We start from the raw sequence: 72,089 nt of genomic DNA, 5'->3' as shown, positions 1-72,089 counted from the left end.
ACAAGGTGTGTAAACTGAGGTTTGAGGAAACTGTATTAAAGACAGATTAGAAATACTGAGTGAAGCAGACATTAGGAAAGCCCACAAATGAAAAATCCTGAAGCCTCTGGGTAAGAAAAATGGGAGAAAGCGGCTGCCTTGATTACTTGACAGCTGTCTGATTCTAATCCATGTGTATATCGTTAAAATAAAGCACGTTTCCTCTGAGTTAATTTTGTCTAAAATAAGAGTCTCCTAAGCATCACCACTATTTTCTTTACTGAATGAGACCTAAATTAGACCACCTTTTCCTTCTCATCAAGCAAACTGGTTTCCAGAGGGGAAATGGTACCCACTTACTAACAAAGAATTGCTTACCAGTGGGGCAGATCTCCAGGGTAGTTGTGGGCCTAGAGATATCCAATCTGACTTAGTGCTTGAGTTATTGTTGGAACCACTTCTTTGCTACAGCCAAAAAATACTGGAATTTTTCTCACTTAAGCATCCTATCTTTGAATTTTACCAGTTCAAAGAATAAGAATATACATTTCAATAACTATCTTTCATCCTTAAATGGAAGATTCAAATATATGACAACTTGAAAGCTAACAGTAATAAGCCCAAGAATTCTTTGCAAAACCAGAGTCAGAATATACACAGCCTTTATGGAGTTAAAAGACGAAAGCTTAAAAAGGTGTTAATTCCAAAAAGAATATGTTTGTCGCAGCCAAGCGTTGTCTTTGGAGCTCAGGAAGTCTGTTATTGCATTTACTGCACTAAGTTCTCTAACAGATACCTTCCCCCCTCTTTTTAAGGGTTATTTTTTGAAGGGCTAACATCATCAAAAAAAATTAATTCCCTCTGAAAACTGGTGAACTTCAGTTGCAAAAATTTGTTTTTTAATTTTTAAATTTTATTTTATTTTTGGCTGCACTGGGTCTTTGTTGCTATGTGTGGGTTTTCTCTAGCTGCGGCGAGCAAGGGCTACCCTTCGTTGTAGTGCGCGGGTCTCCCATTGTGGTGGCTTCTCTTGTTGTGGAGCATGGGCTCTAGGCGCACAGGCTTCAGTCGTTGTGGCTCGGGAGCTCTAGAGCGCAGGCTCAGTAGTTGTGGCGCACTGGCTTAGTTGCTCTGCAGCATGTGGGAACCTTCTGGCCCAGGGCTCGAACCTGTGTCCCCTGCATCGGCAGGCGGACTCTCAAACCACTGCGCCACCAGGGAAGCCCTGTTACTCCTTTTTAAAACTGGGATTTTTATCTTCACTGAGTTGTAAAGAGTTCTGTATATATCCTGAACATAAGTCCTTATCAGATAGATGATTTGCAAAAAATACTTTCTTGCATTCTATGCATTGTCTTTTCACTTTGCTGGTGTCCTTTGAAGCACAAGTGTTTAATTTCATGATATCCACCAAATTTATTTTTTGGTCAGCTGTGCTTTTTGTATCATATCTAAGAAGGCTTTACCTAATCCAAGGTCAAGAAGACATCTATATTTAAGAGTTTCATAGTTTTAGCTCTTACTAAAACTATAGTATAGGTAATATGAACCATTGAGTTTATTTTTGTATATGGTGAGAGGAAGGGGTCCAACCTCATTCTTTGTGAGTATGCAGGTGTCCCAGCACCAACTGCTGAAAATTGTTTTGAAAAGGCCTATATTTTAATGTGAGTTTTCCCAGAAGCCTAGTGAAATATTTCAGGGAGGAGGTTAAAGGAGTAAGGATTTTATAAGACTGCTTATTTTAAGCAAACGTGGTCCCTTCAGGAGGCATAAAAAAAAAATTACTCTGACCAAGTATGTTTTCTATGTCCTCTAGTCAAATCAGCTGCTGAAGCTTCTACATAGCTGGTTCTTATTTTCTAATGGACTATGCATTCAATACCGTATCCCTGGGACTTCCCTGGTGGTCCAGTGGGTAAGACTCCATGCTCCCAGTGCAGAGGACCTGGGTTCGATCCCTGGTCAGGGAACTAGATCCTGCATGCATGCCACAACTAAGAGTCCACATGCCACAACTAAAGATCCTGCATGCCACAACTAAGACCTTGCACAGACTAAATAAGTAAGTAAATAAATAAATAAATAAAATTTTAAAAAAGCATGATCCATAAAAAAATACTGCTCAACCAGTCTTAATGAAAATGAAAATTTAAGAAAAATACCATATCCTTAATACTTGCCTTCTAATTGTTCATGATGTTTCATGTAACATACCCTAACATAGAAAACGAAGAAAAATTATAATTGTCTTTACAGTGATCCTCTTTAAGACACAGACACCTCGGATCTCAACTTTGAGACTGTATTAAATAAATACTGAGATGCTGATACTTGTCCACTAGACTGCTCAGATTATGCTGAGTATCAGCACCTACAAGTCTTAAACTAGAAAATCAGGTTTAGTCTTTAGATTCTCCCTCAAGCTCAATTCCAGGGGTCAGGTCATCAGGAAATCTCTAACTAGTAAGCAGAATATGGAATACAGAGTGCTTAAGTCCTTTTGCTAATGAACCTCAAAAAAAAAAAAAAAAAGGCTTCCTAATACAAATGTAAGTAAAACGAAAGTTAAGATTACTAGAGAGATACTAATGTTCCCAAATGTAAAGTTGCCCTAAGCAAGGCTATCTACCCATCAGCCAGCTATTTACAACTTATTTTCAAACTGAAACTGTCAACACACTACTTTTTCATAAAAGCTCCCCTTGTACAATTTCTAGATGAGAAACACATCTCAACATCTCCTCTACCCCTACTACCATCAAGAATCAAGAAACTTATCCTGGAATATCAAGAAATAACCTGAATGTATAGAAGAGTAATATGGACTTAATAGATTTATAGATTTAATGGTTTTTTTAAAATTGGAGCTTTCAAAACTACAGTAACATGAGAAAATGCTTGTAAAATGACAGAGTAAAAACTAAAAGTATGCAAAAAATATTAGAGAGTAATATTATACATATTTTAAAATATTTGCATTTGGGATAAAAGTATAAAACTCAGTACCCTTTAGGTAGTTACCACCCATTCCTCCTTTTCCCCAGCCTGTTTCTATGGACTTACCTATTCTAGATATTTCATATAAATGGAATCACAGACTACATACATGACTTTTTTTTGGGTGTCTAGCTTCTTTCACTGAGCATTATATATCTGAGCTTCGTCCATGCTGTAGTATGTATTAAGTCCAATTTTAAGATACAGTGAACCAGTCATACATAATTCTTTTGAGTTTCTTGCATGTAGGGTACTATTAGCTAAACAATATTTGGTTTCAACAATGCAACTTGGAGTGCAAAGGTATACAAATCAGTGGAAATTAACTTTGTTTTTTATACTTAAAATTGTAAAACTACAAAGAAAAAGGATTGTTAAATTGCACAATATCTTTTTAAAGTATACAAACCACTTCTAGTTTAGAATTATGTAATGAAATCCAATGATACACACTGTGTACCATAAGTCAGGAAAACATGGCTCACTGTGGTGTTACAAAATAGCTGTGTGACCCTGTCACACCCATTCAGTCAAATATCCAAGAGTACAGGACATCAAATGTTCTTAAATTTTTGTTCTTTATATTAAATAGCTGGCACTGAGGGATCACTGTTTAATAGGAGACCTGGCAGCAGTAGACAAGATATAATGAAGAAGGCAATGAAAGAAAGTAAGAACAGAAGTTTGAGATGATAGACGAGAGGTTGTTAATTGAGATCTGGGCTTAAGGGGGGTACATAAACCCCTTGAAATTGCATGCAAAATTCTGTGCATCTTCCCAGGAAGAGGACTTATGGTTTTCAGCTTCCCAAAAATTAATAAATAATGAAAGGGTTAAGAGACACTTCTGTGAACTTGGATGGCTGCCACAGAACAGAAAAACCAGTTGAAGGAATATAAGGAAACATTTCAAACAAAGAGATAAAAGAAATCTTGGTTTTTGACACCTGAACACCCAGTCCTTCAAGAAGCCATCTCACAAAACTGTAACCAAAAGTTAGCTGTCTCACCTCAAGCCTCCTCTAGCACCTGTCACCCGTATGACTTTGTACTGTTTCATATTTGATCTTATACTTGGCCCATGGTACCTAACAGTGAGAGTGACCTCCCAGATCCACGAAAGTTAACTGAAAAAATTATAACCACTTTCAGGTGCCTTAAGTCAGTGCAAACAAATTTATAATTTAGACTTAATGCATTTTTCTATTTTACGTTAAAATTACACATTCTGTAACTAAAAAACAACAGTAGAAAACTGAAATTCTTTGGAAATTAGGCAGTAATGCCTTCTCATAGAGCTTCTGAACTCAAAACACAGTCTTTGTCCTAAAAAGGACTCCTTGCCCTTCACTTCAGATGGGCTAGATCTATCTAACCTTGAATGGAGGGTCCTAATTTGAGGCTACAAAAAAAGAGTCTTAATTCTTCACTATCAAAAGGTGACTTCTGAAAGTGACTTTTGACTGACAAACATGTAGTTTAAGGAGTTTTCCTGGTTAAAGTCTCCAACTTTGGTCTAGTGACTGACTCCCTTACCTCCATCTAGTTTATTGACCTGGCCAGATTTCCCTAGATGTGGTATTTTAATTCCTGCTTATTTGAGCAAGTGAGTCTCCACATATCAGCTCTTTAACCTGAATATTAAAGTTCAGTCTGCTGGCCCAAAAATGGACCACCTACCTCTCTGTATCCAGATCATTTGGACCACTTAACTTTTAGAGTCAAACATACAGTCCTGCTCACATGTGCACCTATCTCCAGTTAGTCTTTTCATCTTGTTAAAATAGAGGCACTAACAAAAGAATGGTAATGACCTAAATGTCCATCAAATAGGGAACTGATTAAATAAATAACAGTACACACAATGAATACTATGCAGCCCTAGAGAAGAATGAAGCTTTTTATGTACTGATAGGAAAACAGCTTCAAGGTACAGTGTGGGAAAAAAAGCAACATGCAGAATTGTTTTGTACTGCGGGCTACTTTTTGTTTAAAGGGGTCAAGGAGGACTACTTGTATTTGTTTGCACGTGTATAAAATCTCTTGAAGGATATACAAAAAACATTAACTTTAGTTGCCTATTGGATGTGGAACTGAGTGGCTACAGAACAAATAAGATGTCTCATCCATACTTTTCTAGAATTTAACCACATGAATATATTATTTAAAATCATTAAAAAATAAATTTAAAGATTGTTTTCTTTTGTGTAGGCCTCTGTTTGGATTCCATGTGCTTCCACCTTCTCAGAAACCTTATACTACAGATTTTTGCTGCTCTCCATATTCAACTTCTTTTCACTGCATCCTTCCCATCGGCTTATAAACATGTCTTTCTCATTAAAACAAACTAATCCACCGTCGATTCCACATCTAATTATTGCCCTATTCCTATACCCCTCCCCTGCTTCACAGCCGATCTTCTCCCAAAATAATCTGTTCTTGATGTTTCTATATCTTAATCTCCTGGAAAAATTTTTACCATACAATCCATTACTAAGTTCTGCTGTTTTTGTCTCTCAAATATCAATAGAATTCATCTATAACTCTTCATCTCTATTGCCAACACCCTAGCTAACAATATCTGCTAATGCAGTGGCTTCCTAAATAGTATACATACTCTTTGTTCTCAGAGACCTTCTTTAAAAATACAAATCTAATTTAATTTACATAATACCCCCCTCCCAACCCCACCTAAAATCCTTCACTGGCTAGCTTTCCTCTGTTCTAGGATAAAGTCCAAAATCCTTAATAAAGATAAGAAATGTAAAGAACCTGGCACAAGCATCTTAATGACTATTCCCAGGGTACAAACATGTACCCACTTCTCTAAAATGCTCTTTTTAGAGAGGCAAGTTTGAATTCCTAAGGGATTTTGTTTGAAATGCCAGACATAAAAAATATTTTAAATGTATTTCATAATCTTATCCTTTTGGTACAATATCTTGGAGTCTTTCTCTGGACTGCAGGTCATGACCATTGTGGACTGTAAAATAAGTTTTAGAGGGTCAAAGCTAGGACTTTTCAGAAAATGAAATAGAATATACAGAATATATAATAGTAAGGGTCAATACTGTTTTATGAAACTTGTTTCCGTTTTTACAAACTGAAACATGGTATAAAATGTATTTTTTCTATTTTGAGTTGCCAAAAAAATATCTGAACCCATGGTCTAAGCAATTTGAGATTATGATACTACTGTTTTCCTACGATACAATGTTTTTCATCTATGACTAAGAAATTATACTTCAAGTTAACTTTCAATAGGTTTCAGAATTTCAGCCATTTTAAAATGGCTCTATTTCACACTATCTAATCTTAAATAAGGTCTGATAATTTACCTAACAGTGTTGCAACAGCAAAATTTAACTGAATACCTATACCACACACCTATCAGAACTCTGTGGTTCAAACCCCAAAGGCTTTGCGGTTTCTGGCAGCAGAGATATGAGCTCATTACCTGCAACTCAGAGACTGACTCTCAGGGATTCTTAACCTTCTTTGTGGCATGGAAACCTTTACCAATCCGATGAAAAGTCATAGATCCCTTCTCAGACAGTGCTTTTGAATGGATACATAAGATTACCAAGGAAATTAGTTACACTGAAATATAGTTCTATTCTTGACCCTATAAGGATCTGTGGACCTAAGGGTAAGTATTCATCAATCTAAAGATTACACTGAGTTTAAAATTTATATGTAAGAAGTCCTAGGTAACTAAAGCACATTTTAAGAAATACAAAGCATTTTTAGAAAAAATATCTAGGAACAAGAGAAAATTCTAGATAATGAAACACAGTGGGGGATGGGAGCTGTATGTGAAAAATGAAATACTGATAAGCTTACCCCAATATTAAGGAAGGTTTCTTCCCTTTCTCTATTTCTCTACTCTCATGTATATATGGACTTCCTGCTAAAATCAACTTTATTTACTTAAGCAAATTTCTGCAATGGAAACTCTTAAAAATAATTTTTTGAACCTTAAAAAAAAGTACAAGGTGCCCATATTTCCAAATCCCCAAACAGTTTATTCACAAATAAAAATGCTGCTCTACTCATAGGTACTACCTGGGCTCTCTTCTACTGGCAGCTGCTAGAAAATATTATGACAAGCCTAATTATCTGATTTTCCAATAGGCAGAATATTAGAAGAGTTACTATAAGGGGAGCTGCATGAACAGCAGATGAAGAACCATCAGACAGTGGGAAGACAATGAGAAAAAAAAAATTATAAAATGCTGGTACAAGAATTAAAAGCAGAAGGACTTCCCTGGTGGTGCAGTGGATAAGACTCCACGCTCCCAATGCAGGGGCCCCGGGTTTGATCCCTGGGCAGGGAACTAGATCCTACATGCATGCCTCAACTAAGAGTTCACATGACACAACTAAGGAGCTTGAGTGCCGCATCTAAGGAGCTGCTGAGCCACAACTAAGGAACCTGAGAGCCAAAACTAAGGATCCGGCAAGCCACAACTAAGACCTGGTGCAACCAATTAAAAAAAAAAAAAGAAGAAAAGAATTAAAAGCAGAATAGATTTCATTCAGTAACACAAATATTCCTACATAATAAGACTCTGGGGCACCATTCTATCACCTACAGAGAATAATAAACTAATCCTTCTAATGTGTTTTGAATCAGTAAAATGAGATGAAAATCTGCTCATAAGTCAGAATTTCAGTGATTTATGGGGGAAGGAGTGAGAATGAAAAGGGAGCATTGTGAAGTTTGAAAAGACCCAGCTGCGAATCAGTCTTAGAAAGACACTGTTACCAAAGACAGTGTTCTGGAATTAAAAAAAAGTTAAAAATGTAAAACATATTTTAGAAGGTTTCTATCCAAAACTTATCTATCCAAAATAAATTGTTTGAATTGGAAAATTTCACTTAAATCTAATTGCAGTTGTACTTTCTACAACTGGATCCACTCAGTTCTCCTGTGTGATTTCAATACCCCATCTTTTTAAGTCTTGTTTTTTAAGTCACCTTGCTCCTTCATTACCCTGAACAGAATACTTATCAGTACCTATGGCTTCAGGGCCCTCTTAAGCTTCAAATCTACTTCTATTACTTCTACGTTTAAAAAAACATCACAGGGTTTCCCTGGTGGCACAGTGAAGAATCCACCTGCCAATGCAGGGGACACAGGTTCAAGCCCTGGTCTGGGAAGATCCCACATGCTGCGGAGCAACTAAGCCCCGTGCGCCACAACTACAGAACCTGTGCTCTAGGGCTCGCGAGCCTCAACTACTGAGCCTGCATGCCACAACTACTGAAGCCTTGTGCCTAGAGCCCATGCTCTGCAACAAGAGAAGCCACTGCAAGAAGCCAGCACACCGCAACGAAGAGTAGCCCCTGCTCGACACAACTAAAGAAAGCCTGCGTGCAGCAATGAAGACCCAATGCAGCCAAAAAAAATTTTTTTTTAAATCACAGTAAAAGGCAAGAAACTAGGATACAAATGACTAGTGGAGATAATGCTAAATAAAACACATTCACACTATACTATAAATTAGCCTCAATCAGGAATTGGCGCCTTAATATCAATTAATGGCAAATGTACAATGTTTGATTTGAGAGAGAAAGGTTAGACAGGGAGCCCTGATCACCTAAGGGAGAAAAGAAAGGTGAAAGGGGAATCACCAATTGAGGATAGAAAGAGGACATTGGAACACCAAAAACACTTTGTTAACTTTAGCATTTTACTGAGTGACAGTGGTGTGTATTTTCAAATAACAAAATAGATGTTACGCACAGGGATGTTTCTGTCAATTTAGCAGAACACTGCTGTGCTATATGAAACTTACCTTTATATGATTTAAGAGATCTTTTTAGAAGACCCACTTTATTATAAAAGGAGTCTCATTACCTCAATTATCACGTATAAACCACTTCATTCCAATATTCCATTCTTCTGACAGATTCACTTTACTGGAAAAGGACTCCCAGGTCCCCATGACTGCCTTTGAGTCAAATCCAGTGTTACCATATCTATTTTTTTTTTTTTTTTTTGTGGTAAGCGGGCCTCTCACTGTTGTGGCCTATCCCGTTGCGGAGCACAGGCTCTGGACGCGCAGGCTCAGCGGCCATGGCTCACGGGCCCAGCTACTCCACAGCATGTGGGATCCTCCCAGACCGGGGCACGAACCCATGTCCCCTGCATTGGCAGGCGGACTCTCAACCACTGCGCCACCAGGGAAGCCCCACCATATCTATTTTGATTCTTCTACTATTCCTCTGCCACACTGTGCAATTACCTCTACCATCTAAAACTCAATTCTCATAGCTGACTAGCTCTACTGCTAAAACCTATTTCTTCATCTATAAGATGGGAATAACATTCACTTTCATATAATTATTATGAAAATTAAGAACTCCCAGTTTCTGATCTAGCATGTAAGCTTAGAAGTCACCACACCACCCTAACAAAAAAATCAACAACTCTTCTTAGATTGGTCAGAGATGTGGGGTCACAGAGCAAACTGCTGACCCCAAAACTTAAGAGATAGACAGATGGATACAGAAAATCACAACTTACCAGAGCAGAAACCTGTCAGCAGAACCAGTGCTGGGATAGGAACACCTGAACTGTAATTCTGCTGGGGACTGTATGATTACTAGGGGTTCAGTGTGAACAAGTCTGAGTTAAAAACTCCAGGGGGACCCCACAGTCAATTTGTAAGTTTTATTTCATGAGCTTTACCAGGTGTTCCCAGCGAGTATCAGAGAAAAATTCCCCTCATGCTCCCAAGAGGAGTGGGAAAGGAACCATTTTGATATATGCCAGAGCATTCTATTCTTCTTCACCTAAGGGGGTAGAGGCGGACACTGAGAAGCAATGGGAATTGCAAATTAAAACAAGCAAACAAAAACACCACTTACACCTATTAGAATGGTGAAAATTCAAAACACTTGACAGTATCAAATGCTGGCGAGGATGTGGATGGAGCAACAGGAGCTCTCCCTTACTGCTGGTGGGAATGCAAATGGCACAGCCACTTTGAAAGACAGTTTGGCGGTTTCTTACAAAACCAAACATACTCTTACCATATACAATCCAGCAATTATGCTCCTTGGTATTTACCTAAAGGAGTTGAAAACTTATATCCACCCAAAAACCTGCACATGGATGTTAATAGCAGCTTCAATCATAATTCCCAAAACTTGGAAGCAACCAAGATATGCTTTAGTAGGTAAATGGATAAACTTGTGGTGCATCAAGACAATGGAATACTATTCAGTGCTAAAAAGAAATGAGCTATTAAGCCATGGATAAACGTGGAATAAACTTCATTGCATGTTACTAAGTGAAAGAAGCCAATGTGAAAAGGCTACATGCTGTTTGATTCTAAATATATGACATTCTGGAAAAGAAAAACTATGGAGACAGTAAAAGATCAGTGGTTGCCAGGGGTTAGGAGGAAGGGATGAACATGTGGAGCACAGAGGATTTTTTAGGCAGGCAAAATATTCTGTATGATACTATACATAACGGAGAATCCATGTCATTGTACATTTGTCCAAACTCATAGAGTATACAACATCAAGAGTGAACCTTAATATAAACTATGGATTTTGGATAATAATGATATTTTAGTGTAGATTCATTTAAAAAAAATCAAATGTGGCCCTATCAAAATCCCAGCTGATTTATTTTCAGAAATTGACAATTGATCCTAAAATTCATATGGAATTATAAGGGACTAAGAATAGCCAAAATAATGTTGAATAATAAGAACAAAGTCTGAAGACTCACACCTCATGACTTCAAAACTTACTGCAAAACTAGTGTAGGACTAGCATTAAGAATAGACATGTAGGGCTTCCATGGTGGTACAGTGGTTGAGAGTCTGCCTGCTGATGCAGGGGACACGGGTTCCTGCCCCGGTCCAGGAAGATCCCACATGCCGCGGAGCGGCTGGGCCCGTGAGCCATGGCCACTGAGCCTGCGCATCTGGAGCCCGTGCTCCACAACGGGAGAGGCCACAACAGTGAGAGGCCCGCGTACTGCAAAAAAAAAAAAAAAGAATAGACATGTAGGGACTTCCCTGCTGCTGCAATGGTTTAAGAATTCACCTGCCAATGCAAGGGACACGGGTTCGATCCCTGCTCCGGGAAGATCCCACATGCAGCAGGGAAACTAAGCCCGTGTGCCACAGCTACTGAGCCTGTGCTCTAGAGCCCGTGAGTCACAGCTACTGAGCCTGTGTGCCACAACTACTGAAGCCCAGGTGCCTAGAGCCCGTGCTCCACAACAAGAGAAGCCACTGCAATGAGAAGCCCGTGCACTGCAACAAAGAGTAGCCCCCACTCACCGCAAATAGAGAAAGCCCGCACACAGCAACGAAGACCCAACGCAGACAAAAATAAACAAATAAAATTTAAATTAAAAAAAAAAAGAATAGGCATGTAGGGACTTCCCTGGTGGCGTGGTGGTTAGGAATCCGCCTGCCAATGCAGGGGACACGGGTTTGATCCCTGGTCCGGGAAGATCCCACGTGCCGCAAAGCAACTAAGCCCGTGTGCCACAACTACTGAGCCTGCACTCTATAGCCCGCACACCACAACTACTGAAGTCCACATGCCTATAGCCAGTGCTCCACAACAAGAAAAGCCAAGCGTAGACATGTAGATCAATGGAACATAACTGAAGAGTCCAGAAATAACCCCTTAACACTTAACGGACAATTAATGTGGGGCACAACAATGGGGAAATATTGAACAAATGGTGCTCTGACAGGATAGTCACATTCAAAATAATAAATTTGGGCCTTCCTTACACTACACACAAAAATTAACTCTTAAAAGAAAACACAGGAGTAAATCTTTGTGAATGTGGATTAGGCAAAATTTTCTTAGACACAACACCAAAAGCTCAAGTGACAAAAGAAAAAATAAATTGGATCCACCAGAATTAGCAATTTTTGTGCTCAAGTAACACCATCAAGAAAGTGAAAAGAGGGCTTCTCTGGTGGCCCAGTGGTTGAGAGTCCGCCTGCCAATGCAGGGGACACGGGTTTGAGCCCTGGTCCGGGGGGATCCCACATGCCGCGGAGCAACTAAGCCCGTGAGCCACAACTACTGAGCCCACGTGCCTAGAAGCCGTGCTAGGGAGAAGCCACTGCAATAAGAGGCCTGCGCATCGCAATGAAGAGCGGTCTCAGCTCGCGGTAACTAGAGAAAGCCCACGCACAGCAATGAAGACCCAACGCAGCCAAAAATAAATAAATAAATTAAAAAAAAAAAAGAAAGTGAAAAGACCATAGCAAAGGAAACCATAAACAAAACAAAAAGACAACCCACATAATGGAAGAAAATATTTGCAAAGAAAGTGACCAACAGGGATTAATCTCCAAAATATACGAACAGCTCATGCAGCTCAATATCAAAAAAAAAAGCAACCCAATCGAAAAATGGTTGGAATATCTAAATAGACATTTCTCCGAAGAAGATATACAGATGGCCAAAAAGCACATGAAAAGATGCTCAACAGGGCTTCCTTGGTGGCACAGTGGTTAAGAATCCGCCTGCCAATGCCAGGGACACAGGTTTGGGCCCTGGTCCAGGAAGATCCCACATGCCACAGAGCAACTAAGCCTGTGCACCACAACTACTGAGCCTGCGCTCTAGAGCCTGCAAGCCACAACTACTGAAGCCAGCACACGTAGAGGCCGTGTTCCGAAACAAGAGAAGCCACCGCAATGAGAAGCCCACACACCGCAATGAACACCGCGACTAGAGAAAGCCCACACACAACAAAGACCCAATGCAGCCAAAAATTAATTAATTTTAAAAAAAGATGCTCAACATCACTAATTATTAGAGAGATGAAAATCAAAACTACAATGAGGTATCACCTCACACCGGTCAGAATGGCCACCACCAAAAAATCTACAAACAATAAATGCTGGAGAGGGTGTGGAGAAAAGGGAATCCTCCTACACTGTTGGTGGGAATGTAAATTGGTATAGCCACTATGGAGAACAGTATGGTGGTTCCTTTTTTTTTTTTTTTTAACATCTTTATTGGAATATAATGGCTTTACAATGTTGTGTTAGTTTCTGCTGCATAACAAAGTGAATCAGCTATATGTATACATGTATCCCCATATGCCCTCCCTCTTGCATCTCCCTCCCACCCTCCCCATCAGACTCCTCTACCGAGCTGATCTCCCTGTGCAATGCAGCTGCTTCCCACTAGCTATCTATTTTACATCTGTTAGTGTATATATGTCAATGCTACTCTCTCACTTTGTCCCAGCTTACCCCTCCCCCTCCCCATGTCCTCAAGTCCATTCTCTACATCTGCGTCTTTATTCCTGTACTGCCCCTAGGTTTGTCAGAGCCAATTTTTTTTCTTTTAGATTCATTATGGCGGTTCCTTAAAAAACTAAAAATAGAGCTACCATAGGATAAGCAACCCCACTCCTGGGCATATATCCGGAGAAAACCATAACTGGAAAAGATACATGCACCTCCATGTTCACTGCAGCACTATATACAACTGCCAAGACATGGAAGCAACCTAGATGTCCATGAACAGAAGAATGGATAAAGAAAATGTAGTACATATATACAATGGAATATTACTCAGGCATAAAAAAGAATGAAATAATGCCATTTGCAACATGGATGGACCTAGAGATTGTCACACTGAGTGATGTAGGTCAGACAGAGAAAGACAAATATCATATGATAGCGTTTACACGTGGAAGCTAAAAAAATGTTACAAATGAACTTATTTACAAACAGAAATAGAGTCACAGATGTAAAAAACAAACTTATGGTTACCAGGGGGGAAAAGGGGGGAGGGATAAATTGGGCAACAGGGATTGACATATATACACTACTATATATAAAATAGATAACTAATAGGGACCTACTGTATAGCAAATGGAACTCTACTCAATACTCTGTAATGACCTATATGGAAAAAGAATTTTAAAAAGAGTGGATATATGTATATGTATAACTGATACACTTTGCTCTACAGCAGAAACTAACACAACATTGTAAATCAACTATACTCCCATAAAAATTAAACCACCACCCCCAAACTAGTCTATCTGTAGGAACAAGCAGGAGCAATCACTCACAAAGATCTAATAATGATATTTGAAGGGGTTTCTTTTGCAGAAATGATGGAAAAGTACAAATAAAACATGAAATTGAACAGGGTATGCTTGTTAGGGTCTCTAGAAGCAGAAAACAGCTTTATAGGGTATAATTACAAAATCTACTGGCTTTTTGTTTGCATTCACTTCCAAAGATTCTGACAACAGTCTTAAAACAGTCTCAGAGTAGATGACTATCGCTGTCTTTATTTGTCCAAAATTCTGAAATTCTCATCACCAAAACAGCTGTTAGTCTGCTCCCAGTAACATTATGTTCTTCTGAAAAATACCACTTCATACCCTTTCTCTGAGCGCTTTCAATGGAAGGATTATTCATGTCACATATGTTCTCTGTCTGTAATTAACTAAGAGGAAGGGACATAAAGATTTAAAGGAAGGTAAACTCATGGTTACCAAGGAGGAAGGGGGGAGGGGATAAATTAGGAGATTGGGATTGACAATAGATAACTAATAAGGACCTACTGTATAACACAGGGAACTCTACTCAACACTCTGTAATGACCTATATGGGAAAAGAATTTTAAGAAGAGTGGATATATGTATAACTGATTCACTTTGCTGTACAGCAGGAACTAACACAACATTGTTAATCAACTATACTCCAATAAAAATTAATTTTTAAAAAGTGAAAAGACAGTCCACAAAACAGGAGAAAACCTGCAAATCTCATATCTGACAAGGGATCAGAATATATAAAGAACTCTTACAACTCAATAAGGATCTGAATAGACATTTCTCCAAAGATGTACAAATGGCCAAGAAGCACGTGAAAAGATGCTCAACGTGAGCCTTTACGGAAATGCAATCAAAACCACAATGAGGACTTCCCTGGTGGCGCAGTGTTAAGAATCTGCCTGCCAATGCAGGGGATTCGAGCCCTGGTCTGGGAAGATCCCACATGCCACGGAGCAACTAAAGCCTGTGTGCCACAACTACTGAGCCCGTGCTCTAGAGCCTGCGAGCCACAACTACTGAAGCCCGCGTGCCTAGAGGCTGTGTTCTGCGACTAGAAGCCACCGCATCTAGCCACCGCATGAGAAGCCCATGCACTGCAATGAAGAGTAGCCCCTGCTAACCGCAACTAGAGAGAGCCTGAGCGCAGCAACGAAGACCCAACGCAACCAAAAATAAATAAACAAATAAGTTAATTAATTTAAAAAAACCCCAAAAACCACAATGAGATACCACTTCATAGGCACTAGAATGGCTATAATTAAAAAAAAAAAAAAGATAAGTTTTGGTGATGATGTGCAGAAATTGGAACCCTTGTGCACTGCTAGTGGGAATGTAAAACCATACTACAAGTGTTTTGGAGTTTGGCAGTCCCTCAAAAGGTTAAACATGGAATTATGTGACACAGCAATTCTATTAGGAAGTGTATAACCAAGAGATATGGAAACATATCTGTACAAAAACTTGCACACAAATGTTTATAAAAGCATTCATAAGAGCCAAAAAATGGAAGCCCAAATGTTCATCAACGAAGAATGGCTAAACAAAATGTGGTTGATCCACACAATGAAATACTTCACAATAAAAGAAATGAAGTCCTAATACATGCTACAACATAGATGAATCTTGAAAACAGTAAGAGACCATTAGTATGCATACTGGTATGCACTTCTCATTGGGGAAATGCAAATTAAAACCACAATGAAACACTTCTACACACTTATCAGAGTGTCTAAAATAAAAGACTGACAATACCAGGTGCTGGTAAGGATGTAGAGCAAACAGAACTCTCGTATATAGCTGACAGGAGTGTAAAGTGGTGAAACCACTTTGGCAACTTATTTTGAAATGCATCCAAAAATAGGATGGATTGATAAAGGGACTGGATATGTGTTAAAACAAACATAGCAAAATGTTAACTACAGTCTAAGTGGTAGGAATATGGGTATTCAAACAATTCTGTCAACTTCTCTGTTTTTGAAATTTCCATAATAAATTATTGTGGGAAAAACTAAATATATACCTGTTCCATTACCCAGCATTTCCACTCCTGAATATAAACCAAATAGATATTTACGTATATTTTAAAAAGTGTTCACAGCACATTCATACAGTCAAAAACTAACACAACCCAAATATGAATTAATAGTAAAATGGATTTTAAAAGTATATTTATACAACTGAATCCTCTACAGCAATGAAAAATAATATGAGCTACTGCCACAAATATGGAACATCATAACCGAATTTCACAAACAATGCTGAACAAATTAAGTTCAAAACTGGGCAAAACAAATAGAAGGTGGTAAGAGGTCAGAACAGTAGTTACCTTTGGGGAAGGGGTATTGACTGTTAGAGGAGATATGAGGGAGCCTTTTGGGGGGTTGGATATTGGCTATATCTTGATGGTGGTTATAATATGTAAAAGGTCACTGGACTATACAGTTAAGATGTTATTTATACTATTAAAGATATACTCTTTATTGTATATAAGCAATAAAAAGGTTTTACACACACACGCACATATTATACTTTAACTGTACAACATTATACAACTCCCTCTAAATTCATGCTCACCACCTATTGATTATTCTTCCAGCTCCAAGCTCCCCAACTCATAGTTTAATCAGGGCAGTTCTTTTGCTTTTATTATTTTTTACATTTATGTTCATCATTTGATGTCTTCAGAAGCTAAAGAGTTATTTTTTGATTCACTGCCCTATCATAAATTGATCCTCTAACTTAAAAAGTCTCAAGTTTAATACTTGATTATACTGTTTCACACTGAATAAATGCTTCATGTATATACATTAATCTTGTCTCCTTAAAGTAGTAGCTCCTTAAGGGTAAAGGACTCATTTCTCCTTTCACCTTGGTGCCCAACACATACCTGCTGACCGATAGAAGGAAAGAAGTATCAAGTGTCCTGGTTTTTATCCTTAAATCCTTGCTATTCAGTTTACAGTAAACTGCTTTTTTTGCCACATATGTAAGAATTAAAATTGTTATACAAAATTACATGTAATTTTAACTAAATGGATCAATTATAAAAGTCTCATTCTTCTTAAAGCCATTCAGCTTCATAAGAATTCATAAAGTTTTAATAAATTTAGGAACTAATATATCTGGAGGATTGCTTTCTTCATTCCCACACCTTCATATCCCTTACTTACCTTACTGTATGCTCTCTGGATTAAGTAACAAGATAATTACTCAACTGCCCCTGGGAGCACACTCCATGTTGGCTATTTAATTAAAAGATAGGTATATGTGCATTCATATTAAAATGAACTCAAAGTATTTTTAATTGGTTACAATAAGGAACTCTTCCAAGACTTGAAAAGCAACATACCATAAAGTCAAACTGACTATCAAAACCAAAAGGTCAGGCAGATTCTCCAAGAGCAGAAAATATATTTAGTTCTCCCTTATCACTTTACTTTTCAACTGCATGTAGCAATTTCTTCTGCCATTAAAAACACACACACAGGCCCCGGAGGAAGATGGCGGAAGAGTAAGACGCAGAGATCACCTTCCTCCCCACACATACATCAGAAATTCATCTACACGTGGAACAACTCCTACAGAACACCTACTGAACGCTGACAGAAGACCTCAGACGCCCCAAAAGGCAAGAAACTCCCCACATACCTGGGTAGGGCAAAAGAAAAAAAGAATAAACAGAGACAATAGGATAGGGACGGGACCTGCACCAGTGGGAGGGAGCCGTGAAGGAGGGAAGGTTTCTACACACTACAAGCCCCTTCGTGGGCGGAGACTGCAGGTGGCGGAGGGGGAAGCTTCGGAGTAGCGGAGGAGAGCACAGCAACAGGGGTGCGGAGGGCAAAGCGGAGAGATTCTGGCACAGAGGATCGGTGCCCTCAGGCACACACCAGCCCGAGAGGCTTGTCTGCTCAGCCGCTGGGGCGGGCGGGGCTGGGAGCTGAGGCTCAGTCGGAGCGCAGGGAGAGGACTGGGGCTGGCGGCAGGAAGAGAGCCTGAAGGGGTTAGTGCACCACGGCTAGCCCGGAGGGAGTCCGGGGAAAGGGTCTGGAGCTGCCGAAGAGGCAAGAGACTTTTTTCCCTTTTGTTTCCTGGTGCGCGAGGAGAGGGCATTAAGAGGGCTGCTTGGGGAAGCGCCGGAGACAGGCGCGAGCCGCGGGTAAGGCGCGGACCTCGGAGACGGGCGTGGGACGCTGGGGCTGCTGCTGCCGCCGCCGCCGCCGCCGCCGCCGCCGCCGCCGCCGCCGCCGCGGGGCCTGTGTGCGAGCGCGGGTCACTGTCCGCCCCACCTTCCGGGGGGCCTGTGCACCCCGCCACTGCCGGGGTCCCGGGACCCGGGGACGGCTTTCCCGGGAAAGCGCACGGAGCGCCACGGGCTGCTGCAACGTCACGCCGGCCTCTGCCGCCGCAGGCCCGCCCCACACTGCGCGCCCCTCCCTCCCCTCTGCCTGAGTGAGCCAGAGCCCCCGAATCAGCGGCTCCCTTAAACCCGTCCTGTCTGAGCGAAGAACGGACGCCCTCCGGCGACCTACGCGCAGAGGCGGGGCCAGGTCCAAGGCTGAGACCCGGGAGCTGTGAGAGCAGAGACAGGGAAATCTCTCTGTGCAGCCTCGGAGGCAGCGGATTAAAGCTCCACGGTCCATTTGATGTGCCCTGCGTCTGTGGAGTGCATGAATGGACAGCGAATCATCCCAAATTGAGGAAGTGGACTTTGAGGACAAGATTTAAGACTTTCCCCCCTTTCCCTCTTTTTACAACGAATTATCCCAAATTAAGGAGGTGGACTTAGAGAGCAAGATTTCAGACTTCTTGCCCTTTTCCTCTTTTTACAACGAATTATCCCAAATTGAGGAGGTGGACTTGGAGAGCAAGATTTTTGATTTTTCCCCCTGCTCTCTTTTTGTGAATGTGTATGTGTAATCTTCTGTGTAAGATTATCTCTGTATAGCTTTGCTTCCACCATATGTCCCAGGGTTCTATCGGTCCGTTTTTTTTTCAATAATTACTTTTTAATTTTAATAACGCTACTATATTTCATACTTTATTCTATTTTACTTTACCTGCTCTTTCTTTTTTTCCTACCTTCCCTTCCTCCCTCCCTCCCTCCACTCCTCCTTTCCTTCTTTCTTTTTCTTTCCTCCCTCCCTCCCTCCCACCCTTCTTCTTTCCACTTTCTTTTTCTTTCCTTCCTCCCTCCCTCCCTCCTGTCTTTCTTTCTTTCCTTCCTCCCTCCCTCCCTCCCTCCCTTCTTCCATTCACTCTTCCTTTTGCTTTCACTCCTCCCTCCCTCCCTCCTTTCTTTCTTTCTTCCTTCCTTTCTTCCCTTCTTCCTTTCTTTCCCTCTCTCTTTCTTTCTTCTACTAATTCTTTCTTTCTGCTTTTTCTCCCTGTTATTCTGAGCCGGGTGGATGAAAGGCTCTTGGTGCTGCAGCCAGGAGTCAGTGCTGTGCCTCTGAAGTGGGAGAGCCAACTTCAGGACACGGGTCCACAAGAGACCTCCCAGCTCCACATAATATCAAGCAGCGAAAATCTCCCAGAGATCTCCACCTCAACACCAGCACCCAGCTTCAGTCAACGACCAGCAAGCTACAGTGCTGGTCACCCTATGCCAAGCAACTAGCAAGGCAGGAACACAACCCCACCCATTAGCAGAGAGGCTACCTAAAAACATAATAAGGCCATAGGCACGCCAAAACACACCACCAGACGTGGACCTGTCCACCAGAAAGACAAGATCGAGCCTCAACCACCAGAACACAGGCATTAGTCCCCCCCACCAGGAAGCCTACACAACCTACTGAAACAACCTTAGCCACTGGGGACAGACACCAAAAACAACGGGAACTACGAATCTGCAGCCTGCAAAAAGGAGACCCCAAACACAGTAACATAAGCAAAATGAGAAGGCAGAAAAACACACAGCAGGTGAAGGAGCAAGATAAAAACCTACCAGACCTAACAAATGAAGAGGTAATAGGCAGTCTACCTGAAAAAGAATTCAGAATAATGATAGTAAAGCTGATCCAAGATTCTATTTCCAAGATCCATAATCTTGGAAATAGAATAGACAAAATGCAAGAAACAGTTAACAAGGACCTAGAAGAACTAAAGATGAATCAAGCATCGATTAAAAACACAATAAATGAAATGAAAAATACTCTAGATGGGATCAATAGCAGAATAACTGAGGCAGAAGAATGGATAACTGAGGTGGAAGATAAAATAGTGGAAATAACTGCTGCAGAGCAAAATAAAGAAAAAAGAATGAAAAGAACAGAGGACAGTCTCAGAGACCTCTGGGACAACATTAAACGCACCAACATTCGAATTATAGGGGTTCCAGAAGAAGAAGAGAAAAAGAAAGGGACTGAGAAAATATTTGAAGAGATTATAGTTGAAAACTTCCCTAATATGGGAAAAGAAATAGTTAATCAAGTCCAGGAGGCACAGAGAGTCCCATACAGAATAAATCCAAGGAGAAATACGCCAAGACACATATTAATCAAACTGTCAAAAATTAAACACAAAGAAATCATATTAAAAGCAGCAAGGCAAAAACAACAAATAACACACAAGGGAACCCCCATCAGGTTAACAGCTGATCTCTCAGCAGAAACTCTACAAGCCAGAAGGGAGTGGCAGGACATAATTAAAGTGATGAAGGAGAGAAACCTGCAACCAAGATTACTCTACCCAGCAAGGATCTCATTCAGATTTGATGGAGAAATTAAAACCTATACAGACAAGCAAAAGCTGAGAGAGTTCAGCACCACCAAACCAGCTTTACAACAAATGCTAAAGGAACTTCTCTAGGCAAGAAACACAACAGAGGGAATATACCTACAATAACGAACCCAAAGCAACTAAGGAAATGGGAATAGGAACATACATATCAATAATTACCTTAAATGTAAATGGACTAAATGCTCCCACCAAAAGACACAGAGTGGCTGAATGGATACAAAAACAAGACCCATATATATGCTGTCTACAAGAGACCCACTTCAGACCTAGAGACACATACAGATTGAAAGTAAGGGGATGGAAAAAGATATTCCATGCAAATGGAAATCAAAAGAAAGCTGGAGTAGCAATTCTTATATCAGACAAAATAGACTTTAAAATAAAGACTATTAGAAGAGACAAAGGACACTACATAATGATAAAGGGATCGATCCAAGAAGAAGATATAACAATTGTAAATATTTATGCACCCAACATAGGAGCACCTCAATACATAAGGCAAATACTAACAGCCATAAAAGGGGAAATCGACAGTAACACAATCATAGTAGGGGACTTTAACATCCCACTTTCACCAATGGACAGATCATCCAAAATGAAAATAAATAAGGAAACACAAGCTTTAAATGATACATTAAACAAGATGGACTTAGTTGATATTTATAGGACATTCCATCCAAAAACAACAGAATACACATTTTTCTCAAGTGCTCATGGAACATTCTCCAGGATAGATCATATCTTGGGTCACAAATCAAGCCTTGGTAAATTTAAGAAAATTGAAATTGTATCAAGTATCTTTTCCGACCACAATGCTATGAGACTAGACATCAATTACAGGAAAAGATCTGTAAAATATACAAACACATGGAGGCTAAACAATACACTACTCAATGACGAAGTGATCACTGAAGAAATCAAAGAGGAAATTTAAAAATACCTAGAAACAAATGACAATGGAGACACGACGACCCAAAACCTATGGGACGCAGCAAAAGCAGTTCTAAGGGGGAAGTTTATAGCAATACAATCCCACCTTAAGAAACAGGAAACATTTCGAGTAAACAACCTGACCCTGCACCTAAAGCAATTAGAGAAAGAAGAACAAAAAACCCCCAAAGTTAGCAGAAGGAAAGAAATCATAAAGATCAGATCAGAAATAAATGAAAAAGAAATGAAGGAAACGATAGCAAAGATCAACCAAACTAAAAGCTGGTTCTTTGAGAAGATAAACAAAACTGACAAACCATTAGCCAGACTCATCAAGAAGAGAAGGGAGAAGACTCAAATCAATAGAATTAGAAATGAAAAAGGAGAAGTAACAACTGACACTGCAGAAATACAAAAGATCATGAGAGATTATTATAAGCAACTCTATGCCAATAAAATGGACAACCTGGAAGAAATGGACAAATTCTTAGAAATGCACAACCTGCCAAGACTGAACCAGGAAGAAATAGAAAATATGAATAGACCAATCACAAGCACTGAAATTGAAACTGTGATTAAAAATCACAAAATTTCAAACTTTGTTTGGAAAAACAAAAGACCCCGAATAGCCAAAGCAATCTTGAGAACGAAAAACGGAGCTGGAGGAATCAGGCTCCCTGACTTCAGACTATACTACAAAGCTACAGTAATTAAGACAGTGTGGTACTGGCATAAAAACAGAAAGATAGATCAGTGGATCAGGATAGAAAGCCCAGAGATAAACCCACACACATATGGCCAACTTATCTTTGATAAAGGAGGCAGGAATGTACAGTGGAGAAAGGACAGCCTCTTCAATAAGTGGTGCTGGGAAAACTGGACAGGGACATGTAAAAGTTTGAGATTAGATCATTCCCTAACACCATACACAAAAATAAGCTCAAAATGGATTAAAGACCTAAATGTAAGGCCAGAAACTATCAAACTCTTAGAGGAAAACATAGGCAGAACACTCTATGACATAAATCACAGCAAGATCCTTTTGGACCCACCTCCTAGAGAAATGGAAATAAAAACAAAGATAAACAAATGGGACCTAATGAAACTGCAAAGCTTTTGCACAGCAAAGGAAACCATAAACAAGACCAAAAGACAACCCACAGAATGGGAGAAAATATTTGCAAATGAAGCAACTGACAAAGGATTAATCTCCAAAATTTATAAACAGCTCATGCAGCTCAATAGCAAAAAAACAAACAACCCAATCCAAAAATGGGCAGAAGACTTAAATAGGCATTTCTCCAAAGAAGATATACAGACTGCCAACAAACACATGAAAGAATGCTCAACATCATTAATCATTAGAGAAATGCAAATCAAAACTACAATGAGATATCATCTCACAGCAGTCAGAATGGCCATCATCAAGAAATCTAGAAACAATAAATGCTGGAGAGGGTGTGGAGAAAAGGGAACACTCTTGCACTGCTGGTGGGAATGTGAATTGGTACAGCCACTATGGAGAATAGTATGGAGGTTCCTTAAAAAACTACAAATAGAACTACCATATGACCCAGCAGTCCCACTACTAGGCATATACCCTGAGAAAACCATAATTCAAAAAGAGACATGTACCAAAATGTTCATTGCAGCTCTATTCACAATAGCCCGGAGCTGGAAACAACCTAAGTGTCCATCATCGGATGAATGGATAAAGAAGATGTGGCACATATATACAATGGAATATTACTCAGCCATAAAAAGAAACGAAACTGAGCTATTTGTAATGAGGTGGATAGACCTAGAGTCTGTCATACAGAGTGAAGTAAGTCAGAAAGAGAAAGACAAATACCGTATGCTAACACATATATATGGAATTAAAAAAAAAATGTCATGAAGAACCTAGGGGTAAAACGGGAATAAAGACACAGACCTACTTGAGAATGGACTTGAGGATATGGGGAGGGGGAAGGGTAAGCTGTGACAAAGCGAAAGAGAGGCATGGACATATATACACTACCAAACGTAAGGTAGATAGCTAGTGGGAAGCAGCCGCAGAGCACAGGGAGATCAGCTCGGTGCTTTGTGACCGCCTGGAGGGGTGGGATGGGGAGGGTGGGAGGGAGGGAGACGCAAGAGGGAAGGGATGTGGGAACAGATGTATATGTATGACTGATTCACTTTGTTATAAAGCAGAAACTAATAAAAAAATATATATATATATAAAAATAAAATAAAGCTTGTGTTTCCATATAAAAAAAAAAACACACACACACTTTGGCTATCTATATGCTAGCTTTTCCTCACATCTTTCACTCACATTTCCACTCTGAGTCTTTAGTATCTTTACCACCTCACTCTTGATTTCATTTACATCACAACTGCAAAAATCCTGAATACTGAACAGGTTAACAATGTCATAAATATTTGTTAAATTCAATATTAAAAGTTACTGACAAGGAATCAACTTCTGGAAATTTGTTACAGCCTATTTTTTAATAATCTGTTGATACAGGACAGAAACACATAATCCCTAACTCTTTGCTTTAAGAAAGGTAATACACAGAAGATAATTACATTCAGAAATGGCTTGAGGCAAGATGACAAAGAAATACAACATCTAATTCCAACTGTATTTACAATCATCCTCTTTTCACTTCCTTCCTCATTTCTAGAAATTTTGAACTTGGCTGAGACAGTAAAGACAGAAAGAAGTGGTACAAGTTGAAGAAAAAAAGTCAGGGAAAACCTATAGTAGCCATTCTGTGACAATTTTTCTATGTAGAAGGACCCATATAAAATTAAGATCTTAAAAAACAATCCCCTTCTACCTAAAGTATTATATTATGATTTTTAAAAGATCTAAATTTTACAAAAATATATACTAGAAAGTGCTAACTAAAAAATATTTTAAGAAAGTCTCAGACCTTATGTACCAAGTACTCATTACCCCTATCTTCTCAAGTTACCCTATAATTGGCTCTAGAATTAAATTGACACGCGGACTGTCCTACTCTTAAAGGTGCTCATACATTCTTAATGGCAAAGAATCAGCCTTAATTAAAGGACATCCAGAGGGGTAGATCATGCCTAAACAAACAAAACCCTTGTAACAATGGTTACAAATAAATAAGCAAAGATATTTGCTTAGTTATTAAAAAAAAAGAAGAGGCAAGCTGAGCTACACAGAACACAGACTAAACTCAAATGAAAACGAGGTAAACAGATTAACTTTCCCAAAGCTTATGCACATTATAAATTAGAAGTGATAGGACAAAACTGAATATAGTCAGATAAAATAGTTAATGTGGGAGAGAAAAATAGCAGAATCCTTTAAAGTACAAAAGCCTAACACTAAAGCACAGGATTCTGGGAACAATTTATAAATAATCGAACAACCATAAGACTTCACACTCACAGAAAAACACAATAACTGATTTTCACATTTACTCAAGTATTTGAGTGCCTGCTATGTGAAAAGCACAGTTCTAGCAATGCAAAGATGAATCATCAGACTTGGATTCTAGTAGGGTACAGGCAACATTGTTATAAATAAGTTAAATCAAATAGGAAGGGTAAAGAAGTGTATAAAGAGGAGTATTCTGGGCAACAGGAATAGAATGAGCAAAGGCAGAGGCTGGAAAGCAGAAGGCATATACAGAACATAGCAAACTCCAGTCTGACCAGAGTATAGGTTTTATATAAGACTACGAAAAGCTGGAAAAGTATAAAAGAAGCCAGATCGTAACTCTGAATGCTACGACAGATCTTCAGTGATGAGTCGGGAAGAATCATTAAGGATTAAGAGGCAAGGGAATCTGATTTGGATAGAATTTACTGAACAATAAATGGTTGGGGATGAAATGCATGGAAGAGGAGACATCAAGTAGGTAATTAATTGTGAGAGGTCATGAAGACCTCAGTTCCAGTGGTGACAGTGTAAGAAGGAGAAGGCAGAGTTCTAAGTTAGACACCAGGCGTCTACAATGTGTAAGGTACCATTCCACTCCACTGAGAAACTTTTAAAATCTTAACACATCATTCTCACTTTTAAGGAAACAGTAATCTGGAAAAATAATAAATGTTAAAGCACCGAGAGCTAATAAGATAATATATGATTTCCAGATAAATATTACAAACAGAAAATACTGCACTTGAAGAAATCAGGAGAGGGGAAAAAAATGGTCAGTGGAGGCTTTATTAAAGAGGTTGGAGTTGATCTGCACCTCAATGAAAAGGTAAAATTTCAAGAGGGGAGGGATAAAATTTCACACAAAGGGAGTTTTTTTTAAGTTAAATAATTTGTTTAATAAGAGCAAGATATGTGAGATACATTGAGGTAATTTCCAACAAAATAGTAAACAAAACACTAATACATAAAAAAAAAAATTCAACTACCTGAACTTAACTTCATAAAGATACCAGAAAAACAAGGTATTATTACTATTACAGCTCTGAATGCTTAAAAATGAGTATTTTCTTATATTCTAGATCTTTAAACAAGAGGGGTTACTTTTAATGAGTTCCATAGGAGAGACCAAGCCTTAAAAAAAAAAAAAGTAACCTTCAGTCAGTTTGAAATATCCAAAATGTTATGTTTTGTTATTTGTGAAAGAAGTTCCTCAAGACACAACATAATCTGATAAACTCTTCATATTTTACACGTAAGTGATATGAACTCAGACCCATCTGACTCCAAAACCAGAGCTACACTTGCACTCAGTGCTGTATTACCAATAATTTTTCTTTTGATTTTAAAATCTCAAATGTATTAATCACAAAGTGCACGGCAGAAGGAAGAGACGAGTAAATCTCAAACTACATAACTACTGCAAAAGTGAGAGATACCACTTTATTTATATATGTATATATATATTCAGATTAAAGTACTGTAAAGTGCTTTTTTGTTGTCAATGAATATTAATTTAACAGAGTGCCACTCCCAAATTAGCCATGAGAAATGGGGGTTTTAGAGTGACTAGTTAGTGGTTTCTCAATCTGTTCACTTACACCTTTCAAAGCTGGGCTACCTACCTGGCCCTTTCCTCTTATCAACCTTCATTCCTCAGCCTTTCATGACTTATCCTCCCTCTCACAACCCTTCTAAGACTGCCCTTGATGGGCAGATTTCCTCTGTATTCTTTTTAAACATTCAGGAAGGAAAGAGTAGACGGCATGCCAAATTTCTTTGTTTTTTACCTTCTAATTCAAGAAAAGCTCTAACCTCTTCCCTCCAATTTCTTTAAGGACAAAGATTTAAGTTCTTTCTCACAAAATAAACATTTTGTTATAGAATATAAACAAGGTGGAAAAAACCTATTTTATCAATAATTATTTTAAACCAATTCCTATATTTAGTATTATTGGGATTTGATCTTTAGAATTGATTCCTTAAAAATGATCCATTATAAAGGAAAAAGGCACTAGGAATGTGCATAATTCTTATAAAACATTTTACTGCACTTGCCTCAAAATAAATATATTAATTCATTTAAAAGAAATCCAGTCATTCAACCAACAACTGAGTGCCTAATGTGTGCCAGGCACTATTTAGGCACTTGGGAAACAACAATTTTTTAAAAACTCCCCTTTCCTCAGGGAGTTTACCACCTAGCAGGAGGAGACAGATAATAAACAATAAATATAATAAGTAAAGGTAATGTGTTAGAAAGTGATAAATGCTATGGGAAAAAAATAGAACAGGGTAAGCAAGAATTCCAGGGTGCCAAGGCAAGTGCACTTTTAAATAGGGTGGTCAGAGAGGGTGTAAGAAGGTGTCATTTGACTAAAAACTTGAAGGTAAGGGAGTCAGCCATGATGACACCTGGGGGAAGAGTGCTCAAGGCACAGAAAAAACCAGAGTAAAGGTCCTGGAGTATCCTAGAAACAAGGAGGCCAGAGGAAGCCAGCAAAGGGCAGAGTAGTAAGAGGTGTCATAAGAGCTATGTATGGGAGCAGAGGGTATAGATCATGTAGGGTTTATGGGACACTAAGGAATTTGCCTTTTACTTTGAACGAAATGAGGATCCACAGAAAGTTGAGTAGAGTGTCATGATCTGTTTTACCATAATCACTCTGGATGATGGGTTAAGCACAGACTAAAGGGAGGGTAAGGGTGAAAGCAGAGAGACCAGTTAGGAGGCTACAAAAGAAACCCAGGAGAGAAATATGTACTTCCCATCAACTTTGATCACAGTAGTGCAGTGCTTACATTTAAGCATAAATAGATAAAACAAATCTCAGATCCTGCTAATAAGAAATAACTGGATGTTACAGAAGTTTTTTATATAGAGCTCTTGGCATATAGATACATTGTACATCTTTTCTTTTAACCACTCACTACAGAGAAACACCAAATGTGTTCCTTTATAATCAGTTATTCCCTCTATGAATTTTTAAAAAATCCTACTGTAACTGAGACTATTCTTTAAGGAAATAAGCCAATATTTCTGTAGCTCTGTCAATTATACACTATTTTTGAAGAAAAAAATAAGTCACTTCTATCCACTGAAAATATAAATCATTTACCTTGGATTAGTGTTTCTCAGATCACCTGATTTACATTCCTAAAAACTTCAATTCCTTCAGGTAAGACAAATTTCTACAAAAGTACCTCTTTTTATGCTTCTATCTTTAAAGAAATTACTTCTTTCAAATTGATGCCAAATTTGCATATCAGTATCTGGGTCGTTCATTTCAGGAAATGGCAACCACAAAAAACTCCCGCTGTCACAAACAACATGTTTCAAAAAACGTTCCTTCATGACACCAAAAAAACCCTCTTATCATCTTATCCTCCTGGAAAAGGCAAATACAATTCCCATAAATTCTAAAGAAGTTATTCTTAACACTGTATTTATCATAAGGATATAAGAGAAAGAGTGTAGAAAGTCAAAGATATTTGACTTGCCTAGAAGGGGGCTAGGGAACATGGAAGGAGATTTTGAAATAAAAACTCATACCTCTAAAAAAATTTGCTTATGAAACTGAAATAAGCACACTGTCCTATAGCATTTATGAAGGAAACCAAGAGTGAAATATAAACTATTTACTTGCTTCAAAGACTCAGAAAAACATCTAGGCTTAGCTTGGATTTTTTAAGAGACTTCCCTTGTGACAATTCTTTGGAAGAAATGGGTGTGTAAATTTACAAAACAACTGAATTCAAATTCATTAATTCACTCAACATTTAAGTGCTTATGTGCCAGAAATTGCACTAAGGGGGCATAGTCCCTGTTCTCAAGGGCTTAGTCTTCACTCACTCCAGTTACTAAGCATCTACTATGAGCCAGATGTTGCGTATACAACAAACAGGAAACACAGGGTCCCTACCTGCATACAGCTTATACTGGAGAAGGAGGGAAATGCCTCAAGAATGAGACACACATCTAACTAAACAAGGATAACATTCAAGTGTTAAATGGGCTGCTTATGAAAGTGTGGACACTTCCTTCAGGGGGGACACAAAGAAGGGAGTAATGGATTCAGGGTGAGAGGGAGGGGAACGTAGGGACTTCAGATACAGTTGAGTCCTCAAAGAGGATTACGTGTTCACGTGCTGACCTTGGGGGAAGGGCTCCAAACAGAGGGGGCAAATGGAGCTAAGGCAGAGATGTGTGAACAGGCTGTTGTATTTGATAGGCCTGGAATATGAATGTGGGAGAGAAATCATGGAGACTTCTCTATGCCACAATTAAAAGACTAGACTTTACTGGCATATGAAAGGCCCCTGAAGGGTTTTATTCAGAAAACCAGCATATGTGATCAGGTTTTTCTGGTGTGGTGAGACACTGATTTACATAGGAATGAGAAAAGAATAACACTAGATAATGATGTCACCACATGAAACAACAAAGGAGACTGCCCAGTTTGAAAATTAAACCCCATTCATGAAAAAAATTAAGCCACTTAACTATCCAAGCCCTTCTGGGGAAAAAGTTTTTAATCAGCATCATTTAAAATTGAAAAAGTAGAGGAAAGGTTTATATATATTACGGATTATAACATCTGCATATCTATTTTGAGTTTTCTAAAGCAGTCTTTAGCTCTTTATTAATTGTGTAAAGATATCTGGAGCTGCTGATTGCTGTACAAAAAGCAGTGAAGCTATTTAGAAGACAAGTCTTTGATACAAAGAGAGAACCACGAGTAACATAAGGTATTTCTCAAGTAAGGTTTGAAGGTTTCCAAAGTTCAAGATAAGCAAGTTCTCTTAAGTCAGCGCGTTTAAAAGGTGTGTCATAGGGGTGGAGCAAAAGGAGGGATTAAAAATTAATATAAACATATATAAAAACAAGTAACTCGATGTTGCTGGAACCAAAATCTCTACTTGGAAATCTTCTCCCAAGCAGAGGGAGAAATGAGCGCCTACCAGATCCAATGAATACAGGCAGACAGGAGGGAGGAGAGGATGATCGCACTTGAAAGTATAAACGGGGGGGAGGGGGTAACCACCTATCCAGAACCCAAAATCCAGCTGCCGATGCGATGAGGAAATCACCTCCAAACCTCACAGTTCAGGCATAAAGGCAGGAAAATATCACTTCCAAACTCCACCATCTAACCACCAGCCACAGGCCAAGGGGATATCACACATACTCGAATACCAGAACTCAAGGACAAGTACCATCCCCACGCAGTGCTTGAGGGGAGGTGAAGGATTCCCCCTATCCTGAGAGTGGGGAGCAATCACCCTCATATCCAGCCCTAAGGGGGTCAGTGCCCCTCAGGCCAGGGGAGTGACAGCCCCGAAGATCCCACAATCTCAGCCAGAGCTGCCTCTACTCCTCGCACCCCCGTTGCCCAACACACACCCTCCCCTACCTGATATGGCGGCGGCGGCTCCTGATCCGGCTCCGTCCCCTCGCCAAAGCTAGCCCGGTCGGACTGAGACTCGTGAAGCAGGGAGATGTCATCCGAAGTGGGGGACTTGAGGCAGTTCCCCATCTTCCTGGGCTGGGATGTGTGATCTGAGGGAGGAAGAAAGCAGTAGCGGGGTCGTTCGCACGCTCCGCGCTCAGCCTCGGTCAGCGAGGTGGGGTCGGGCGGCAGGCCGGGGCTCAGGCGGCGACGGCTAACCCGCCCCCCGGCGCCGCCGAAGAGCCGCTCATGCCAGCCCCCGGGGTTGGGGGCTTAAGGCTGGGCCGCGGGTTCCCTGGGGTCGCGGCGGTAGCCTCCTACGAGGCGGCGGCGGCGGCGGCGGCGATGGGGGGGGGGCGGGGAGACGAAGCACTTCCCCACCCCGCCCCCCCGCGGGGCGGCGGCGGCCACGGAGCTGCTGGGCCTAATCCAGGTCAGGAGGGGGGGGGCGCGGCCGTCGCGGCTCCCTCAGCTGCTGCCTCAGCTGCTGCTGCCCCCGCCGACGCCGGAGCTGCAGCCGCGGGCCTCATCCTACTCCGCCTGAAAGCGGCGGCGGCGGCCAGAACGAGGCCAGCTGCGGTCCTGCGTCACGCCGCCGTGCGTGCTCTGGGCCCGCCCCCGGCGCTGGGAGGCGTGGGCGGCTCTCAGCTGCGCGTCCCCCCCCACCCCGCCTCTCTTGTCTTCTCCAGTCCCCAGCAGCTGTTCCTGGGCCTGCGTCAGTTTCTGCTTCTCTGACAGTCTGAGACGTGACTCCGAAACCTCTCCTGCCTCTCCCGTGCCTCCCCAGACGCACTGCGCCCACCTCGCTTGTCTCAGCCCTTACCTGTGCGCTGTTTTGACAGTCTTCTCACCACCTTCAGCCAAGTGATCTATTTTTAAACCCGTATCTGAATGGATCACTCCCATGATTAAAATGTTAAAAGGTTTACCATTTATCCCTTCAGAATAGAGTCCAAACTCACTAATGAACCTTCCCTACTTCCCCAGTCACTTCCTAAACCTCCTACATCACAGCCAGAAAGATTCTTCTACCAATTGTTCTATTTCTTTCCATTCCCACCACCATAGTACAAGTTACCATCATTTCTCTGCTGTAATACTTTGAACTCTTTCCCCTGCATTCACCATTGCTCCCATTCAATCCACTATTTGTACAGTTGAGTTATCTTTTTTAAATGTAAATATGATCATGTCATTCCCCTAGGGGGAATTTAAGCCTTTTAAAACCTTCAATGGCTTCCCAATGCTGTTATGACTAAATATTAATTGTTAGATTGTTTACAAATCTGGCTACCCCTCCGATCTCATTAGCGGCATTGTTCCCTGCATATTCTAAACTCTAGGATGTCTAAATAAAGTAGTTTCAGTTGTCTAGAGGACTATTCCCTCTGGCTGAGGCCTTTACCCATATTTTTTCTCTGACAGAAACTCACTTCTTCCCACTCCTGACCTTATACCTCCCATTAAGCTAAACTTTATCCCCACTTGTCTTCCTGGACTCAACTTTGGTGCCACTGGGAAGCCTCTCCTAACCCTCCAGTCTGGGTTAGTTGCCTCCTCTGTGCTCTCAGTCCCTGAGCTTCTCTCTGTCACAGCCTGATCAAGCTGAATCATCTGTACCTCCTCTGTGCAAGGCCTGGCACATTGCCTAAGGCAGTGTAGGCTTTCTTCTTGGTTGAATGAACAAAGAGCTCAAGAAGCAATGTATGTAAAGGAAGGAAATAAGAAAGATGAGAATGCTCCTAATAGTCATTCATTCAACAAGAGACTAAAATTGGGTCTTGACTCCATTTCTTTCATTCATCATGTACTGATTTTTTTTCCCCTAGACCTTATGCTAGGCACTAGGGAAACCTGGCTAGTTCCTGATGGAGCCCAGAATCCAGCTGGGAAGACAAGTAAACAGATGAGTTCTTCAGTCACCCACCACCAAAGGTTTTTAGAGGGCACAGAAGGGAGTGATTAGACCATTGGGTGAGGATCAGATAGGATTCTTGGAAGCAGAACTGTGTCAAACTGGCATGGGCCTAAGTGCTCTAACTTTGGAGTCCCTATTCTATAAAATCACATATTTTATTTAAATGCACTCATATCTCATATTAAATATAACCATTTTGCTATTTACCCTCTTCCAAGACTTGCCTTCCTTCCTATTAATGGCTTCCACCTAAATAGGTGTATCCCTAATGCCATGTTTTTTATCAGAATCTTTTACACATCCCCAAGAATCATTACTTAATTCTCTGGCTTGGACAAATAAAATTATTGGATCATTTGGGAGGAAATTTTCAGGCATTTGCCTCTTTTCTCCTATTGCCATTTTCCTTGTCCCCTCTGAACTATTGCGACAACTTCTTAATGAAGCCCTTGCCTCTGCACCATCAATCCATTCTCCACACTACTGCCATGAAAAATGTAATCAGAGAGCATTCATAGACTCGTGGTTCAGAAATTTAGCATGGCATTAAGGCCTTGAACCATTTGGTCCCATCCTGATCTCCCATATGACTCTGACTCCAACCAGGCATTCTATATTCCAGCCATATCACACTACTTACCATGCCCTCAGTTTTCACCGTGCTTTTCCACTTCTGATCTTTTGCCATGCTGTTCCCTTTTGTTGAAATCCAACTATCTTTAAGACCCTCCTTAAATACTACCTTCTTCATGTAGCTGACCTTTATTTCACTAAGTTGGAATATATATAACTATGTAAAATAAATGGGATCTATTATTGTATTATATTGTGTATATCTATAAAACATATGTGAATATTTTAACATAATTCATATATATAAACAGATATGTATGTATATATGTGAGTGTATGTGTGTGTGTGTATATATATATATATATATATATATATATATATATATATATGTAAAATCATAACTTCCATTTATTAGCCTGAGCCTTGAAAGGTTAATGTTGACATTCCTGTTTTATAGGAATAGAAACATGGCTATTCAGGGGTAAAGCCAAGATTTGAATTATATACCAGTTGCCTTTATTAGGTTGTGGGAGGGAACTACAACTTTTTTTCATCCTGATATTCCTTTCTCAGTGTATAAAAACAAGAAAGTGGGGGAAGACTTATCTTGAATGCCTTTAGCATCTACATGTACCTTTGTAAGGAAGTAGTCAATGATCTTTCTTCCTAATCCAGATTTAGAAAAGAACCCTTGGGAAGTGTCCTGTAGACCAGAGAGTGTGATCTAATCACAAAATATAATTTTAAATAAAACAAGTAACCAAGACTATTGAAGTGACAAAGACTCTCCTAGACCCAACTCTAGTCAGGCTCCTCTAAGCCCTCAAGGCTCTAACCTTGGGTTCTGTGCTTAGCCCACTTATTCCAGTTTTAGCAAGATTCTAGCTGAGTTAGTTTAGCCAGAATCCCCCTCCCTCAGTATCTGACCACCTTGGCCTGCCTTCAGCAGCAATCCTATCAATGGGTTTAGCCAGAATTCCCTTTCAACCCTGATGTTTCCTCTTTGTAATTTTCCACCCACTTTCTCCCACCCTAGTCCTTGCCCATAAATCCCCACTTGTCCTTTTTGTATAATAGAGAGTGAAGTCCAGTTCTATACTGAGGTTTCTCTTCCCCTTTTGCAATAGGTCCTGAATAAAATTTGCCTTCACTGCTTTAACTTGTCTGGTTCTGGTTTTCTCTGACAGCAGGAGATCTAATGCAGAAGCCGATATGAAAATCTAGTACCCTCTGTTGAGCCAGATTTTTTAAAATAGTCTTTATCTTTTTAGACCAGTTTTAGGTTCACATCAAAATTGAGCAGAAGGTACAGAGATTTACTATATACCCCTGCCCCTGTACATGCATAGCCTCTCCCATTTTCAACACCCTGCACCAGAGTGGTACATTTGTTACATTGATAAGCTATCACACAAAATCCTTGCTTAAGTTAGAGTTCACTCTCGGTGTTGTACATTCTATGGGTTTAGACAAATGTATAATGATGTGTATCTACCATTATAGAGTCATACAGAATAGTTACACTGCCCTAAAAATCTTCTGTGCTCAGCCTATTCATTCTTCCCTTGCCCCTAACCCCTGGCAACCACTGATTTCTTAACAGACTCCATAGTTTTACCTTTTCCAAAATGTCATACAGCATGTAGTCTTTTCACATTGGCTTCTTTCACTTAAATGAAAACTAAGGTTCCTCTGTTTCTATCCATGGCTTGATAACTAATTTCCTTTTAGCACTGAATTATATTCCACTCTCTAGATGTCCCACAGTTGATTTATTCATTTATCTACTGAAGGACGTTTTAGTTGCTTCCAAGTTTTGGCAATTATGAATAAAGCTGCTATGAATATCTGCATATAGGGTTTTTTCCCCAATTTTTTAATTGTAGTAAAATACACTTAACATAAAATTTACCACCTTAACCATTTTTAAGTGTACAGTTCAGTATTTAATACGTTCATAATATTTTGCAGCCATTAACACCGTTCATCTCCAGAATGCTTTTCATCTTGTAAAACCAAAACTACCCATTAAACAATAACTATCCTTTTTCCCCTCCCCTCAGCTCCTGGCAATCACCATCCTACTTTCTGTCTCTATGATTTTGACCACTCGAAGTATCTTATATAAGTATAATCATACAGCATTTGTCCTTTTGTGACTGGCTTATTTCATTTAGCATAATGTCTTCAAGGTTCATCCATGGTATAGTATATTGCGAATTTCCTTCCTTTTTAAGGCTGACTGCTGTAATATTCCATTATACGTATATACCACATTTTGCTTATCCATTCATTCATTGATGGACACTTGGATTGCTTCCACATTTTAGCTACTATCATGCTGCTATGAACATGGATGTACAAATATCTCTTCAAGACCCTAATTTCAATTCTTTGATTATACACCCAGAGTGGAATTGCTGTATTATATGGTAATTCTATGTTTAATTTTTTGAGGAACTGTCATACTGTTTTTTCACGGTAGCTGTACCATTTTACATTCCTTCAAACAGTATGTTTGCAGGTTTTTATGTGAGCATAAGTTTTCAACTCATTTGGATAGTACCAAGGAACACAATTGCTGGATTGTATGGTAAAAGTGTGCTTAGTTTTGTAAGAAACTACTAAACTGTCTTCCAAAGTGGCTGTACCATTTTACATCCCCACCAGCTATGAATGAGTGCTCCTGTAGCTCCATATTCTCACCAGCTTTTGATGTTGTCAGTGTTTGGGGTTTGGCTATTCTAATAGGTACATAGTAGTATCTCATTGTTATTTGATTTCCATTTCCCTTAAATTTTCCTTTCATATGCTTATTTGCCATCTGTATATTTTAATTGGTGAGGTGTCTGTTGAGGTTTTGGCCCATTTTTTAAAAGAGTTGTTTATTTTCTTGTTGAGTTATAAGAGTTCTTTATATATTTTAGAGGACAGTCCATTATCAGATATGTCTTTTGCAAATATTTCGTCTCAGTCTGAAGCTTGTATTTTCATTCTTTTGAAAGCATCTTCTGCCCAGCAGAAATTTTTAATTTTAATGAAGTCCAGCTTATCAATTCTTTCTTTCATGGATTGTATCTAAAAAATCATCAGCAAACCCAAAATAATCTAGATTTTTCTCCTATGTTATCTTCTAGGAGTTTTATATATTTGTATTTTACATTTAGATGTGATCCATTTTGAGTTAATTTTTGTGAAGTGTGTAAGGCCTGTGTCTAGATCCATTTTTTCACATGTGGGTGCCCAGTTGTTCTAGTACTATTTGTTGAAAAGTTTATCTTTTCTCCATTGTATTGTCTTTGCTCTTTTGTTAAAGATCAGTTGACTATATTTACGTGGGACTATCTGGGCTTTTATTATGTTCCATTAATCTGTTTGTCTATTCTTTCACCAATAACATACTGTCTTCATTATTGTAACTTTATAGTAAGTCTTGAAGTTGGGTAGCATCAATCCTCCAACTTGTTCTTCTTTTTCAATAATCTATTGGCTATTCTGGGTCTTTTTGCCTCTCCATATAAACATTAGAATCAGTTTGTTGATAACCTCTAAATAACTTGCTGGGATTTTCATTGGAATTGCATTGAATCTATAGATCAAGTTGGGAAGAACTGACATCTTGACAATATTGAGTCTTCCTATCCATGAATATGGACTATCTCTCCATTCACTTAGTTCTTCTTAGATTTCATTATCAACATTTTGTAGTTTTTCTCATATAGTTCTTATACATATTTTATTAGGTATGTATCTAAGTATTTCATTTTGAGGAGTGCTAATGTTAAGTGATAGTGTGTTTTTAATTTCAAATTCCACTTGTTCATTGTTGGTTATATAGGAAAGCAATTGACTTTTGTATGTTAACACTGTATCCTCCAATCTTACTATAATCACTTATTAGTTCCAGGAGGGGTTTTTTGTTGATTCTTTTGAATTTTCTATAGAGATAATCATGTTTCCTATTAACAAAATCAGTTTGATTTCCTTCTTCTCAATCTGTATAACTTTGATTTCCTTTTCTTTTTTTAACTTTTTATTTTATATTGGAGTATAGTGATTAACAATGTTGTGATAGTTTCAGGTGCACAGCAAAGGGACTCAGCCGTACATATATGTGTGTCCTTTCTCCCCTAATTATTTCTTTTTCTTGTCTTACTGCAATAACTAGGACTTCCAGGACAATGCTGAAAAGCAGTGGTGAGAGGGTACATCCTTTCCTTGTTCTTTATCTCAGTGGAAAATCTTCTCACTAATGTTGGAACCTCACCATTCAGTATAATGCTACTGCAGGTTTTTTTGTAGATATTCTTTATCCCATTGAGGAAGTTCCCCTCTAGTCCTAGTTTACTGGGAGTATTTATCATGTATGGGTGTTGGATTTTGTCAAATGCTTTTCCTACATCTATTAATATAATCATATGATTTTTCTTCTTGAGACTGTTAAGGTTGTGATGTAATGGATTATATTAATTGGTTTTCAAATGTTGAACGAGCCTTGCATACCTGGGGTAAATGTCACTTGGTATATAATTCTTTTTATACATTGTTAGATTCTATTTACTAATGTTTTGTTGAGAGCTTTTTACATCTATGTTCATGAGAGAGACTGGTCAGTTTTCTTTTCTTGTAATGTCTTTCTCTGGTTTTGGTAATTATAGTAATGCTGGCCTCATAGGATGAGTTAGAAACTATTCCTGCTGCTCTATCTTCTGAAAAACACTGAGAGAATTGGCATAATTCCTTACTTAAATGTTTATTTTATTTTATTTTTTCAAATTTATTTATTTATTTTTATTTTTGGCTGCATTGGGTCTTTGTTGCTGCTCATGGGCCCTCTCTAGTTATGGCAAGTGGGGGCTACTCTTGGTTGCAGTGTGTGGGCCTCTCATTGTGGTGGCTTCTCTTGTTACAGAGCACAGGCTCTAGGCATGCGGGCTTCAGTAGTTGTGGCATGTGGGCTCAGTAGTTGTGGCTCATGGGCTCTTAACCATTCTTAAGTGTACAGTTCAGTGGTTTTAAATACCTTCACATTGTTGTACAGCCATCACCACCATCCATTCCCATACCTCTTTTCATCCTGTAAAACTGAAACTTAATAGGTATAGTGATACCTATTTAAAAAATAACTCTCCAGTTATCACTGTGCACAAGCATTCCAATTTCTCCACATCCTTGTCAACACTTTTTGTTTTCTGTTTTTTTGATAGCAGCCATCCTAACTAGTGTGAGGTCATATCACATTATAGGTTTTTTTTAATATTTATTTTTATTTACTTATTTGGTTGTGCTGGACCTTGCTGGCTTCTTTTGCTGTTATTGTTTTTATATTCATTTTTTCTTTTTTTAAAATTTAATTTAATTTAATTTTTTTATACAGCAGGTTCTTATTAGTTATCTATTTTATACATATTAGTGTATATATGTCAATCACAATCTCCCAATTCATCCCACAACCCCTCCCCCCACCCCGGCTGGCTTCTTTAATTGTGGCACCTGGGCTCCTTAGTTGCGGCTTGCAGGCTCCTTAGCTGCAGTTCGCCAGCTCCTTAGTTGTGGCATGCATGTGGGATCTAGTTCCCTGACCAGGAATTGAACCCAGGCCCCCTACATTGGGAGCGTAGAGTCTTAATCCATGCGCCACCAGGGAGGTCCCCACATTATAGTTTTTTTGTTTGTTTGTTTGTTTTTCTGGTATGCGGGCCTCTCACTGCTGTGGCCTCTCCCGTTGCGGAGCACAGGCTCCAGACGCGCAGGCTCAGCGGCCATGGCTCACGGGCCCAGCCGCTCCGCGGCATGTGGGATCTTCCCGGACCAGGGCACGAACCCATGTCCCCTGCATCGGCAGGCGGACTCTCAACCACTGCAACACCAGGGAAGCCCCACATTATAGTTTTGATTTACATTTTCCTAATGATCAGCAATGCTGAGCACCTTTTTGTGTGCTTCTTGGCTATCTGTATATCTTCTTTGGAGAAATGTCTCTTCAAGTATTTTGCCCATTTTTGAATCAGGTTGCTTTTTTATTGTTGAGTTTTAGAAGTTCTCTATATATTCTATGCATTAATGCCTTATCAGATAAATGATTTGCAGATATTTTCTCCCATTCTGTTGTTTTCTTTTTTACTCTGTTATAGTGCCTTTTGATGCACAAAATTTTAAATTTTTCATAAAGTACAATTTGTCTGATTTTTCTTTTTTTATTTATGTTCTTAATTCATAGCTAAGAAATCATTTCCAAGTTCAATGTTGTGAAGCTTTTGTCCTATGTTTTCTTCTAAGAGTTTTCTTCTTTTAGGTTTTACATTTAGGTCCATGATCCATTTGGAATTTTTTTTTTATATTATGTTAGCTAAAAGTCCAACTTCATTATTCTGCATATGTATATCCATTTTTCCCAGAATTATTTGTTGAAAAGACTGTTCTTTCCCCATTGAATGATCTAGGGACTCTTGTCAAAAATCATTTGACCATATATGTGATAGTTTATTTCTGGGCTCTCTATTCTATTCCATTGGTCTATATGTCTGTATTTATGACAGTACCACACTGTTTTGGTTACTGTAGCTTTTTAGTAAGTTTTGAAATCAAGAAGTGTGAGTCCTCCAGTTTTGTTCTTCTTTTTCAAGGTTGTTTTGACTATTTGTGGTCTCTTGAGATGTCACGTGAATTTTAATATGCTTTTTTTCTATTTTTGCAAAAAAAAAAAGTAGTTGATATTTTGGTAGGGATTACATTCAATCTGTAAATTGCTTTGGGTAATATTGACATTTAAACAATATTAAATCTTCCATTCCATAAATACGAGATGTGTTTCCATTTATTTATGTCTTATTTAATTTCTTTCAGCAATGTTTTATAGTTTTCATTATACTCAACCTCCTTGGTTAATTCTTAAGTAATTTACTCTTTTTGATGCTATTGTAAGAGGATTTTCTTTGTAACTTCCTTTTCAAATTGTTCATTCTTAGTATGTAGAAATCCAACTGATTTTTGTGTTGACTTTGTATCCTGCTTTTTTGCTGAATTAATTAATTAGTTCTAACAAGTTTTTTGGGGGGGAGGAATCTTTAGGATTTTCTACATATAAGATTATACCATCTGAAAATAGAGATACTTTTACTGCATTCTTTCCAATTTGGATGCTTCTATTTCTTTTTCCTTGCCTAATTGCTCTGGCTACCACTTCTAGTACTATGTTGAATAGAAGTGGTGAAAGTGGGCATCCATCCTTACCTTGTTCCTCATCTTAGATGAAAAGCTTTCAGTTTTTCACCATTGAATATGATGTTAGCTGTGGGTTTTCATATACAGCTTTTGTTATATTGGGGTCATTTCCTTATATTCTTAAATTTGAGTGTTCTTTATCATGAAAGGGTGTTGACTTTGACAAATGCTTTCTCTGTGCCACTTGATATGGTCATGTGGGTTTCTCCCCCTTCATTCTGTTAATGTGATGTATTGTATTGATTGGTTTTCATATAATGAAACATCCTTGCATTTCAGGAATAAATTGCACCTAGTCATGGTGTATAATCCTTTTAACATGTTGCTGAATTTGCTTTGCCGGCGTTTTGTTGAGGGTTTTTGCATCAATGCTCGTAAGGGATATTGATCTTTAGTTTTCTAATAGTATCTTTGTCTGGCTCTGGTATCAGGGTAATGCTGGCCTCACAGAATGAGGTAAGAAGTGTTCCCTCCTCTTCAATTTTTTGCAAAAGTTTGGGAAGGATTGGTGTTTGTTCTTTTTAAAATGTTTGGTAGAATTCACCAATGAAGGCATCAGGAAGGGAGTTTTCCTTTGTAGGGAGATTTTTTGGTTGTGAATTCAATCTCTTTACTCGTTATACGTCTATTCAGATTTTCTATTTCTTTGTGATTTAGTCATGGGTTATTTTTCTAGTAATTTAACCATTTCATCTTGGTAATCCAATTTGTTGCTATATACTTGTTGATAGTAATCTCTTATAATACTTGTTATTTCTGTAGAATCTGTAGTTATGTCCCCACTTTCATTTCTGATTTTAGTAATTTTAGTCTTTTCTCTTCCTTTTTGGTCTCTCTAGCTAGAGGTTTGTCAATTTTGTTGATTTTTTTGAAGAAGCAACTTTTTGTTTCCTTGATTTTTTTCCCGTTGTTTGTATGTTCTGTTTCATTTATCTCTGCTTTATCTTTATTATTTCCTTTTTTTTCCTGCTAGCTTTGGGTTTAATTTGTTCTTCTTTTTCTAGTTCCTTAAGTTGTACAGTTAAATTGTTGATTTGAGATCTTTATTTTTTTAATGTGTTTATAGCTATAAATTTTCCCCTTAAAACTGATTTCACTGATCCCTATAAGTTTTGGTATGTGTGTTTTGCCAACTATTGTTGTAGAGCGTACTATTTTTTTTTAATAAGCTGTTTCTCTTTCCACTGTTTATTATTAATGTACAAAATATACAAAATGAAAAGAAAAAGAAAATACTCATCCTCAAATTCTTTGTGGCTCTAACCCAAGACTGTGCACAAAATCCAAACAATGCACTGTTTTCTTAGAAAACAACTGATGCTGAGACAAGTGAAGGAGAGGGCTGTGAGAAGGCAAGTCATCTTATTGAATCCACCCAGGAAAGCACTTGGTGGGGATTCAGAGATGGCTGACAGGGCAAGGGAGCTGGAGGCCTCACACTGACAAGGTTCCAGGTGGAGGCCAGGAGCAAGCTAACTCCCAGAGGAGTGCAAGTAGTGTGACTGTCAGGTCCAGCACACTGGGCTTCAGCTGATAGAAAGCTGGTCTCACTGAAGTGTTTTACAGTTTCCAGAATGAGCTGTAGACCACCATCAATGGCCTCACCTATGCAAGCTGAAACTTTCACTGGATGCCAGTATGAATTTGCCATCATTGAACCTAGCAGATCCATGATGCAAACTTCGGTATTCACAGAAGATTGCAAAGTCTTACTTGAGAAAGGACTCAGAATGTAAAGCTTGTGTCAGAGGAGGGGTGGACGTGATGTGTACTCCAGAACTCAAATCCAGCTGGATTGAGCCTTCTCAGTGCAGTAGGATACACAATGCCCCTTTTGCTGTCTCCTCACCCCATAAGGAAGAATGAACTTGACTGGGACGATTTCATAAGTGCAGTTGATCTTGCATCAGAGTTCTGTGTGCATGAGGAGGACCCACAATAGGAGAGTAGAGGTATTCTCCAGGATAACCAGCTTTAGGTTCTCAGGCATCAAGGGTAATACCAGAAAGGGGCTTGGGATACAGGGCAAATCTCTTCAAAAAGTGAAGGCAACTGAGTCTCCTCTTAAGCAGTCCAAGGTACAGAATGTGTCCAGTCTCTCTCCTCCCCAGATTGGAGGAAAATATGTACATCAATGTGCACCAGTGATCAGAAAACCCACAGGAACCCAGGCAGGTGGGCCCTGAGGGAGCCAGCTCATCAGCTGGGGAAAGGGGAAAATGGGCCTCACAGAAGCCATAAAAGTGTGGAAGGAGAAAGGCTACAGTACATAAGGGTGTGTGTGGATGGGGCAGGCAGTTGATTCCCTAGGACAGGAGAGGCCATTGACACTCGGGTGGTAGAAGGCACAGTTGTTCTCATAGCAGCAGTTGCTGTGAGAACATCATGATATGTCAACAAACAGGGCAGTTTGACATGTTTCCTCCATGGCTGTGGCCTCCATCATGCCCTTGGTGACCCCCTCCTCCATGGCCAGGGCCATCATAGCCATGGTACTTATGAGGGGGTGGCCTTCGATGGTCATGGCCTCAGTGACCAGGGACATAATGAGGCAGTGGCCATGGGGCCCCCCATATACAGGGCCTTCATGGGGCTGATGTCCATCACCAGCACCCATTCCTCCACCAGGGCCTTCATGGATACCATGCCCACCGCCTCCAACCATGCCCCCATCAGGGCCCCCTCGTCCATTTGGGGGTCCTCCTCCAGAGCAGCCTCTTCTGGTCCCTCAGAACGGGAGAGGAGGAAGAGGCTCATTTCCTCCTTGGCCACCACGGACTCTATGGGATGGTCCAGGGCCTGGTCCTGGTACCTCCAGCGTCAGGCCACACTGAATGGGGAAACCTGGGTCACCCTAGAAGGGATTGCACTGCCCCCAGGGAGGGGGTGGGGGACCCAGGAGATGTGGACCACTGGCTCACCAGGGCCCCCAGGGCCTCCATGGGGACCTGGCATAGGTCCCCTAGGTCCAGGGGGGGGAAGTGCTGTATGCCCTTGGGGGCTCCCGGGGCCTCCCGGTAGAAAACCATTGGCTATCAGATCAGGGCCTAAGAGTATGTGTGGCACCGGCATCTGCTTGACCTTGTCTGAATAGTCTGTTTGCTTCAGCAGTTCCTCTGCGGTATGACTGTTAGGGCTACGCATGATGGAGGGAGGATCTCCTGCACATCGATGCCTCCTCCTCCAGAACCCGGGGGGCTCTTCCCGGCACCTATGTTTTCCATAAGATCGTCCAGAACAGAAGGCAACTTGGAAACACTTACCCTGTCGGGTGAACCACAGCCCACCCAACCTAATAGGCTCCAGGGTCTCAACATATGGGGTTTTATCCATGGAACATTCCTCATCTAGGGGCATGAATTTTGGAGGGATAGGCTCATAGGGCTCAGGATCAGGATTGTGAGGACTTTCCTTTCTCAGGAAGAGCTCCTGAAGCATCCCCTTCTTCTACTCAGCTTGGATGTACTGATCCTGGCTACTGCTTCCAGGGGTGATGAGAGGCGAGAGCAGCACCGGGAGCCGGGGGCACACCCAGGACACATTCTCCTCCATGTTGTTGTTGCTCAGACACCGGGCTACCTCAAATGCGTGTTGGCCTGACAGTATCTCTCACTTAGCTGACTTGCCAAAGTCCTTGATCTTATTCACATTTACTCGTTCAGTTTCATTCAGTTCAAAATAGAAATACTCTCTGTTTGCCCTCCTCAGGTCACGTCACAGTTTTCCTCTTCCTGCCTTTCCCGGTCAGCTGGCTAAGATCTCCACTGGCTTTGCATCCCAAGCTCCTGGTTCCAAAGAGGCGGTATCCATGAGTTCTGGGACTTCAACAGGGGGAACTGGGGTCCCTGGACATTCTGTGTCCATAGCCGCAGAAGGAGGTGCTGGCTCTGGGGAAGAAGGTTTGCTGTGCTTGGTTCTGTGCTTGTTTTCCATTCAAACGGGCTTGACTTGGCAGCTGTGGGTGACAGCACCTTCTTCTTAATTTTGATGCCTGGAACAGGTGCTGAATTTAGCGCATCCAGAAAGCCCAGGCCCTCCATAGGCTATGGTGGGATGATCTTCACTTTGATCTCTTTGGTGGCATTGGGTGTCATGTTGAGTGGCTTGTATTGCTTCTCTGCAGGGGGTGCAGCATCTCCTGGGGCAGCTGTGGAACTCTGACACTTGAGGGAGATGGGTTTAAGGTTGTACTTGTCAGAAACCACCACTGCACTGGCATTCTTCTTTAAAGGCACCAAAGATGGAGTCTCCAGCTCTAGCCTAGTGGAAAGGAATGTGACGTGACGGGGCACCATGGTTCAGAGAGACCTGGGCTTCTCCCTCTTCTTCTCTGGGGCCTCCTCAGTCTGAGTTTCAGCCTTCACGTCAGTCAAAGGTCACTCAGGAGGGGTGGTTCAACTCTTTCCCTCTTCTTTCCATTTCTTCTTATCTTTCTCAGCAGGCTGGGTACTGCTCTGGGAGTGGATGACAGTCATTCAGTCGCTGATAAGGACTGAGGCCAATTTCCAGAGCTCTTCATCCTTACTTGACTTGCTCAGTTGCTTCACCAGTTTGGCTGTGTTGTGCTGCTTGAGATGGTCAACAGTGAGTGGTAGATGCTGCAGCATCAGCAGAATTTGCTTCAAAGGGGGAATGTCGTTGGTTGTCTTTGAATACGTCAGCCAATTGTTAAGAAACTTGTAACTACCAACATCAGTAAACTTGACCAATATTTCTAGTGAACAGGTCTGCAGGAGAGTGTTCAAGTAAATACATCGACTCACTATCTTTCGTGCTTCCTTTATCATACTGAAGATCTTCGAAATCCCATCCACACTCTTGATTTCCCCATCTCAGTTAAGGAAGCTATCCAGCTTCCTTAAGCTTAAGGAAGCTCTTTGGGGTCTATGGGACCTGAACCCATGATCGAGGTTTTATCGGGCTTGGGGTGGAGGGGGTTAAAATTTGGGGAAAAAAAATAAAACAACCAACCAGAACCCTAAACTCAATTATTTGGGGGCCTCATTGGCTCAAAAAGTCTCTTTAAAAAAAACTAAGGCTAGCTCAGTATTCATCCCCCCCCCAACCAACTCCATTTAGGGAGGGGGGTTGTAGAAAAAAGTTCTGAGTGGATTCAAAAAAGTAAATGCTGGATGAGTGAATTTGGGTGTGTTTGGGAAGGGAGGGTTGTTAATTATTTTTGAAGCTACGTGGTGATGGTCCTTCAGCCACAGATTTCAAGTCCCAGGCAGAGTGGGCTGGTGGGGTGGGCAAGATAGGTGGCAAGGGGTAGAAGACACAAGTGCTTGGGCTTGTGGCTGCTGTTTTCCCTCCCCTGACACCCTCAAGTTCCTTTCAAGGTCTTCGATGTTGCTGCCATTTGTTTCTTTTTTCCTCATGGCCGTCCTTTCTCTGAGAAAATTCAAACCTCTAAAAGAACCCCAGAATCGAGCCTTCTATTTCTCCCTTCAATTCCATCAGAAGGAAAAGAGAAAAATGGGGGGGGGGAGGAAATAGGGGTGCCAGCCCTTTAAATCCCCTGGAATTTAGCTATATGGGTAGGAGCTTGCAACAGGATGGGATTTGCAGCAACAACTGCCTGCCTCTTTGTCTGCAGCTCTGTGATCAGAAGCAAGTCTTCCCCTGGAAGTTGTAAGCAAACCTTCAATAGACTCCAGAATTCCAAATAGTTACATGAGGCAGATTCTGCTAGTGAAGTTGTTGTCTAGGTGGGGAGATAGAATACTGGTGCTTTCTACTTTGCCGTCTTCCCAGAATCCTCTCTTGCTAACGTTTTGTCCTCTGAAGATGAATTGTGGTAATTACAATCTTTACAGTAAAACCAGGAGCTGAAACTGCCAGTAGTCCTCTTTTGGAGTTTCATTCTAAAGGAAAATTTAAAATAAAAAATAAATACATAGGGCTTCCCTGGTGGCGCAGTGGATAAGAATCCACCTGCCAATGCAGGGGACACGGGTTTGAGCCCTGGCCCGGGAAGATCCCACATGCCACGGAGCAACTAAGCCCGTGTGCCACAACTACTGAACCTGCGCCCTAGAGCCCGTGAGCCACAACTACTGAACCCTCATGACACAACTGCTGAAGCCTGCACTCCTAGAGCCAGTGCTCTACAAGAGAAGTCACTGCAATGAGAAGCCCACACACCGCAACGAAGAGTAATCCCTGCTCACCACAGCTAGAGAAAGCCTGAGCAGCAATGAAGACCCAACACAGCCAAAAATATAAATAAATAAATAAATAAATAAATATATATATATATATATATATATATATATATATATATATATTTCACTGACAGCTAATCTCAGAAACAACGATCTAAATGTTTGATCATAGGGAAATATTAAGTAATTGTGTATTTACTACAAGAGGTATTTTCTAAAATGGTCACTCTCTACATTACTTTCTGTTCCATTGCCTTGCTTTAATTTGCTTTATAGCACTTGACATTTGCATTGTTTGTTGTATGTCTCGCTCACTGACATTAAGTCCTCAGGGTAAGAGCTTTGGCATATTCATTACTGAATCCTTGTCATCTAAAATAGAACCTGGCAAATTATAAGAACTAAGCAAATATTTGTTGGGTATATGCATGAAGGAAACATGAAATTTTGGGGGTCATACTATTTAGTAAAAAGTGCAGAAAATGAAATGTATTCTTCCATTAAAACAATAAAAAATGACACACATTGACAGAGTTTGGAATTTAGGAACTTGGAGACAATGGTCACCAAGGTTATGTGGAGAAATGAAAACAGTTTATACGATAGGAGACAGGATTGTCGGCAATGTTTTCTCCCCCTCTTTCTCTTTATTCCTGGTATTAGTGATTCAAAATTGTCTGTACACTGAAAAAAAACAACTTTAAAAAAAAGTCATTTTCCTGAGGCAGATGAAAGTATGGATAGAATATTATGCTTACCAAACTTATTCCTGACAAATTGGGCTCTATATTCCAGGTAGGAAGGAACAGTCCCTGGAACTTTCAGAGAGAGGACAATAAAGACAAAGAAGGAGAATGATTTGCTTAGTGTTTGAACAGTAAGTCACAGAATACTTTATAATTAAAGAATGTGGGGAGCAGGGGACAGAAACTAGCTTCTCTGGTCTGTTTCCACAGGCTCTATTCTGCATTTAACAATAGAACACCAATAACTAGCCAAAGCCAGAACATTAGAGTCACACATTCTGTACATGTCACAAAGGTGCCAGAGGCAGGAAACAAATGGCAGCTGATATTCAGACCCCGCTCTACTCTCCAAGCCACTGAAACCTGGTGTGAGCCTGTATCTGCCCAGAGAATATACATTTTTCTAATTTTCACACAGGCATTGCAGGGGACAGGTATTGGAATGGGTCTTTGACTTAGCATGTTGGAGTCTGTTGCTGAGTAAAATACCTCTTTGTTGAACCACGCCAATCTCCACTCCACTAAGGACTAAGGTCAGGCTTAATATGTAGCCTTCAAATAACCATATGAAAAGGCAGGATGAATATTTATGACACACAGTTACCCAGATTTGCACACATGTTGGAAAACCGAAGTTTATATGCTGGATGTAAATATAGAATATTAAATGACCTTATCTTCCTCTGATCCTATTGCCATGATTTAATGAAGAAACAGGGTGGGAGGGTTGCAAATAGAAACAGAGAAAGAAAAGCTTTGGAGTCACAACTCTTAGAATCAATAGGAAAAACATTAGGTTGAAATGAAGTCTCCAATCACCTTCTCCCTATACCTCTCCGACTACCTCAGGAAAAAAAACATTAAAATAATTTCAGGTTTGTACTCCTCACATTCTCCACATCAATCACGTGAACTCCTCAATGTTTCCCAAACATACCATGCTCTCTCACCCCGCCTCTTCTTGACCCATGCCTAGAAAGTCTTTCACTGTCTTCTCTTCTCAGCAAATTCTCTTCAGCTTTTAAATCTCAGCTCTAAGATCATTTCTCTAGCAAGCCTTCCCGATATTCCCTCTTTCCCAGTGTAGATATTCCCTCATCTTCGGTGTTCCCCCAGCATTTGGCATAACTCTCTATTAGTATCTAGCATTATCTGTGAACATATCTACTAACCTCATTAGACTGTGGGCTATCTTAGAATAGAAGATAATGTTTATATCCTGCTCAGCATCTAACATGGTACCTAACAGACAGCGGCATTTCAGAAATGTTTCTTGGATCATGAATGAAAGAAAGAATGAATGAGTGCTATGACCCATGCATGCATCTGAAGGCAGAAGATCTGGGTTCAACTCTTTGTTTTACTGCTAACTTTCTTTATGTGGTGGATTAAATATGGCCACAAATTCTTTGATGCTCTTTCTATTAAGAGATGATGTCCATATACTTTCCCCTTGAATCTGAGCAGAGTCTGTAACTGCTTTAGCTAATAAATAAAATATGGCAGAAATGACATTGCCAGTTTCCAAGCCCAGGACTTAAAAAACTGGAAGCTTCCATTTCTTATCTCTTGGAACACTGCCTCCTGGATCCCTTGGGTGTCACATAAGATGTTTGACATCCCTTCTGGACACACTTCATGAGCAGGCTTTGAGACTACATGCAGAAGAGAAGGGCCTGACTGAGCCCAGCCTTCAAGAGAGAGAAAAAGAGAAGGCCTTCAAGAGAAGGCTGAATCTAGCCTTCCAGTTGTCCTTGCCAATGTCTCAGTCATGTGAGTGAAGCTATCCTGGATCCTTCAGACCAGCCCAACCGCCAACTGAATATCAAAACTGACCCCAGTTCACTTCATGTGGAGCTGAAGAACTGGTCATTCAAGGCTTACCTCAAATATTGACACACAAAATCGAGACATATAATGATTTTGTTTTTAAAGCTACTAAGTTTTGGGGTGGTTTGTTAGGCAACAACTGATAACCACAACAGAAGTTGATAACTGGGAATTGGGCACTTCTATAACCCAAAACCCCAAACATGTGACATTGGCTTTGAGACCGGGCAATGTGTGGGGACTTGAAGGGCCTTGAGGCGTCTGTCAGTGAAAGCTAGAAAGACTTGGAGGAGGTGTTGGTGATCACTTTCAGAACAGTAAAGGAATTGTTACTGGAAGCTAGACAAAGGTTTGGCAACAAGGTTACTTGTGGTAACAGGGAAAATAGAAAGGTACCTAATGAATTTGAGGATCTGTTTGGCGAGTTTCCAGGCAGAAAGTCCAAAGTGTCAGCTGGCTTTTTCTAGCTATTTATAATGAAATATGAGAAGAGAGAGGTAAACTAAAAAAGGACCCAGGATAGTATTTCCAGGCAGCACAAGAATCTCAGTGGAAAAAAATGGCCTCATAGTAAAGATCAGCTCTAAGGTGTTGCTAGCAAAATGAGATCACAGGGTAAAGACAAGTCGAGGATGCAACCGTAAAGTCCTTTGTTAAGACCTCAGAAAGATTTTTTTAATTGAGGTAACATTGGTTGATAACAGTCATGTGTATAACATTATATTTAGACTTCTATATACACTACAGCATACTTACCACCAAAAGTTTAGTTTCCATTCACCACATACAGTTGATCCCCTTTACTCATTTCACCCTCCCCCCATACCTCTTCCACTCTGGAAGCCACTACTTTGTTCTCTGTATCTATGTGCTTGTTTTTATTTTACTTTTTAAAAATATTCCACATATGAATGAAATCATAAGTTGTTTGTCTTTCTCTCTGACTTATTTTACTTAGCCTAATACCCTCAACGTCCATGCATGTTGTGGCAAATGGCGAGATTTCATCTCTTTTATGACTGAGTAGTATTCCACTGGTGTGTGTGTGTGTGTGTGTGTGTGTGTGTGTGTGTGTGTGTATAGCACATCTTCTTTATCCATTCTTCTGTTGATGGGTACTTAGGTTGTTTATATACCTTAGCTATCATACATAATGCTGTAATGAACATAGGGGTATATGTACCTTTTCTAATTAGTGTTTTCATATTCTTTGGATAAATACCCAGTAGTAGAATAACTGGATCATATCATAGTTATATTCTTAATTGTTTGAGGAAACCCAATACTGTTTTCCATATGGCTGTACCAGTTTACATTCTCACCAGCAGTGTAGGTCAGAAAGATTTAAGGCAGTGTCTGATAGATGCTTTCAAAGTTATTCCTAGTGGAAAAAAATTCTTTCTGTGGATCTTAATGCTGTGCCTCATGGACCCTCTATGTTAAACAACAGGATTTCTAAGAGTCTTAAGGGTGTTGTTCCACAACAGGTTCATAGGGGGCCCAAGGTCGAGAAAGGCTACCTGAAAGATTTGTGGGTGTGTTTTTTGGATAATGGAGTAGAGTATAATTTGATACACAGGAAACCCCCCCAAATTTTAAAAGGATTACGTTAGCTTGGCCTGAAGCTCACAGAGACAGTATGAAATGAAAAGAGGTCTTTGGACTCCCAGTCTACTATGGGCAGAGAGCAGGCTGAGAAAACTACTCAACTATAAAAATGGGCTATTTCTTATGGAAAAAGAATGGTGACTCAGAGGGCAGAACCAAAAGTCACAGAGACTCATTCCCAGGGAGCAGAACTAGCCCTTAATTAAAGCACTGGCATCATGTGTTTGGCTAGATTTCAGAATTTCTAAGCACCAGTGATTGCTTTGTGCTTCCATTCCTTCTACCCACCACCACCACCCCACCCTCTTTTGAACAGGAGTGTCTACAGCAGTTACCTTATGCCTGTCTCACCATTGTAGTTGGGTATATATGGGGAAGATAACTTTTCTCTTTTGTTCAGAGATTTTCAATGGAAAGGAACAGTGCTCAAGAAACCACACCTTAGGAACTACATCTGAGGAAACTCATCTACATCTGGAACTTATTCAGATGATGAGATCATGGACCTTGATCCTGAGCCTAACACTGTAATAGGTTGAGTTTGGAGGGGTAGGTCCTTTGAGGAAGTGAATGTATTTTGCTGTGGGAAGAATGTAAATGATTTGTGGCCAGAGGGCAGATGGTGACAAATTAAAGATGGCTGTAAATTCTTAGATCCTCCTCCCATTGACAGTGGGGTTTATGTCTCCTCCTCTGGAGTCTGGATGGGCTCTATGATTGTTTTGACCAATAGAATACTGTAGAGATGACACTGTGCTAGTTTCCAAGCCCAGGTCTTAAGAGACTGGTAACTTCCACTTCCTGTCTCCTGGGAATATTTTCTCTTTGAGCCCTGAGATACCATACACTCTGCTGGAGATATCACATTGAGACACTCTGGAAGGGGAGAGGGGGCCAAATGAAGCCAAGGCTCAAGGCATTGGGTGAAGCCAAACGAATACCATGGAGAGATCTCATTTGACTCTATGTGGAGCAGAAGAAGCAACTAGCCTAGCCTTGACTAGATTCCTGACTCATAAAATTGTGAGAAATAATATAGTGGTTGTTGATCTAAGCTGCTGAACTTTGGGATACTTTGTTACACAACAGTAGGTAACTGAGATCTCCATGACCTTGGGTCAGTCTCTTCTTTCTAGAACTACTTCTTCAACTTGGGCAGTGTTGGGCTAGGTTAGCTGAACTCTAAGGATCTTAATAGCTCTGATTTTCCATCCCAATGCAGTTGAAGGCAGTTGAACTACACCAGATGACATTTGGACATCTGTTGAATGACCAGCAGGACATAGAACATATATTATTAGGTATCCAATAAATATTTTAATGAATTTTGAAGGACGAAGAAGAACTGGGTAAGTAGAAGTGAAGGGAGGGACATTTCAGGCAGAATGAACAGCATGTACAAAAATGCAAAAACCTGGACAGCTTAGGAAACTGAAAGCATTTCAGAATTGTTGAAGTAGCAAGTACAAGGGAGAATGGGGGAGATGAAGCTGGAAAGATAGACAAGGGCCAGATGATGGAGGGACTTGTGTGCCTGGCCAAGTGTTTTAGGCTTTTCTACAGACCCAGAGAGACCTCTGAAGGAAAATTATCACTGAATCCTCAGTCAGATAAATGATGTATTTCTTCTTTTTATACATATAGAAACTGAGGTTTTGTCACTTGCCGAAGATCACATTATTAATAGGTGGTTGATCCAGGATTTGAATCCATGTCTAACAGCTTTGAAACGATATTTTAAAAGACTTCAGAAGTTAATATAACTTTATTTTAAAAGTTATTTTGAACATATTCTACATGACTGAAATTGTATAAAGTAGAAGAAATGTGAAAGTAAATGTCACAAGCAATATGAATTACTTATGATTTATTTTCCTTGTGGGAAATAGAAGGAATGATTAATTTTCCTTGGAGAAGTGAATAAAGCTTCCTAGAAAAGAGGACATTTGTTTATTCGTTATTCATTTATTATTATTTTAAACCAGAGCTAACATTCACTGAGCTCAAACTACGTACCTGCCATTGTTCTAAGCATTTTACGCATGTTATTGATATCTCACAACAACCCTGTGAAACAGGTACTGTTATTTTCTACTTTTATTTCTAAAGCAAAGAGAGCTTAGGTAACTTGTTCAAGTCACACATTTAGTAATCCTGGGTTGGATCCTGGTGAGTCAGACATCATGTTTTAGCCATAAGTAGGGACATTTAAACTGGGCCTTAAGACAGGGAGATTTGTGGACCAAAGGGCATTTAAGAGAGAAAAACAAATGCAAATACTTGATGGTATGAAAGTTCACTGTGTTCTAAGAATAGGATTTCAGGGAAGTTTAGGGAAATTTAGAGAAAGAACATTGTGTGTGTGTGTGTGTGTGTGTGTGTGTGTGTGTGTGTGTGTGTGGTAGGAAGTGGAGAGAGAGGGTTACAGAAGAATGATAGAAGAGGGTGCTAGAAATGTATTGGGTTGCACAAAAAGTTCCTTTGGTTTTAAAATAAAAATAAAAGACACATTTTTCATTTTCACCAAGAACTTTATTGAACAACGTATTCACCATTTTGTTCCACTAACTTCTGTCATTTTTCAGGCAACTTCACAATTCCATCTTCCCAAAATTTTTTATCTTTTTGAGCAAAGAACTGTTCCAGGTGCCTTTTACAGTTTCCAGGGAATTGAAATTTTTTTCATTAAGAAAATTTTTTAAAGACCGAAATAAATGGAAATCTGAAGGTGCAATGTCTGGTGAATACAGTGGATGAATCAGAACTTCCCAGCCAAGCTGTAACAGTTTTTGCCTGGTCATCAAAGAAACATGTAGGCTTGCATATCCTGATGGAAGATTATGCGTTTTCTGTTGACTAATTCTGGACACTTTTCGTCGAGCACTGCTTTCAGTTGGTCTAATTGGGAGCAGTACTTGTTGGAATTAATTGTTTGGTTTTCCAGAAGGAGTTCATAGAGGACTCCCTTCCAATCCCACCATATATACAACATTACCTTCTTTGGATGAAGACCGGCCTTTGGTGTGGTTGGTGGTGGTTCATTTCACTTGCCCCACGATCTCTTCCATTCCATATTATTGTACAATATCCACTTTTAATCATCTGTCACAATTTGTTTTAAAAATGGAACTTTTTTTTTTTTTTTTTTTTTTTTTTTTTGCGGTACACGGGCCTCTCACTGTTGTGGAGCACAGGCTCCAGACGCGCAGGCTCAGCGGCCATGGCTCACGGGCCCAGCCGCTCCGCGGCATGTGGGATCTTCCCAGACCGGGGCACGAACCCGTGTTCCCTGCACCGGCAGGCGGACTCTCAACCACTGTGACACCAGGGAAGACCAAAAAATGGAACATTTTTGTTACATTTAAGTAGAGAATCGAATGCGGAAATATGGGTTTTTTTCGCTTAAGGTTTTTTTCGCTTAACTTACGTGGAACCCAAACCTCAAAGTGCTTAACATAACCAAGCTGGTGCAAATTATTTTCACTGCTTGATTTGGCTATTTTGAGTATGTCAGCTATCTCCTGCGTGGTATAGTGTTGATTGTTCTCAATTAATGTCTCGACTTGATCACAATCAACTTCGACTGGTCTACACGACTGTGGAGCATCGTCCAGCGAGAAATCTCCAGCACGAAACTTTGCAAACCACTTTTGACACGTTCAATAAGTCACAGCACCTTCTCCATACACTGCATAAATCTTTTTTTGCGTTTCAGTTGTGTTTTTACTTTTCTTGAAATAGTAAAGCATAAAATGCCGAAATGTTGTTTTTCTCCCTCCATCTTCAATATTTAAATGGCTACACAAAAATTCACCAATTTTGATAAGTTTTTTCAAAATGCATGCTGAGATGAGAGATGTCACAATACTATCTAACAAAATTGTTTAGAATGAAGTTAAAGACAACTAAGTGTTACTAGAGACATCTTATGGAAAAAACCGAATGAACCTTTTGGCTAACCCAGTAGTTTGTGGCCAGGTAAGAAGGCCTGGATGCTAGACAAAAGAATTTGGACTTGATCTTGTAGGCTATGTGGAGGCATTGAAGTTGCTTTTCTTCTTTTGTTCTTTTTTTTTTTTTTAAATAAATTTTATTTATTTATTTATTTATTTTTGGCTGAGTTGGATCTTTGTTGCTGTATGTGGGCTTTCTCTAGTTGTGGTGAGCGGGGCCTACTCTTCGTTGTGGTGCATGAGCTTCTCACTGCAGTGGCCTCTCTTGTTGTGGAGCATGTGCTCTAAGCATGTGGGCTTCAGTAGTTGTGGTGCGTGGGCTCAGCAGTTGTGGCTCCCGGGCTCTAGAGCGTAGGCCCAGCAGTTGTGGTGCATGGGCTTAGTTGCTCTGCAGCATGTGGGATCTTCCCGGACCAGGGATGGAACCCGTGTCCCCTGCATTGGCAGGCTGATTCTTAACCACAGTGCCACCAGGGAAGCCCTCTTCTGTTGTTTTTTGTTTGTTTGTTTGTTTGTTTTGCTGTACGCGGGCCTCTCACTGTTGTGGCCTCTCCCGTTGCAGAGCACAGGCTCCGAATGCACAGGCTCAGCAGCCATGGCTCACGGGCTCAGCCACTCCGCGGCATGTGGGATCCTCCCGGACCGGGGCACGAGCCCGTGTCCCCTGCATTGGCAGGCGGACTCTCAACCACTGCGCCACCAGGGAGGCCCTCTTTTGTTCTTTTTTAATCAAAGGAATGCAATGATTATGTCTGTGTTTTAGAAAGAGTAATCTGATGGCAAGGAAAAATGGACTGAATGGAAGAGGCTGGAGGCATACAGAAGGGAGTCAGGACTCAGTTGCAGTGTCTGATATCAAGGCCTGAACTAGGATGATGGTAGCGAGGATGGAGGAAAGGGAACCGAGGAACATGTGGACTAGAGCTTATTTTCATAGCCGATGTCTATTTCCCTTTGGGCATAATATTTTGAAAGATGAATAATGCTGCTGGTTTTGCTTGGAGAGAGTATTTGGAAAGTCAGGATCTCTGCTTACAACTCAGTGGTCTTCCACACAGGGCAAATCAGACACACTGAGACCGTAAGAGGATACACATACCAAAAAAGTTTGGACACTTTAGTGTTTTCCTGGCCATCCCATTTGTGAAACTATGCCATGTATAGCTGTGTGCCTTCTTTCTACCTCAAAGACAGGATGCCAGCTGCATTTTAATAACAGGTACCTTTCTGAGATTTGAAAATGTCCACAGAAAGCCACAAAACTTGACCTGACCCAAATAAAACTAAACAAAAGCTGAGGCAAGCTCACATTCTGCATGTCCTACCTTCTAGCCTTAACAAACATGACAAAGGAAACTTGCTGACACCTCCAACCCTTTTCACATGAATTCCGTTTGCCTGGAAAGCTCCCCCTTCCATTATCCTCCTCTGTGAAGCAGCTCAGATCCACCTCTCCCAAGGCAAAGCTAGATATGCACTGCTTTCTGCTAGTGCCCTTCATATTTCTCTGTTATAGCACTTGTCATCTATTTAATAGCTACTTGGTTATTTATCTTTCTCCCTCACCTGTGCTGTGAGCTATTTCTTTAAAGGTAAATCTTTAACTTTCCTCATGTATTTATCTCCAGTGCCAGGTAAGACACCAAATATATACATAAATGTTTGTTGAGTAACTTGCAGTCAGCACATAAACACATGATAAAAAGACTTCAGTCAGGAAATTTAAATGAAAATATGTTTAAAAAATATTTAAAATTTTAAAAAAGTAATAAAAATAATATATTCACATTGTTTATAAGGTCAAAAAATGCTGTAATGCTTATTATGAAAACTCCCAATCTCCAGTTCCACCCATTCTTAACCTCAAACTCCCTGCCCAAACTCTTTTAGCTATTTCTTCTAGTATTTACTTCCATTAAAAAATAATATAGTTATACTGATTCTTTTTGATTTATCAGTTTTAGACATTATCTTTTGAATTCCTATTTTGGAAGATGAGGATTCATCTCTTCCATCACCGTAGGCCCCTATTTCCTCTCCCTTATGTAGTTAAAATAAAACTTTTGACTAATTCAAAATTCATTTTTTGAATTAGTGTTAAGCATTGGTTGCTGCTAAGCTAAGTTCTGTACTATAATTATATTTCCTTTCTTGTACATACTTTTCTTACTGGAGACATTAATAATTTTATTTTTTCATTTGCTTAGTTCTCTATGTCACTATTTTCTACATTATCAAATATATCAGATAATGTATCTGTTCCATTTATTTTCCTGAAGACATAAGTCCTGGAGCCCTCTATTCTCCTGTTCCAATCTTTTTACGTGCTAAACAGTGGTTATCCTAGGAATCCCTTTTAAAATCATCATGGGGATTCTCTTTGCCTCTCTCCTGTGTTATACTTCCTGTTTCTTTTTTTTTTACAAATCCCATGTTTCTCTCTCTCTCTCTCTCTCTCTCTCTCTCTCTCTCTCTCTCTCTCTTTTATTTTTAAACTCCCTCATTTTGGTGGCACATATCCCGTAGGAGCTTTCTGGAAAAGAGGTATGGGAAGTAATATTTTTTTAAGACTTTGCAAGTCTCAATGTGCCTTAATTTTACCTTCACACTTGATTGGTAGTTCTCTGGATATAGAATTCTAGGTTGAAAAAAGTTGCACAGAACTTTTAAAGCATTGCTACTTTGTATCCTAGTTTCTAGTATTTGTTGTTGAGAAATTTAATATCATTCAATCTCTCTCAGTCCCTTGCATGATACCATTATTTTCCCCTGGAAGTCTGAGCATATTTTTTTTAATCTCCTAGTGCTCTGAAATTTCTTAATGATGCACCTTGACATAGTTTTTGTTTTTGTTATTTAAAACCATTGTGCTCAGCCCTTGATAAGCCTTTACAAACTGGAAATATGTATTCTTTAGTCTGGAAATTTCTTCTTGTATTCTTTCTTTAATAATTTTTCTCTTTTTTTTTCTTTAACATCTTTATTGGAGTATAATTGCTTTACAATGGTGTGTTAGTTTCTGCTTTATAACAAAGTGAATAAGTAATACATATACATAGGTTCCCATATCTCTTCCCTCTTGAGTCTCCCTCCCTCCCACCCTCCCATTCTGACCCCTCTAAGGTGGTCACAAAGCACCAAGCTGATCTCCCTGTGCTATGTGGCTGCTTCCCACTAGCTATCTATTTTACGTTTGGTAGTGTATATATGTCCATGCCACTCTCTCACTTTGTCACACCTTACCCTTCCCCCCACCATATCCTCAAGTCAATTCTCTAGTAATTGACTCTGTATCTTTATTCCCATCTTACCCCTAGGTTCTTCATGACATTTTTTTTTTCTTAGATTCCATATATATGTGTTAGCATATGGCATTTGTCTTTCTCTTTCTGACTTACTTCATTCTGTATGACAGACTCTAGTTCCATCCACCTCACTACAAATAACTCAATTTCGTTTCTTTTTATGGCTGAGTAATATTCCATTGTATATATGTGCCACATCTTCTTTACCCATTCATCCGATGATGGACAATTAGGTTGCTTCCATCTCCTGGCTATTGTAAATAGAGCTGCAATGAACATTTTGGTACATGTCTCTTTTTGAATTATGGTTTTCTCAGGGTATATGCCCAGTAGTGGGATTGCTGGGTCATATGGTAGTTCTATTTGTAGATTTTTATGGAACCCCCATACTGTTCTCCATAGTGGCTGTACCAATTCACATTCCCACCAGCAGTGCAAGAGTGTTCCCTTTTCTCCACACCCTCTCCAGCATTTATTGTTTCTAGATATTTTTTGATGATGGCCATTCTGACCGGTGTGAGATGATATCTCATTGTAGTTTTGATTTGCATTTCTCTAATGATTAATGATGTTGAGCATTCTTTCATTTGTTTCTTGGCAATCTGTATATCTTCTTTGGAGAAATGTCTATTTAGGTCTTCTGCCCATTTTTGGATTGGGTTGTTTGTGTTTTTGTTATTGAGCTGCATGAGCTGCATGTAAATTTTGGAGATTAATCCTTTGTCAGTTGCTCCATTTGCAAATATTTCCTCCCATTCTGAGGGTTGTCTTTTGGTCTTGTTTATGGTTTCCTTTGCTGTGCAAAAGCTTTGCAGTTTCATTAGGTCCCATTTGTTTATTTTTGTTTTTATTTCCATTTCTCTAGGAGGTTGGTCAAAAAGGATCTTGCTGTGATTTATGTCAGAGTGTTCTGCCTATGTTTTCCTCTAAGAGCTTGATAGTTTCTGGCCTTACATTTAGGTCTTTAATCCATTTTGAGCTTATTTGTGTGTATGGTGTTAGGGAGTGTTCTAATCTCATATTTTTATATGTACCTGTTCAGTTTTCCCAGCACCACTTATTGAAGAGGCTGTCCTTTCTCCACTGTACATTCCTGCCTCCTTTATCAAAGATAAGAGGACCATATGTGCGTGGGTTTATCTCTGGGCTTTCTATCCTATTCCATTGATCTATCTTTCTGTTTTTGTGCCAGTACAACACTGTCTTGATTACTGTAGCTTTGTAGTATAGTCTGAAGTCAGGGAGCCTGATTCCTCCAGCTCCATTTTTCGTTCTCAAGATTGCTTTGGCTATTCGGGGTCTTTTGTGTTTCTATACAAATTGTGAATTTTTTTGTTTTAGTTCTGTGAAAAATGCCAGTGGTAGTTTGACAGGGATTGCATTGAATCTGTAGATTGCTTTGGGTAGTAGAGTCATTTTCACAATGTTCATTCTCCCAATCCAAGAACATGGCATACCTCTCCATCTATTTGTATTGTCTTTAATTTCTTTCATCAGTGTCTTATAATTTTCTGCATATAGGACTTTTGTCACCTTAGGTAGGTTTATTCCTAGATATTTTATTCTTTTTGTTGCAATGGTAAATGGGAGTGTTTTCTTGATTTCACTTTCAGATTTTTCATCATTAGTGTATAGGAATGCAGACATTTCTGTGCATTAATTTTGTATCCTGCTACTTTACCAAATTCATTGATTAGCTCTAGTAGTTTTCTGGTAGCATCTTTAGGATTCTCTATGTATAGTATCATGTCATCTGCAAACAGTGACAGCTTTACTTCTTCTTTTCTGATTTGGATTCCTTTTATTTCCTTTTCTTCTCTGATTGCTGTGGCTAAAACTTCCAAAACTATGTTGAATAAGAGTGGAGAGAGTGGGCAACCTTGTCTTGTTCCTGATCTTAGTGGAAATGGCTTCAGTTTTTCACCATTGAGGATGATATTGACTGTGGATTTGTCATATGTGGCCTTTATTATTTTGAGGTATGTTCCCTGTATGCCTACTTTCTGCAGGGTTTTTTTTTTTTAATCATAAATGGGTGTTGAATTTTGTCAAAAGATTTCTCTGCATCTATTGAGATGATCATATGGTTTTTCTCCTTCAATTTGTTAATGTGGTTTATCACATTGATTGTTTGTGTATATTGAAGAATACTTGCATTCTTGGGATAAACCCCACTTGATCACGGTGTATGATCTTTTTAATGTGCTGTTGGATTCTGTTTGCTAGTATTTTGTTGAGGATTTTTACATCTATGTTCATCAGTGATATTGGCCTGTAGTTTTCTTTTTTTGTGACATCTTTGCCTGATTTTGGTATCAGGGTCATGGTGGCCTCACAGAATGAGCCTGGGAATGTTCCTCCCTCTCTATGTTTTGGAAGAGTTTGAGAAGGATAGTTGTTAGCTCCTCTCCAAAAGCGATAAAATTTGCCCGTGAAGCCATCTGGTCCTGGGTTTTTGCCTGCCAGAAGATTTTTAATCACCGTTTGAATTTCAGTGCTTATGATTGGTCTGTTTATATTTTCCACCTCTCCCTGGTTCAGTCTTGGAAGGTTGTGCCCCTCCAAGAACACGTCCATTTCTTCCAGGTTGTCCATTCTACTGGCACATAGTTGCCTGTCATAATCACTCACGATCCTTTGTATCTCTGCAGTGTCAGTTGTTACTTCTCCTTTTTCATCTCCAATTCCATTGATCTGAGTCCCTCCCCTTTTTTCTTGATGAGTCTAGCTAATGGTCTATCAATTCTGTTTATCTTCTCAAAGAAGCTGCCACTAGTTTCATTGATCTTTGCCAATGTTTCCTTCATTTCTTTTTCATTTATTTTTGATCTCTTCCCTATGATTTCTTTCCTTCTGTCAACCCTGGGTTTTTTTGGTTCTTCTTTCTCTAATTGCTTCAGGTGTATGGCTAGGTTGTTTAATTGAGATGTTTCTTGTTTCTTGAGGCAGGATCGCATTGCCACAAACCTCCCTCCCAGAACTGCTTTTACTGCATCCCACAGGCCCTGGGTCATCGCGTTTTCATTGTCATCCATTTCCAGGTATTTCTTGACCTCCTCCTTGATTTCCTTAGTGATCTCTTGGTCATTTAGCAGTGCCCTGTTAGCCTCCATGTGTTTGTATTTTTTACAGATCTTTTCCTGTAATTGACATCTAGTCTCATAGCATTGTGGTCAGAAAAGATACTTGATGTGATTTCAACCTTCTTAAATTTACCAAGGCTTGATTTGCCACAGAAGATATGGTCTATCCTGTAGAATGCTCCGTGAGCACTGGAGAAGAAAGTGTATTCTGTTGTTTTGAGATGGAATGTCCTATAAATATCAATCAAGTCCATCTTGTTTAATGTATCATTTAAAGCTTGTGTTTCCTTATTTATTTTCATTTTTGATGATCTGTTCATTGGTGAAAGTGGGGTGTTAAAGTCCCCTACTATTTTTGTGTTACTATTGATTTCCCCTTCCATGGCCGTTAGCATTGGCCTCATGTACCATGGTGCTCCTATGTTGGGTGCACAAATATTTACAATTGTTATATCTTCTTCTGTGACTGATCCCTTGATCATCATGTAGTGTCCTTCCTTGTCTCTTGTGGTAGTCTTTATCTTAAAGTCTATTTTTTTCTGATATGAGAATTGCTACACCAGCTTTCCTTTGATTTCCATTTGCATGGAATATCTTTTTCCATCCCCTCACTTTCAGTCTGCATATGTCCCCAGGTGTAAAGTGGGTTTCTCGTAGACAGCATATACATGGGTCTTATTTTTGTATCCATTCAGCCAGTCTATGTCTCTTGGTTGGAGCATTTAATCCATTTACATTTAAGGTAGTTATCGATATGTATGTTCCTATTACCATTTTCTTAACGTTTGGGGTTTTTTATTGTAGGTCTTTTCCTTCTCTTGTGTCTCCTACCTAGAGAAGCCCCTTTAGCATTTGTTGTAAAGCTGGTTTGGTGGTGCCAAATTCTCTTAGCTTTTGCTTGTCTGTAAAGGTTTTAATTTTTCCATCAAATCTGAATGAGATCCTTGCTGGGTAGAGTAATCTTGGTTGTAGGTTTTTCTCCTTCATCACTTTAAATATGTCCTGACACTCCCCTCTGGCCTGCAGAGTCTCCATCGAAAGACCAGCTCTCAACCCCATGGGGATTCCCTGGTATGTTATTTGTTGCTTTTCCCTTGCTGCTTTCAATATTCTTTCTCTGTATTCAGTTTTTGATAGTTTGATTAATATGTGTCTTGGTGCATTTCTCCTTGGATTTATCCTGCATGGGGCTTTGTGCTTCCTGGACCTGATTATTTCCTTCCTCATATTAGGAAGATTGCAATTATAATCTCCTCAAATATTTTCTAGTATCTTTTTTTTTCTCTTCTTCCTCTGGGACTGCCATAAGTCAAATGTTGCATTTAATGTTGTCCCAGAGTTCTCTGAGACTGTCCTCAATTCTTTTCATTCTTTTTTCTTTATTCTGTTCTGTCATAGTTATTTCCACTATTTTATCTTCCAGGTCACTTATCCATTCTTCTGCCTCAGTTACTCTGCTATTGATTCCTTCCAGAGAATCTTTAACTTCATTTATTGTGCTGTTCATCATTGTTTATTCGCTCTTTCGTTCTTCTAGGTCCTGCCTAAATGTTTCTTGTATTTTCTCCATTCTGTTTCCTAGATTTTGGATCATCTTTACTATCATTACTCTGAATTCTTTTTCAGGTAGGCTGCCTATCTCCTCTTCATTTGTTTGGTCTGGTAGTCTGGTTTTTACCTTGCTCCTTCATCTGCTGCATATTTCTCTGTCTTCTCATTTTGCTTAACTTACTGTGTTTGGGGTCTCTTTTTCACAGGCTGCAGGTTTGTAGTTCCCGTTGTTTTTGGTGTCTGTCCCCAGTGGGTAAAGCTTGTTCAGTGGGTTGTGTAGTCTTCCTGGTGGAGGGGGCTAGTGCCTGTGTTCTGGTGGATGAAGCTGGATCTGGTCTTTCTGGTGGGCAGGTACACATCTGGCGGTGTGTTTTCGGGTGTCTGTGGCCTTATTATGATTTTAGGCCACCTCTCTGCTAATGGGTGGGGTTGTGTTCCTGTCTTGCTAGTTGTTTGGCATAGGGCGTCCAGCACTGTAGCTTGCTGGTCATTGAGTGGAATTGGGTCTTAGCATTGAGATGGAGATCTCTGGGAGAGCTTTCGCCATTTGATATTACGTGGAGCTGGGAGGTCTCTGGTGGACCAGTGTCCTGAACTTGGCTCTCCCACCTCAAAGGCTCAGGCCTGACACCTGGCTGGACCACCAAGATCCTGTCAGCCACACAGCTCAGAAGAAAAGGGAGGAAAAAAGAAAGAAAGATAAATAAATAAATAAAATAAAATAACGTTAATAAAATAAAAAATTTTAAAAATTATTAAAAAGAAAATTAAAACGTAATTTAAAAAAGAAAGAAAGAAGAGAGCAACCAAACCAAAAAACAAATCCACCAATGATAACAAATGCTAAAAACTATACTAAAAAAAACCCCCCAAAAAACAAAAAAACAAAACCCAGACAGACAGAACCCTAGGACAAACGGTAAAAGCAAAGCTACACAGACAAAATCACACAAAGAAGCATACACATACAAACTCACAAAAAGAGAAAAAGGAAAAAATATATATATTAAAAAAAGGAAGAGAGCAACCAAATCAATAAAGAAATCTACCAGTGATAATAAGCTCTAAATACTAAATTAAGATAAACATAAAACCAGAAACAAATTAAACACAGAAAGCAAACCCAAGTCTACAGTTGCTCCCAAAGTCCACTGCCTCAATTTTGGGATGATTCGTTGTCTATACAGGTATTCCAGAGATGCAGGGTACATCAAGTTGATTGTAGAGATTTAATCTGCTGCTCCTGAGGCTGCTGGGAGAGATTTCCCTTTCTCTTCTTTGTTCGCACAGCTTCTGGGGTTCAACTTCGGATTTGGCCCCACCTCTGCATGTAGGTCACCTGAGGATGTCTGTTCTTTGCTCAGACAGGATGGGGTTAAAGTAGCAGCTGATTTGGGGGCTCTGGCTCACTCAGGCCGGGGGGGGAGGGAGAGGCATGGAATGCGGGGTGAGCCTGCAGCGGCAGAGACCAACATGGCGTTACAACAGCCTGAGGCATGCCATGTATTCTCCCAGGGAAGTTGTCCCTGGATCATGGGACCATGCAGTGGTGGGCTGCACAGGCTCCCAGTAGGGGAGGTGTGGATAGTGACCTGTGCTTGCACACAGGATTCTTGGTGGCTATAGCAGCAGCCTTAGCATTTCATACCCATCTCTGGTGTCCGTGCTGATAGCTGCAACTCGTACCTGTCTCTGGAGCTCGTTTAAGTGGTGCTCTGAATCTCCTCTCCTCGTTTACCCTGAAACAATGGTCTCTTGCCTCTTAGGCAGGTCCAGACATATTCCCGTACTCCCTCTCGGCTAGCTGTGGTGCACCAGCCCCCTTCAGGCTGCGTTCACACAGCCAACCCCAATCCTCTTCCTGGGATCTGTCCTCCGAAAGCCTGAGCCTCAGCTCCCATCCCCCACCTGTCCCGGTGGGTGAGCAGACAAGCCTCTCTGGCCAGTGAGTGCTGGTTGGCACCGATCCTCTGTGGGGGAATCTCTCTGCTTTGCCCTCTGCATCCCCTTTGCTGTGCTCTCCTCCATGGCTCTGAAGCTTCCCCCCCGCCCCCCCACTCACCCCCATCTTCACCAGTGAAGGGGCTTCCTAGTGTGTGGAAACTCTTCCTCCTTCACAGCTCCCTCCCAGAGGTGCAGGTCCTGTCTCTATTCTTTTGTCTCTGTTTTTTCTTTTTTCTTTTGCCCTTGCCAGGTATGAGGGGAGTTTCTTGCCTTTTGGGAAGTCTGAGGTCTTCTGCCAGCGTTCAGTAGGTGTTCTGTAGGAGTTGTTCCACATGTAGATGTATTTCTGATGTCTTTGTGGGGAGGAAGGTGACCTCCACATCTCACTCCTCTGCCATCTTGAAGGTCCCCCTCATTCATTATTGTTATCAACATAAATTAATATAATTCCTTTGGAATATAGAAATCTATATTGAGTCATAAAAATACTTTGACCTTTAACTAATTATCCTATGAAATTTTTAGGGGAAAAATTTAATCAACAAAAATGTTATTAATTTTAACGAAAAATTAAAGGCAATGAAAATTTCTAACAATCTTAAGATGTTAAAATTCAGTAGATGTCTAGTTTGAGATGCTAGTATTATATAGTAATTATTTTCCAACATGGATTACATTAACAGTTAAATATTATAATATAACACTAAGTGCAAAGAAAATACAAACATATGTTCACTGGGGGTAAGCAATGTAAACTTTATATGCTATAAAGGGAATATACAAAAATAGAACCAGTTGTTTTAGCAAGGTAGAATTAGGAAGGTTTTGTTTTTCTTTTAAAAAAATTCCTTTTATGTTGCAATAAAAATGTTTTTATAATTAAAAAAAAAACTTCTCAAGCCTAAAGCTGACAAAAATCATAGTGATTGTGTCTACCAGACCCCTTAGATGAAGATGAAAACTAAACCATTCAGTCAAACATCTGAAAGTTTCAGAACAGCCAGGTCTTTGATGTTGGGTAGACTAAACAACCAGATGTTTGACTGAAGTTTTCTATTTTCATCTGAAGGCTGACATCATGTAACTATAGCCTGAGTGCATTACTGTTGTCAGTCACCATAAAGTTCAATGAGTTGTTAACATGGCCCCATGCAGCTCTCCTGGCCTTCCTCATTTGGTACTCAAAAATATGATCTTTAACTTTCTTTTTGCTTTAAGGTGTTATATAACTCTGCTTATTCTTCATTGTCTAAAGAATAAAGGTTTAACAATTCATAATGTGGCCCCAACTGGCATCACCAGCCCCATCTCTCATCATTTCCTTCCCTCACAAGGGAAGGGGCTTGCTCTAGATGCTAGAAATATAGACCCTGACCCTCAAGATACTCATATTTGTATTATTATTATTATCTTTGGCTAGAGAACATTAGTGTTATCATTCATTGAGCTATTATGCTCCAGAGTGCTAGGGCTTAGTATACACTATTGAGTTTAACCTTCACCATATCTTTCTGTGGCATTATTTCCATTTTAGCAGTAGAGAAAGAGAAGCTACAGAGGTTAAGGATCTTGCCCCAAATTATATAACCAGTAAATTACAGAGCCAGAACTCAGTCTATTGGACTCCAAAGCTTATGCTCTTAATCACAACACCACTGAGACATGTTTACTAATAAATTTACTAAGGTATTATGGTGGCTGTGTGGTAGTATGGAGAGAATGAGGTCTATAAAATGGCAGTAAATAAAGTAGAAATAGGCAAAGGTTTAGTCCAAGTACCATTTATAGAAGGCCTAGTATGTTCTGGGCCCTATCCTAAGTACTAGGGACACAAAAAAGTCAAATATCATCTTTGCCCTGAAGGAGAAATCAGTTTAATAAGGGTGTTAAGAACCCAAAATTAGGTGGAAAATTCAGGTGGTTCTAGAAATGGAACCCAAAGAAGTGATGGTGTCACATATGGCCAGGGCTGGGCTGGGGTAAAGAGTCATGAGGTAAAAGCTCCAGGAAGAGGAGAAAGGAAATAGAGAGCTCCCCAGATACCAAGGAATCTGGGAAGAAGTGCCCAGAGCGGTCTGAAACACATGACAGGCACAACTGTTTAAAACAATAATGAAACACTGAAACACGTGACAGGCACAACTGTTTAAAACAACAACGAAGATTTATTTATTTTACTAGTTCCTGTTGTTGCCTCTACTGGTCACCAGGGATTTGGATTAGAGTCAGACACAGTCCCTACCAGTAGTGGTCATTGGGGTTGTCTCATTCTTTCTACAAATAAGTATGGAGAAGATATTATGATTGAGGCTTTGATCTAGGCACTGGGGATACAACAGTAAACAAAACAGACATGGCTTCATGGAGCTTACGTTCTATTAGGGAGAGACAGACAAATAAATATGTAAAATATATAGTATTTTAGAAGGTGATGAGAATCAGGAAGAAAACTAAAGAAGAGAAGGGGGCAGGAAGTATCAATGAGATAGCAAGATCAGGAAAGGCCCCTCTAGGAAGATGATATTTGAGCAAAGACCTTGCATTTTCACAAAAAGGAGAGCATTCTAGGTAGAGGAAAGAGTAAGTACAAAGGGCCTGAGTCTGAAGAGTGCTTGGCGTGATCCAAAAACAGCAAAAAGGCCAGCGTAACTGGGAAAGATTAAGTATTATAAGAATTTTGACTCTTATTCTGAGAGAGATTGGTAGCCACTGGATGGTTTTTGAACAAAGAAGTGTTATGATCTGCTTTATGATGTCACATTTTTATTCTGGTTGCTATGTTGATAATAGACTGAAGAAGGATAAGGGTGGAGGTAGGGAAACCAGTTAGGTGGTATTGTAGGGGAGAGATGATGGTGGCTAGGATCAGGATGATAGCAGTAGAGGTACTGAGTGGTCTGATTCTGAATATACTGTATTTTAAAGGAAGAGCTTGTAAAGTTTGCTGATGGATCAAATTGAGGTGTGAAAGAGTGGAGTCAAGGATGACACCAAGGTTTTACTCTAAGGAAATGTAAAGGTGGAATTGTAATTCACTTTGGTGAATAAGACTGAGGAAGAAGCAGGTTTTAAGGGAAAGATCTGGAGCTTAGTTTGGACATGTATATTAAATATTCAGGTGGAGATGATGAGTAAGCAATTGGATTATATGGGTCTGGAGTTCAGGGGAGAGGTCCAGGCTAGAGATAAAAATTTGGGATTCATCAGCACGTAGATGATTATTTGAAGCTACATGAAGTCACCAAGGGAGTGTATACAAGAAAAACGACCAAGGACTGAGCTCTTGGCACTCCAAGATTTAGAGGTCAGGACATAAGAAACCAGAATAGAAGACTGAGGAAGAATTATTAAAATTAGAAAGAAAACTAGGAGAGGGTAGATTTTAAGAATCAAAAGAAGGCAATGTTCCTGGGAAAGGGAGTGATCAACTCAGTTATGTGCTGCTGAGAATTGACTGTTGGGCTTAACAATATGGAGGTCATTGGTGACCTTGACAAGAAATTCCTATGGAATGTTGGGGGCATAGCCAGACTGGAAAGTTTAAGTGAGATTTAGAGGAAAAGAAGAGACAAAGTGAGATTAGATAAGACTTTTGAGGACTCTCTCAGTAAAGCAGAAAATAGGGTTGAAGTTGGAAGGGGATATGGAGTTAGGACAGGGATAGGAGTTTAATATGGGAGAAATATCAGCATCTATGTGTGTGCTTATAGGAATGTTCTAGTTTAGGGTTTCTCAACTTTGGCACTACTGACATTTTGGGCTGAATAATTTTTTGTTGTGGAGGGCTGTCTTTTGAATTGTAAGATTCTAAGTATAACATCCCTGGCATTCTATCTACTTGATGCCAGTAGCATCCCCCCATCTCCCCAGTTGTGATAACCATTAGGGTCTCTATGCATTGCCAAATGTTCCCCGAGAGATGGAGGGAAGGAAATGGGCAAAATCACCCGTAGCTGAGAACCACTGACTTAGTAGAAAATAAAAATATTGGTGATGCTGGATAGAAAATTGGAGAATTGCTGGGGCAATATCCTTGAGTTAATGAGAAGGTATGGGACCTATGGCACAAGAAGAGGGATGGGTCCACTAGTTTTACAGACTGTGAATCCACATTAACAGAGAAAGCAGAGGTTATGTGCACAGATACAGCTGGGTGGCTAGATGTGGTGGTAGAAATCTAAGGAAGTTCTCTTCTAGTCAACTTTGCTCTTTCTCAATAAAATAAGCAGCAGAGTAGGCAGCTAAAATTGAGCACATGAAAGGTGTTGGAGGTTTTAAGAGATGGAAGATCATCTAGGAGAATGAAAGACAAAACAAACTAGTGAAATGTATTGTGATTGCTGAGCAGCTTTACTGTTCAGCAGTAAAGACCCATTAAGAGTAGAGTAGGGCTAGTTGACTTTGCAATGTTTTTTTCTCCAGCCACACTTAAAGGTCTTGATGCACAGGATAAGCTAAGTTGGGTATGGGCACGGTTGTAGCCTTACCAAAAAAGTATCATGAAATGAAGTGGGGCAAGGGAGTTGATAGAATATGCAAGGGAGTGATTATAATCATGGACCATGAAATTTAAGCTGGGTAGGACATGAGGACATGAAAAGGGTGAAGGACAGTGAAAAGGTGGTAGGAACATCAATGGAACATGTCAGTCATCAGTGGAATATAAGTGGGACTGAAAGATTGCTGGAGTTGGAGTATTAAAGAAAATGAGCTGGAAATAGAGTCAGCCAGAGATTGAGATGATTGAAAGTGAAATTATGGAGGGGTGTATTTATTGGTAAGGATAGGGTCTAGGGTATGACCATGTCGGTGAGATTTGGGCTGAGGTGGAAAATGGAGTCACAAAAGCAGATGCACAGAACCATAGAGTATCAGAGTTCAGGAGATGAGGACTAACAGCAAGGCCTTACTGTAGTAATTAACATAAACATTTACCAATTTCCACCCTGCCTTTGATGATTAGCTTAAACTCTTTGTGATAACATTATTTCCCTTCCCAGTGACTGATATAGGGGTGGCTGAGAAGATGAGGGCAAGTCTGGGATATGTTTCCTTTCTTTCTTTAAAGTTTTTTAAAAACCATTTGTTTATTTATTTATTTTTAATTAAAAAAATTTTTTTGGCTGCGTCAGGTCTTAGCTGTGGCATGAGGGATCTTTGTTGAGTCATGTGGGATCTTTTGTTTTGGAGCATGGGCTTCTCTCTAGTGTGGCGTGCGGGTTTTCTCTTCTCTAGCTGTGGTGCACAGGCTCCAGAGCACGTGGGCTCTGTAGTTTGTGGCATGCAGGCTCTCTAGCTGAGGCACACGAGCTCAGTAGTTGTGGCATGCGGGCTTAGTCGCCCCGTGGCATGTGGGATCTTAGTTCCCTGACTAGGGATTGAACCCTTGTCTCCTGCATTGGAAGGCAGATTCTTTACCACTGGAACACCAGGGAAGTCTCTGGGATATGTTTCCTTATTCTGAAGAAATAGAAAGTTCCTCTTCTTTCTCTGGATTATGTGATGCCTGAAAGTTTTTAGCCATCCTGTTAGCAGCCCGAGGATGAAGTTAACACTAAAGATGGCAGAGAGAGGGAAAAAACATGGGTTCTTGATGATACCATTGAACCACTATATCAACCAATCCTGGAGCCTGCCCTACCCAAAGGCTTTTTATTTTGAGAAATAATAAATTCTCTTATTGTTTAAGTCAGTTTGCATTAGGTTTCTGTTATTTGCAGCCAAAGCATCTGACAACACTATCCTTGAGGAGAACCCTGCCTGTGGGAGAGCCAGACATAGAAACAAACAAACACATCTCAGTATGTCAAGTGCTGCCCTGGAGGAAAACCAGGGGACCGTGAGAGCCTTGTGTCAATGCCTAACCAGATTGAGAGTCAGAGAAACCTTTCCAAGGAAGAGTAGTTCTTAAAGGTCAATAAGAGTTTTCTGGGCAAAAGGGGGTTCCTGAGGAGAGAGAGATGAATATGTAATGGGGCAATGATAAAAGAAAGTTCAGACCTGTTTGTAGTTTTACAACCAGCAGAAATTCCAGTTGACCTCAACAAAAATACTAGCAATAGTTGATACATACTTACCAATCAAAAAGATAACACATTAGAGGTTCTCATTAGTTGACTATCCAGCATCTACCTTCCCTCTCCTCTTCCTAATCATACTCATATTTTCCTCTGGGAGCTACTCCTTCCTCCTTGTGTGGTTAACTACAATCCCAGCTCTAGAGGTGACTCTGACTGACAGAAGCCAAGTAGACTAATCTTAAGCCCCTTGACACAGTGATTTGTTCTGGTAAATCAGGTATAAATCAGTCAAATCTGGCAGTTTCTGGCTACAGAAACTGTAGTTTGGGACTTTGATTCATTAGTTTTGAGAAGCAATGCTCTCTCCCTCTGCATGTGGGCAAGAAAGGATTACAGGCTACGTGCATGGAGGTCAGAGATGAGACAACTGAAGAGCAATTGAGGAAAAGCCCTGACTGTACTGCCCTGGAGTCCACCCTATTGTTCAACTTTCAGTTACATTTGCCAATAAATCTTTTCACTAGGTTAAGCCAATTTGAATTGGATTTTCTATTACTTGAAACTGAATTGATTTCAATTTGAAACACATATACACAGAATCAGTATGTTCATTTATAACTTACATTATATTTTATGTTAGCTGGTACATGAACAATTCATACCATAATATATTTTGTATTTTTTATTTCTCAGACAGATAGATGAAATACAGGATGTCCAGTTCCATGTCAGATGTCTGCAGACCCTAATGGCTTGGAATGGGATACATGGATATAACTCTGGAGAAGAGGACAGGAGACAGTATTTTATCCTAAAGATAAAGGAGAGTCAAGAGTAAACAAAAGGTAATAATCATGGTTTTGAAGATAAGCCTTTTCAAAAGGGAAATTCTTTTTCATTGCTTTTTTTGTCATTAAAATTCTTATTGATTTCAAGATCAACCCATTCATTCAATAGCTATTTATTAAGCATTTACTATGTGCCAGTCACAGTTGTAGGAACTTAGGATATAACAGTGAACAAAACAGAAAAATAACTCTGCCATCATGGAGCTTATGTCCTTTTCAGGCCAAATGGTATCCTCTCTAAGATGTCTGCCTGAATTTTCTAAATCATAGTTAATATCTCCTTCTGCTTTTATGGCATGTTGTACCACTGTAATTACCCTTAAGTTCTGCTGTAAGGTAGATGTATTTTTCAGATATCAAATATCTCCCTCCCTATACCAAGGGAATCTTGGGATCAGGGTCTATGTTATAATCTGTCTCCCAAGCACAGAGCTGGTTTGGAGCAAGTGCCATTGGGTATTTGTTAAATAACTCTGTCTATAGTCCTATAGGGGAAGCCCACATGGTGCATCTCTCACTGCAGCCTCTGCCAGGTATTTGGAGCTGCTGGACTTAGGCAACCTGGGAGTTGTATAGAAATGACTTTCTTAATGAGCGATTATTACTGATAAGTGATAATAATAAAGGTCATTTGTATGACTATGGGCATAATAGGAATTGAAAGTCTAGATAATTCTATTATGAAATTCAAATAGCTGGGACTTCCCTGGTAGCACAATGGTTAAGA

General features: G+C 40.0%; 1 protein-coding gene and 1 pseudogene across 2 annotated transcripts in view; both read right to left on the bottom strand.

The window, feature by feature from the left end:
* Positions 1-31,135, bottom strand: part of RNF11 (ring finger protein 11) — a 44,956-nt gene extending 13,821 nt beyond the window's left edge. The window contains exon 1 of the mRNA XM_082612385.1: positions 30,560-31,135. Within this exon, the coding sequence (XP_082468511.1) occupies positions 30,560-30,682 (123 nt within the window). The 5' untranslated portion in view covers positions 30,683-31,135. The remainder of the gene's footprint in view (positions 1-30,559) is intronic.
* Positions 31,136-42,693: 11,558 nt separating this feature from the next.
* Positions 42,694-45,213, bottom strand: LOC309800771 (serine/threonine-protein phosphatase 1 regulatory subunit 10-like; annotated as a pseudogene). Its single transcript has one exon. The product of its transcript is annotated as a serine/threonine-protein phosphatase 1 regulatory subunit 10-like (transcript).
* Between the last annotated feature and the right edge of the window lie 26,876 nt (positions 45,214-72,089).

The sequence above is a fragment of the Mesoplodon mirus genome (genome assembly GCF_964341445.2).
Source record: "Mesoplodon mirus genome assembly, chromosome: 3".
Classification (NCBI taxonomy): Eukaryota; Metazoa; Chordata; class Mammalia; order Artiodactyla; family Ziphiidae; genus Mesoplodon; species Mesoplodon mirus.
This window is presented reverse-complemented; position numbering and strand designations above follow the sequence as displayed.